Source organism: Schistocerca cancellata, chromosome 6 (assembly GCF_023864275.1).
Source record: "Schistocerca cancellata isolate TAMUIC-IGC-003103 chromosome 6, iqSchCanc2.1, whole genome shotgun sequence".
In the NCBI taxonomy this organism is placed as follows: Eukaryota; Metazoa; Arthropoda; class Insecta; order Orthoptera; family Acrididae; genus Schistocerca; species Schistocerca cancellata.
Window position 1 is genome coordinate 249,474,351 of NC_064631.1, and position 72,089 is coordinate 249,546,439.

General features: G+C 40.0%; 1 protein-coding gene across 2 annotated transcripts; it reads left to right on the forward strand.

Annotated features, from left to right (window-relative positions):
* Window positions 1-216: 216 nt before the first annotated feature.
* On the forward strand, window positions 217-39,296 carry LOC126088519 (protein Mo25). 2 transcript variants are annotated; one of them, XM_049906672.1, is made up of 8 exons: window positions 217-352; window positions 979-1,145; window positions 3,541-3,708; window positions 3,788-3,906; window positions 13,827-13,995; window positions 14,279-14,443; window positions 28,407-28,511; window positions 37,976-39,296. In XM_049906672.1, the coding sequence occupies exons 2-8, from the start codon at window positions 1,044-1,046 to the stop codon at window positions 38,156-38,158; spliced, it is 1,011 nt and encodes a 336-aa protein (XP_049762629.1). In that variant the 5' UTR covers window positions 217-352; window positions 979-1,043; the 3' UTR covers window positions 38,159-39,296. The 2 variants fall into 2 exon arrangements, with proteins under 2 accessions (XP_049762629.1, XP_049762628.1); XM_049906671.1 differs by lacking the exon at window positions 217-352 and adding an exon at window positions 359-743.
* The last annotated feature ends 32,793 nt before the right edge of the window (window positions 39,297-72,089 follow it).

A 72,089-nucleotide genomic window follows, 5' to 3' on the forward strand; every position in this document is an offset into this window, starting at 1 on the left:
TGTAGTATAGTTAATCCGATCCAAACAAATTGAATTTAACTGAGCATTCTTGCCGTTAAGGAGTTAAACGGTAAAGATGGAAAGGAGTTAACGTCTTATATCAGAGTTATCAGGCTGTTGTAATTACACCATTTCTCGTGAAATATACATCCCGATTAAGACAAGAGTCTACGGTTCTCTTGTACAGCTCGAGGCATTAATGAAACAGAAAACTGTATTACATTTGGTAAACTACCACACCTCCGTCGCCAATGTGTGCTATTGTATCCTTACTTTCGTTGTCAGGACTTGTCATTTGGTCGTGTTATTATTGATAATATCTTTGAATCCCAGAGATGGTAAAATATATCAGGTGAGCTCGGAAATTTTCCTGCCATAAAGAAGTGTATGTTACACTTATTATGAATTAATTTGATAATCGTGACGTAAAGCTGCAAGACGTTGTACCTACGTTTCTATGGGATAGTATTTCGTTGTGTAATAGACAATAAAGTGGGCGCTGACTATCCGAAGGTCGAAGGATTTAATGTCTCAGTTCATTTGGTAAACGATTCGTGTTTTATTGTCAGCTAGTTACTGAATTTGTAGCATGACTTATTGTACGTAAAGTGCCGCAGAAATTATATCTGACTTCGAGGAAGTTTACGTTCTGAGCTGAAATATTTGTGAAGTCTGGACAATTACGTTTTTATACAAGACAACCAGTGTTAAATGTGTGTGCAGCGTAAGAGAACAAACTCCAGGTAAAGTGCAGAGAGCGAGTAATGGTGAAACAATTTCGTGATTCAGTGCCACATTGTATTGGGAAAAAAAAATACCAAAAACACGTGTTTCACATGTAATGATCTGTGATGCATTTAATGTTCTGTGATACAGTTAATGTCATGGTTGTAGCCAATTCTGTCAGAGGCGTTGAAAACCCCATGTTTCTTCTGTGACTTATAAAAAATACGACGTAATGTTCTGTTCCTCTCTCAGATTATAGGAAATCTGCTTCACATGCGGCTTAGAGTGTGATATATTGGGATACAAAACATTTTACAATGCCCTTGTTTGGTAAATCTCAGAAGAGCCCTGCAGAAGTAGTTAAGGCGTTAAAAGAAGCCGTCAATGCACTGGAACGAGGAGATAAAAAGGCTGAAAAAGTGAGTATTCGTAGAATTTGTTGTGTGTTTTAACTGTAAGTTGAGTATTGATGTAGGTTACTTTGCTCGAAGTTGTTCGTTATAGCCTATGATAAGCCAATAGTAGAAGAGGGATGAGTGTTATACAATGGAATATGTGCGTATGTGTTGTTCTACATTATAGTTTACCTGATAAAGAATATTCTTTGAAATCAGACGTTCATTCATGTGGTTTATACATAGACGCCACCTTCACGGTTTTAAGTTAATTTTAATAGTCGGATATCAGGACTTTCTACTGACAGCTTTTTCAGCTTAATCGTCTTATGTTGTTAGGGCTTTATCATGCCACAGAACAAAGAAACAACATATCAAGTAGAATTTTACTATGTGGATAATATTGACTGACTCCTGAACTTCTAGTGTACAGTTTACATGTAAATCAGAAGTGGCGCAAACCAGGATGCTTTTCGTGTCTTGCACATAGATTGCCTTTGTGTCAATTTGGTGTAGCTAATAAAAACCAAATTTTAGCTAAGCATTTTAGGTCATTTGGTTTAGTACAGAAAAGTTTCCATTATTCAGGAGTATACATTTTCAATAATTTACCAACATCTGTTAGAAGTTTAACTATCAATAAAGTTCACACCAAGAGGTGCCTAAGAGTTTTGTATTTGGCCACCCCCCCCCCCTCTTTCACTGAAAATGTCATTGTTGTTATCAAATAGGCCCTTAGGTCAAATCTAACTTATGTACATCTGCATTGCAGTAATATGAACAGTGTAGGCCTAGAAAACAAAACAAAACAGTATCACAAACGGCCAGTGTAGAAATCTTGAACCAGTACTCCCATGAGTAAACGCTGTAATGGTGACAACAGCACATATAGGCCTATTCATTCGTGATCTGAAATGCAGAAACTTTGCTTAACTTCAGAAATTCCACAAAAACATAGCACTTGAATAGTTGGACATCAGATCATTAAACTATAGGACCTTCATTGCCATATTGTCCCACATTGTGCATATGATGACATACTAGTGAATTTCCTCATCAGAACATATACTAAGCAAAAACAAAATCTCCAACCATTAACAACACCACAAACTAACAATTCGAAAGCCAAAAACCAACCTGTAGCCAATACTACTGACACTACAGCAACTCACTAACAAAGCTCCAAACACACAGCTCCAATATGAAGCATACAAGTAACATATCTGACACAGCACTTCACCAGTCCAGTCGTGCAATACCACCCAAAAACATATCCAGAACATTGATATTCAACATGGGAGTGTGCCAGAATGTACTACAAAGCCCCTCTTCAACACACTCTAGAGCAGATACTCTGTCAATCTTAATGTCACAGGTCAAAGCCAACATCCAGTACTGCACTTTGTGGTTGACCAATTTTGTCCAGCCCAGACTCTTTTAATTGTTCTGGAGAGTAATGTCTTTCTTTCTTGGTTGCTAGTAATTGCAGTTGATAGAAACATAATAGTAAGATGCCTTCTGGCTGCTTGAGTTAGCAATATATTTCTAATGTTGCAGTTACTTTCCTTTTCCTAGGGTATGTCTAAAAGTAGACTTTGGAAAATTTATAGGATTTTTGAAGGGTTCTGACATGTTTTCCAATAGCAGCTGTGCAGTTCTTTCTATACTGACAAAAGGCAAAATGCCTGTGTTTTCCATATGACCGTTCTGACACTATGCTTTTTCAGAGGTATTTTAACAAGTCCATTATCTTGTGGTACATGTATTATCTTGTCACTTTATCAGTGTTCACTGCCATTGCACTGAAGACGAGATGCAGGAGTTGGACAGATCTTGTAAGCACTGCACATGCCATAAAATGTAAACTGTTTTAGGATTTTGCTGTTCACTGACAAAGATGGAAATCTGGCTCAACATCGATTAATTTTGGGTGTAAATAATCTCTTGTGTAGTTTTTGCTGATTTCTGGATAACGACTATGTACATTGAATTTACTGATGCTGTAGAGAATCAGATACACACAATGCTTGTGATCTGTGTATTATGTTGTTGATAACAACTGGGTGTTGAACCTTGGGCTATCTTTCTTTGTACTTGTCCCTATCAGAAATATTAGATATGTTAAACTGTAGCATTGAACAAGCAAAAAGTAGCATCTAATTATTAGGTCATAAGCAACACTTTCTAGACAGTTTAGAAGACTAAAGTTTACACAGGAAATAACTTACATAGAAGTATGCAGATATCTTCCAAAATGATATGCACTGAGAACTAGTTAAATACAGTGTTTGGTAATGTGACAGCCTATATTTCTTACACATTACCATGACTTTTAATTTTTATGTAGCGATATTTATATCACTCTTGTAGTTATTGTTTTCAATTCTTATTATTGAAACTAGACACTCTTTATTGTTAGGCACAAGAAGATGTCAGCAAGAATCTGGTACTCATTAAAAATATGTTGTATGGGACATCAGATGCAGAACCACAGACTGATATAATTGTTGCACAACTAGCTCAGGAACTGTATAACAGCAATTTACTACTTCTGCTGATTCAGAATTTGAATCGCATTGACTTTGAGGTAAGATCTTAACTCTGTTACTTCAATTACGTCATTCTAGCACTTGACACTGGTCATTCTAAGTTTGTGTGTATTTTAGGGAAAGAAGGATGTCGCTCAAGTTTTCAATAACATACTACGTCGACAGATTGGAACTAGGTCACCTACTGTGGAGTATATATGTACGAAGCCGGAAATACTTTTTACTCTTATGGCTGGGTAAGTGAGCTCAATTTTTTTACTGTTTGTCACTTGATGTCTTATCATGCATTGTTTTGGAGTCTACACAGAAACGAGCAAATAGCTCAACATGGGAAGCAGATGGTTACAGGTTCAGCTACAATGCTTGTGTAAAAGAATGGCTTAAAAAGCACGCGTTGCACCCAATGAAATTTTAAAAGGCACTGTAAAAAAATTTATGTTGCTGTACCTAATAAATATTAGATTTAGTCCTACATGTATTCTACATGTTATGGTGTGCTGTTGATCTGAATGATGTTAAAGTTCTGACAAGCAGCATTACAATTATTAAACACTAGAAGAAATAATTACAGTGTGAAAATTTAAGATGTGACTTCAGGCATTCTCTACAGATCTGTTGCAAATACGCTTCTTGGGTTTGCCACTGAGTAATACTGTGCGAATCCCTCAATGTTTCATTGTTACAACTGTTCAACATTTTCAGGTGGCAATAGCTGCTGTTAACACTGCTGCAAGATGCAACTGGAGATGATTGCATGGTGTTGTCAAAATTTAACAGCACAGGAGCAAGAAGAGATACACTTGGGTGGGGAAGTGTTCATGGATGAAAAAGGTACATGTGCGGCTCCCTACAGGGAGCCGGAGAGAGGCCGTCTGCTTTTGTGCAGTGGGCAATAACTGTTGCTGTGAGATGCTCCAGTGGTTAAAAATTGAATTATATCTCTGCAATTTGCTGTGTCTGGTCATGAACAGAGGTTCTTGTTTCTTTTGTTTTAATTGAATGGCAGCCAGTGCAGGAGTCAAATCAGGGCTTAGTTAAAAACCAACTCCCTTTTAAGATTGACTGCTGTGTGTGGTCTCCTTAAAAACATAATCCCACAATGCTGAGGATAAAACTTCAATTTACTTGTAAATTGTGATTTCCAGTGTTCAGACAGTACTCCGTTACCATTGCATTATTAGCTTTGCTCAGGCATGTGTGATGATGGTGTTTAACACAACATTTTTGTATGATTAAATATATCTGCTCAGGGATCATATATACCATGAAACTTCCTGGTAGGTTAAACTTTGTGCTGGGCTGAGACTCTTAACTCGGGACCTTTGCCTTTCGCGGGCAAGTGCTCTACAAACTGAGCTACCCAAGCACGACTCACGCCCCGTCTTCACAACTTTAATTCTGACAGTACCTTGTATCCTACCTTCCAAACTTCGCAGAAGCTCTCCTGCATACCTTGCAGAACTTCCTCTCCTGGAAGAAAAGATATTGCGGAGATGTTTCCAGAATGAAATTTTCACTTTGCTGCAGGGTGATAATTTCATTCTGGAAACATCCCCTAGGCTGTGGCTAAGCCGTGTCCCTGCAATATACTTTTTTCCAGGAAAGTTCTGCGCGGAATTAAAGTTGCGAGGACGGGGCGTGAGTCATGCTTGGGTAACTCAGTTGGTAGAGCACTTGCCCGCAAAAGGCAAAGGTTCACAGTTAGAGTCTCGGCCTGGCACGCAGATACTCCGCTGCAGAGTGAAAATTTAATTCCATATATACCATGTTTTCTAAACTCAAGATCTTCTTCATTAGAACACAACAAATTCCTCAGTTTTGCTGGTGGATAGAAAACGCACTTGGTGTCTTGTCTCTTGAGGATTCTTTCTTTTCTTGTAGACATGCTGCCAAAATACCGTAAGAAGGCCATTGCAGCGGGTGCCTCCACATTTGATTTTATATTGAACTTGCTTGGACTGGAATGGATTGCTTATCTCTGGTCAGAATCACTAGGTAGACTGTGGGGATCTGAGGCCACCTGTGCTCTGTGTACCGGAAAGTGCAACACAGAGTGCAGAGTGATGGCAGCTTGTGGGCCACCAATGTAACTCTGTGAGAGTCAGTTTACGGGGTTTACAGTAGGCACTATGTCGCAGCGCACAGTCTACTTTTCATCTAACCATGACATTCAGGAATGGTAAGATACTATCTTTTTCCACTTCCATGGTGAACTGAGTATTCGGATGGAGCGAGTTCAGATACTGGACAAACATAGGTAAGGGCTGTATTCTGTGAGGTCACAACACAAATGGATCATCTATATACTGCCAGAAGCAGATAGTGCCACAATAAAGGTACAACACTAAAACTAGCCACAGGATCTGACTGGTGCAGTTTGCCTCTTCATGCATCCTGTAAGACCTCTGAATAGCAGATATGATTGTCGCATTTGCCTGTGATAAGAGGTTCCAATAGGGAAGTAAGATTTTTAGCCAAGAAATAAGTAAGCAGTGGCCTTCTTGCCATAGTTGGCAGCATGTGTTCGAGTAGAAAGAATCCTCATGAAGCGTTTTTGTCATCCACCAGCAAAATTCAGGAATTTGTTATGTTTTATCAGAGATGATCTTGGCTTTATAAAACGTGATGTATGTAAGATATGCCAACATGGGAAGTCTTAAATAGGGCAAACATGTCGAACTGTGCAAGAACACTCTGTGGAGTACCATTGTGATACATGCATGGGCCAACAAGATAAATTGGCTGACATACAGCTTCACATGTTTTACAAGAAGACGGATGATTTATCCTCAGCCTCAGTGTTTTTAAGTGGACCATACATATCCATACAGCAGACAGTCTCGTCAGCAGGAATGCTAGTTTTCAACTGAGCCCTGTCTGGAATCCAGCATTGGTGGCCATTACATTAAAACAGGAAAACAACTACCTCTGATTCATGATCAGATGCAGTGCACTGCAGAGATTTAATTCACTTTTTAATGGCAGGAGCATCCAACAGCACAGTCACTGCCCAATGACACACACACACACACACACACACACACACACACACACACACACAACGAAAGGCCTCTCTTCAGCTCCCGGTAGGGGGCAAAATGTGTGTGTGTGTGTGTGTGTGTGTGTGTGTGTGTGTGTGTGTGTGTGTGTGTGTGTGTCCCCACCCATGCATATTTGTTGCTCATGGCCTGATAAATTTAAATGGGTGCTTCATTGAGATTGAGTGCTTGGAAGATTAGGCTTTGAAGGTCATGTTGCATCAACCAGCTCTCTGTTACATTCATCAATATGTGAGCATCAAGTGACTGAAGTAGGTGGTGTTGTTGTGTGTCTCGCCAGTTGCAAGGTACATTCTGTCATTTGCTTCCTGCAATCAGGAGTAGTTAATGCTGCCAAGATTCATCATAAATTGTCATGTATGGGGATGAGGAAAGGAGTGAAGGTATTATGGGGGTTATGAGTGATGACATTGGGTGGGAGTTCCAGAAGAATTCAAAGCTAGTTGTTGAGATGTGTATATTGGAAGTGGTAGAGGAAGATATTCAGAACAATAACTGTATTTTCTGTCAGTTCTTTGGATGTCGCTGATGAACTGTTGCGACATATTGGTGAAATTATGCATGTGAGATGTCAGTTAAGTCATCGAACTTTCCAAAGGTGTGCCTCAGATTTCAGTGACAGTAGTTTTTAACATTGTCAGAGAGATTTGGTTGCTCTTGGTTTTTATGCATGGTGGGTACCAAAATGTGTAATATGCTCACAAAACTGAAAGAATGGGTTCAGTCTTGACAGTTCTTCAGCACTAAGTAGAGAGCAAGGAATGATTGCAGCTGGAGACAAGATGAGTACAGTATGTGAATTTTGAAACTAAGGATAAGTCCAAACAGGAGGAGCAAACTCATTCTCCCAAATAAGTGCAAAAAATTAAAGGAGATGTTGTTAAGAGTTTTGAATGCATTTTATGAGAGTAATGCTGGAGAATACTGTGACTGCACAGTTTCATTGTGCAACTTGTATGAAAATCCAAAATAAATCGAAAAGAAAGACAAGAGATGATTATCAAAGCAATCATCCTCCTTCATGACAATGTGTGACCCCTTACTACGAATTGAACAAAGGAAAATCTCAAACTTTTTGGCTAGCAAATTTTTCAAAATTCTCCTTATAGTCCCTACATGGCATCAGATGACTTTAATCATCTTGAAGATGAAGGGTGGGCAGGCAGGCAATGACCTCAAGGATGCTGTCAACAATTGACAGAAGCACTAGGTAGCATTTTTTTATGAAGGTATAAAGAAGCTGGTGACCCAGTATGACAGATGTGTGACTTTGGGTGGTGACTGTGGAGATGTAATGTCAAAAAGTAAGTACAGATTATATGTAGAAGAAGAAAAAGCAATTTATTTTTTTTAATAGTCAAGCAGAGGTCAATTTACGAATAGCCCTAATATTCTCCCTCAACACTTAGGCATCAAGATTGCATTATCATTCAGACAACATGCTTGTTGCTAGTGTAGTTGTAGTTTTAAAATGTGTGTTCAGCCAAACCATAGGCAGTGCAGTGTATTTACATGTTAGGGCAATTTTTGGTATATGCCTTGATGTGTGTATGTGAGATTATTGAACTGTTATAGTGCAAAATTTGTTGTTTTTTTACAGGAATAACAAATTATCTTGTTATAACTCCAACACTTTGGGTGATAAATTCAGTTTCCTTGCTTTGCTGACATTGAGGATATGTACAGTGTAGATGTGGAAAACAATTTGCCATGTTAAGTTAATGGACAGTTTATTATCATAGACTAGAAATAAGTGTCATCATGCATGCTGTTTTAATACTGCTGTAATTCTAAAATTAACAGAATTTGTGTGTGTATACAGGTGACTTTTACTTTAATTAAAGTTCAAACAGTTGTGAGCTTTAAAAATTGAAATCTAATATTCATATTTTAAGTTCTGTTGTGCAGTCTATACTTTGCTGTTAACTGTGTTTTGTTTTGCATTACTCTGCATGGCCAAAGTAGTCATTTGTAAAAGCTGCACACGCTCGTATAAATTTTGTGTTGCTAACTTTTGGAAAACTTGTCAGAACTGCAAACAAAACATATTAATTGCAGAGTAAATGTATTGCAGCATAGTGTCTTGATAGTATAAAGTCACTAGAAGTTATGTGGACCACACAGAAAACATGTTCTTGTATGGTGTGACAGCTATATAGGTAGACAACTTACCATTAAATAGATTCAGGTAGCCATCTACTGAAACAGATGAACAGTTGGTTTGTTAATCAGAACACCCTTCACCCGCCAACCCCTTTGCACTCTCTCCTAGCAAAGGAAGGCATTGAGGAAAAGAACTTTAAAGAATCGGGATAGGGTGCTAGGGTAATTAATAATCCATGAAACATCAGTAACACATATCATTCAAGAACTTAAGAAGTTGAGGGTGGTTGTGGAGGGTGAAGAAATTAGACATCTCTTACTGTACTGACATTCATCTGGTAATAGCTCAGCATGAACCATACACATCTATTTTCAGAAAACCATTTATGCTATGTGGAGTAGAGTGTTTCAGGTGTCTGTTGTGTAACTATTGAAAAGAGGGAGCATAATGTAATTCTCCTCCATGAAATAATTTCAGAAGATTGCACATGTGTATGACAACATTGTGCTAGCTGGCTACTTTGTGCAAGCATTGTTTATTGACTGAATTGAGTGGCTGTGTCAAGTGTAGAAAAGGTTGGGAGTGGGAAGGAGGGGTGGGAAGTGTAGCTGACTGCAGGGGGAAGAAGCAGCAGGTGCAAAAGATAAGAATGTGATACTGGTGAGCTTGTTCTGGCCACAGGCGAGGGAAGTGGTGTGCAACACACAGTGGCATGTAGGAGTGAATTGGGAGCTAGAACAAGCAAGAGGGAGGCAGCTGAGAGGGGATGAGAGTGCAAAATGAAAGAAGTTAGGGTGGTGGGACAGTCTAGAGGAGATGGAACCCAGGAGGGTTATGGGTATGAAGTATCTACATCTACATCCATACTCCGCAAACCACCTGGCTGAGGGTACCTTGAGTACCTCTATCGGTTCTCCCTTCTATTCCAGTCTCGTACTGTTCGAAGAAAGAAGGATTGTTGGTATTCTTCTGTGTGGGCTATAATCTCTGATTTTATCCTCATGGTCTCTTCGCGAGATATACATAGGAGGGAGCAATATACTGCTTGACTCTTTGGTGAAGGTATGTTCTCGAAACTTCAACAAAAGCCCATACCAAGTTACTGAGCTTCTCTCCTGCAGAGTCTTCCACTGGAGTTTATCTATCATCTCCGTAACACTTTCGCGATTACTAAATGATCCTGTAATGAAGCACGCTGCTCTCCATTGGATCTTCTCTCTCTCTTCTATCAACACTATCTGGTACGGATCCCACACTGCTGAGCAGTATTCAAGCAGTGGGCGAACAAGCATACTGTAACCTACTTCCTTTGTTTTCGGATTGAATTTCCTTGGGATTCTTCCAATGAATCTCAGTCTGGCATCTGCTTTACCGACGATCAACTTTATATGATCATTCGATTTTAAATTACTCCTGATGCGTACTCTCAGATAATTTATGGCATTAACTGCTTCCAGTTGCTGACCTGCTATTTTGTAGCTAAATGATAAGGGAACTATCTTTCTTTGTATTCACAGCACATTACACTTGTCTACATTGAGATTAAATTGCCATTACCTGCACCATGCGTCAATTCGCTGCAGATCCTCCTGCATTTCAGTACAGTTTTACATCGTTACAACCTCTCGATATACCACAGCATCATCCGCAAAAAGCCTCAGTGAACTTCCGATGTCATCCACAAGGTCATTTATGTATATTGTGAATAGCAACGGTCCTACGACACTCCCCTGCAGCACACCTGAAATCACTCTTACTTCGGAAGACTTCTCTCCATTGAGAATGACATGCTGCGTTCTGTTATCTAGGAACTCTTCAATCCAATCACACAATTGGTCTGATAGTCCATATGCTTTTACTTTGTTCATTAAATGACTGTGGGGAACTGTATCGAACGCCTTGCGGAAGTAAAGAAACACGGCATCTACCTGGGAACCCGTGTCTATGGCCCTCTGAGTCTCGTGGACGAATAGCGCGAGCTGGGTTTCACATGACAGTCTTTTTCGAAACCCATGCTGATTACTACAGAGTAGATTTCTAGTCTCCAGTAAAGTCATTATACTCGAACATAATACGTGTTCCAAAATTCTACAACTGATCGACGTTAGAGATATAGGTCTATAGTTCTGCACATCTGCTCAACGTCCCTTCTTGAAAACGGGGATGACCTGTGCCCTTTTCCAATCCTTTGGAACACTACGCTTTTCTAGTATGTGTAGCAAGAAAATTGCCCTCTTTATAATTCAGAAAAGCTGGTGATATGGGGAAGAATTCAGATGACATGGATTGTGATGCAGCCATTGAAATAGAGTATGTTGTGCTCAGCAGCATATTGTACCACAAGGTGGACAAATTTGCTCTTGGCTGTTGTTTGGCAGTGGTCATTCATGCAGATGAACAACTTTGCTCTTGAATATAGTTTGACAGTGACCATTCATTCAGGTAGACTGGTGATCCTGTCCATATAAATTGGCATGCAGAAATTCAAGGGTGTTGATGTATGATATGACTGTTCTAACAGGTGACCCTGCATTTGATAAGTTAAGCCCATGAGAGGACTGGACTAGGATGTCTAGGGTGCATGTTTTGGACATATCTTGCACCTGAGGCTTTAAAGAGTCAACAGGACGAAAGTAAACAATAAAGCAGTATCAATAGATATGTACTTGAGAACGAATTTGGATGTGGTAGTCTCAAATGAAGACAATAAGGGCTGGAATGGTACACTATGTAACCTACCCACGGAACATGCTTTGTGTAATATCAGCCTCTGACCACACAAATGAAGAATCAGCCTATGCATCTGAGAATACATAATTGCAGACAAATCAGTGGCGCACACACATTTTCTATCATAATAAATCTGTGGAGAGGAAAAGACACCTGCAGTGATGCTGTGTCAAACCAAAGTGTGGCCACACCATCAGAGATTTCACAGCAGTGATTTTTTGTGAAGTGGCAACATCAAGGAAACACAAAATAGCTTAGTTGTAGAAGTAAGCAGGTAATTGTCCAAAACTTAACCAAAAAAAGCTGTTCTGCCTAATTTTAACTAAGGTGAAAAGCAAGTTGGCAACTCGACTTTTCATCAAGTGTGTGTGGTCAGCATATTTGGTTTCCAACAGTGTCCCCACGGATTTTAAGTAAAGAGCAATTTTGCACGTACTGCAAGAGCTTTTGAAAAATCTATATTTGCCACCAGTTTAGATCGGTGGTCATCCTCCTCAGAAAACATGAAATTAGTTGAGCAGCTCTTTCATCACTACTGTGGTGTGAAGTTGATCAGTATGCCTTGTGCACTCCACTTAGCAGCAGGGAACATAGGAATGGACAATGCATTAAAGTTATTCATTTGCATAAGTACCATTTTCTCGTCACAGCAGTGATACAGAATGATTTTTATGACTCAGTTGTATTCTTGATGTCACAGTAGGAGTGATGACATGTAGGCTTCTATACCTTTTTAACAAGTTGGTGAAATTAGTAGTAAATAGTTTTAACACCTCTTTCCTTACCTAGAAATGATTTGCTGTAAGTTGTAGGTACCGGTATATTGGCCATGTTTCCCCTTTTTGGGGCACCACAAGAGCGGTATGCCTGATCAGCCAAAGTCTGAGAGACCTGGTCGTCTTGTCAAATAAGTCTTTGGCTCTTTGCTGCATTGAAGACACCTTTATTTTTACCTTTGAAACCGTCCGGTTATTGCAGCTGGTCTAGTGTCTGCACTGCACGAGCTGAACATAGGGTATAACTGGCTGTTCGAATGTGGCAAAGCAATTCATCCCAAAATGAAAAACTGATTTCACAATAAATGGTTACAAATTCACCATCTGTGCATCAAGTGAGAAGCCTTCTTTGAGGATTAAGCACTAGTAGTAGTAGTAGTAGTAGTAGTAGTAAAAAAAGGAAGCTCAGTATGCTATTAGTTTCATGAATAATATTATGTTTGTTAGTGGTGAAAACTGAAAAGCTCATTGTTGGTGGAAAGGGGGACAGAGAACAGCCCAAGAATTGACAAGAGTTTTCCTGATCAAGGGGAAAAAATTGAAGAAAGTATACCAGGAATCAGCCTCTTCTCTACAGAAATTACACAGTAGCAGACCTACAGTACCTTCGTTGGGAGGAAAATATGAATAACACATCCATCTAACTCATATCCACTGTGAAAATAGTCCATCCCTTTCAGTTCATATCTTGCAGGCATGGAAAAACTGAGCTGTGTTAGCACACCTGGTGTGACGTGGTTTATTTTACAGTTTGCAGTCAAGCCATTGAAACAGGTCTTACCAGTTATGTGATGCAATGAACAACTTTTGTAGTGGGAAACAGTTAAAAGGATGTGAAACCTTTAAGCAAGAAATGAATGAAGAGTTCCATAGGGTCTGAACAGGATGTCACCGAATGTGGCTGGTGTTTGATAAATTGTTTGTTACGTTTAGTTGTTGGCATGAGTCCAGAAAATTGTATCTTTTACCAGAGAAGTTTGTTGATGAAGCCCATGTTCATATATGAGAGGAGCTGTAATCCTTTGTGATGTGAATGAAGTTGATAGGTCTGAAACAGCAAGATGGTTTTAAAAATCTTATTTTAAGTAAGACGTCGGGGTCAATTTCAAACATTGAAGGCAATTACAACACAGATGGGGCTTGCAAGAAGTTAATGCTTTGATGAATGTAGGTTGACTGCAAACTAAAATTATTGCTGTTTGTGGAATTACTAAGAGATGGAATGTGGAGTTGACATAACATTCTGAAAGTACTAGTATATTACATAAAGGATGTAATACAGTAGTAATGTATATTCTTTATTGTGATTAATAAGGTATGTGCACAAAAGAGTTCGCAGAAATTCCCAGAGTGATGATATTTAATGAAATTTGTTAATAAATTTAAAGCTGTTTACAGCTCTGCAGCAAAGACTTTCCAAATAGCATTATAAAGGAAAAATTTGTAGCTATAAGCAATTTCAGTAATGTCACTTAATTTTATTTCAGGTATGAGCATCAAGAAATTGCACTTAATTGTGGAACAATGTTAAGGGAATGTGCACGATATGAAGCACTAGCAAAAATAATGCTTTATTCAGATGAATTTTTTAACTTCTTTCGATATGTTGAAGTTTCAACATTTGATATAGCTTCAGATGCCTTTTCGACATTCAAAGTAAGTAAACATGTGAAAGTAAAATTATATGAGCAACTGTGTCTGATACAATGTTATGTTGTTTTGGGTTAAATGAGAATTTTTTTCCATTCTCATGGAATTTTATCAGGTATAATTGTGAGTTGCGTGAAAGTTTAGACACAAGGTACGAAAAAATTTCGTGTTGACATATGAATATTTGGGACTTAATTAACTTTAAATATAGACAGTATGTTTATAGTGTTAATTCATGATATATTGTTTTAACGAATGGAAGTTAATGCTATATAATGCTTGCCTTTAGGAACTCCTTACACGCCACAAGCTGCTTTGTGCAGAGTTCTTGGAGTTGAATTATGATAAAGTCTTTTCCCACTATCAGAGACTTCTGAACTCTGAAAACTATGTAACACGTCGACAGAGTTTGAAATTGCTCGGTGAACTTCTGCTGGACAGACATAATTTCACAGTAAGTATCATCCTTTGTACATGATGAATACTGTATTAATGTAAGAAAAGAACTTGTACTATTTGTGTAATAGTATACAAATTATAAATAAGACGGTTCATTTCAGGAAATTGTAAAAATCTGATAGGTTGATCAGTACTTTTCTTTTCATACAAAATTCTGTCATATTTCATAGTAAGTGAAGCACCTATCCTCTCTGATACTTACCTTTCTCTCTCTTTCATTTCCGCTTGGTAACAGATGGATCCCTTTTAGTCCAATTTTTTATTGATCTGCACCCAACCTCCCTCCCCCCCCCCCCCCCCCAAAAAAAAAGTAAAAACTTTCCTTTTTCTCTAACAATGGAACAGGGACATATTGTGATGTGGACAGCTAAAACGGAATGAAAATGATTTTAACTTACAGAGCAGTATCTGTTCCATAATTCATAAAGGTTATTTATCTGTAAAATGCTACGTATGTGCACAAACGGTGCTTGAACACTAATGACGTAAAGGCTACAGAAGCACAGTTTGTTGAAGAAACAGTGCCATGGTAATTGTGACTACGAAAGTCACATTAGTCATATAAACAGGATGTTTCAACCAGATTTGTGCAGTTTCACATGTCTGTACCCTTTATGTGAATCAAAATAGTAAAAATAGTGATGTACACATAAAACTACATTTTTATTTCCAAATGAACCATCTGATTTTACAAGGGTTTATCCATGCACATATAATCTTGGGATACTTTTTACAATTATGCTTTGAACCAAAGTCTTCTTTACTTTTCACAAGTGTTTACTTAGTACTCCATTGGATGTGTGACGACATCCAGACAAAAGCCTGGATGCATCTCCAAAGTAACATTGTGTTGTACTTCTTCACAACACGGCATTGCAATTTTGTATGTATCAGTTGATACGGGGCCTGCGACTTGCAAATAAAATTTCTTCTTTGTATGGGAATAACATGAATGATATGTAAGAGTACAGGTATGACACATAGGAAGTTTGTCGGGCTGTGAGTCATGCTCAGATAGCCGAAGCGGTTAAGGTGACTGCTAACATAAAGCAGAAAATCTGGGTTTAACATCTGATCCAGCAAAATTTTCATTGCTTTCATTCCATTGTACAGCTGGAGGTGGCTCCAATTCACAACTGTGATTCCATTTCAATAGCCAAACTCATCAATGACTTTTGTGAGTGTGTCTGGGTTACTGTGTTTGCAGCTGTTACTGTGTGTTATGACAAGTAGCCAGGGTTGTTGGAAGGGGTCGCACTTACCTGCAGTCTTTCACAAATTCTCACAAAAAAAAAATCTTATAACACAAGGTAAGGTGACGTTGACAGCCAACGATGCAATGACATCTATATCACCTTACTGCCTATCCATCATTGAGGCAGCTTATTGTTGAGAAATACTCTTACATGGAAATGCCAACACAGTGGTGCTCTGTCCTATAAAAAACATGAAATATTATGGCATTTTTCAAATTTTGGGAAAATCCAGATCTTTCACAGGTCCAGGTACATAATACAAAAACAAATAAGCAGTAAATCTTCTCTTGGAAAACAATACAAAGCACATGAATCTAAAATTTCCACTTAAGTAGACTCTAGTGCTGTTACTGAGCACTAGACATGAGTTGAAATTATCTTCCATCTCCATGGCCAAAATGAATTCACTGAAAACTATGTACCCTTGTTTTTCAACATCATTTGTTAACCATGTAACACCAAAATACTGCATGCTTGCTTGCTTGCTACCAGTATTCTTGCTGATACGAATAACCACACATTCTCCCTCGTTACACCTACCATAGCACCATGGTGGTAAAACAGCAAGTCCTTGCAGCTCAGTTCCACTACTAACTGCAATTCTGGTGGTAATTCTGTTTCACCTTCTTCAACCTTTCCAAATACTGTTCAGGCGACAGCAAGACCAGACTTCACTGCCCATGTAGCGTTTGATGATGGACAGCTTCTTGCAAATTTGTCAGCTCCACTCCTGCATCCCAGATACTATCCCCTAGTGATTACAATACCCCTTGTATTTGTATTGCTTCCAAATCTCAGTTTAAAGTGCTAGCCATGGCTCTGGTGTAAACCACAGCTTCCTTAATAAGCCTTCGAAGCATGTGTGTCGTTTAATATGCCACTCTCAAATTTTGCATTCTGTGTGGAATACCACTCCATAGTTATTTCATTTGCCTCTGCTAACCCCCTTGCAGCCTCTGCCATCTCATTTAATTTGCTCACATCCCTTGCATCAGCTATCCCAAAGGTGGTTTTCAGTACTCTACTTCCAGTGCCTATCCATCAACTTTCCATTCTTGTGGACTCCTGCAGTACCACTCCAATCACCTCCTGCATGTTCTCCTTTAGTTGCTCATATTACCCAAGCAATTTCCTGTGCTCATTTTTAAGACCTCCCTCAGTGTCCTCCTCCTAACTGCTAACTCTCGTAGCCCAGAAAACACCACCTACAGTCTCCTAATATCTTTTTGCAACTCCCACACATTAAACATTAACCCTTATGACCATTTGTTACTGGATAACACCATGTCTGGTTGCCTGGAAAAGAGAAATCCTTCATTCAGGTGGTGGTCTTGCAGCACCCCCTCTGCCCTCGCATTGCTAAAACTAGCCTCTTTCTTCGCTCTCACTAATACCTCTTGTGGAATTGCCTCTGGTGCACCATTAATGGTTATAAATACCCTACATACACAGTTGTTGACCTCTTTGGCTGCTGGAGCTTAGCGTTTATTGGTGGTGGTTTCAGTTACTTGGCATGGGCTTTGGTACCGTGATACAAAGTTCTTTGTTTTTTCCCTTTGGAGTATATTGGCTCAACATAACTCACTGGCCACCTTATTATGAGATTATGTTCCCACTCACTTCACTGCCTTTTCCTGCTTATCCATTTCCTTAGTATTTGCTAACTGGACCTTTCTCCACACTTCCCTTACCACCCTTGCAAATTCTTGGACTGACTCTCCTTTCCTGCCTCCATCCTGGCTAATCATATTGAATGTCAACAGCACCTTTTTCTATACACCATCTCAAATGGTGACAACCGTATGTTAGTGTTTACTTCGGAGTTGTATGCAGTCATTAGAAAGGATAGATACGTGTAAAATCAGAATGCTGTGTATTCATTTACAATGAAGCGTCTGTCCAATTGTCCGATGAACTTGTTCTGTCCTTCTGTTAGTCTGTGGATGAAGTGCACTAGCTCTAAACTTTTTTCCTTTTAATAACTAACACAACTCTTTCATTGGGTCTGACACGAAGTTCGTGTCTTGGTCTTTATTTATTGTCCCAGGTACCCCAAACTGCAATATTTCCCTACAAACCGATGTTGGCATGATTGTGACTGCCTGTTGGCCCAGCATCAGCACCATATCGATGTAAAAAGAAAAATGGCGTATTATGGTCAGTACAAAACAATATCTGCTGGCGTTCAGCTGAATGAGCTTGGCACATCCATGCCAATGAAACTAAACCATTCTGTTTCTCCTGGAAGTCTGTGTTATAGTAGCTGCTTCAGATTCACAACTGCATGTTGTGCACAATCCACATAATTCCCATTCCCCACGGCCCAGCAATAGGTGGTCATGTGTTTAATATAATACTACTTGCTTCAACATAACTGGCACCACCAACTGTGGTCCTAATATAATTTCATTACGTAATCCATCATGCATGCTAAACTGCTGTCTTGCCATGTTGTCTACACTCTTCATCAGCACTCTGAGCAGTCACCCATTCTCCAAGGTCCTGACCTTGGAGAATGGGTTATTATCCTTCTCCAGCAGCCTTGCAATATCCACAAATCTTTTTATGAACTTACCCAAAAAAGATTGTAACTCCTTGTTTGTTCCTGGCACCAAAATCTTGCACTAACGTAAGTTCAGTTCTTCAACCATTCTTAATAATCACATGCCCTAAGTCATTCTTCTAGCACAAAGCGACATTTCTCAGTACTTAGTTGCAAATGAGATGCTGTTAACCTGTTGAACACTTCCCTCAGTTGTTGCCTTAGCTCCTGCATATTACTTGAAAAAGACAGTTGTTTCATCAAGATGTACCAAACGGTGACATGGCTTTAATCCTTGCAGCACTCCATCCAGTAATCATTGGAATGTTGCCAGTGCATTCTTTTAATACAAAAGGCATATTTCTATATTGGTAGTGTTCTGTGGGGAAACACTATTTTCGATTTATCCTCCAGAGCAAGTTCTGACTGATGGTATCCCCTATTTAAGTCCATTGTTGAGAAGTATTGGCTTTGCACTAAGTTATTTATGGTCTTTGTGATGTTTGGAATTGTGTAGGCATCTGTCATAGTCTTAATATTCAAATGGCATGAATCGTAAAAAGGGGGGGGGGGGGGGGCTCTTGGGTACAATCACAATTCCTGCGGCCCAGGGGCTACTACTCTCTTCTATTATCCCATCAGCCAAGTGGTTATTCATAAATTACTCCAGAACTGGCTGTAGTGACTGTGGTATTCTGCACAGTCTTCTGTACACCAGTGCTTTGTTCCCCCTTTGGAATCCTACGTTGTGTTACTAACATAGCAGGCAATGGCCCTTGCAGAAAAAACATATCGTACAACTGAACCATAGGTCCTCCATCTGTGCCATTGCTGTCACATTTAAATGCTTAAATTTCTCACAAAATTCAGTCCTAACAATATTGTATCCTATCTTATAGCGTAACCCTCTGAGTTGTGATCTTCCTCGTCTGGAATATCCAATGTAGCCACCATTGTTCCCTTCAACAACTTTTCCTCGTAGACACCATAATTATCCACATTGATGGCTTCTACCTTGCTTCTGTTCCTCTCTTGTATGTGTACAGTAGTACTTCCCACCAAACAACACGCTGCCTTCAATAACTGACTGCCCTCCAGCAGTTCCACTACACACATCACTAGGTAAGTCTAGCTCCACTTTCACCCATAACAACTTTCTCATGCCACTTGATACACAATCATTTGAATTAAGACTTAATGTTCTTCTTCATGGTCTAACTAGTTTGTCCTGTATGCTAGATGCTCCTTGCAACTGACTTACATTAACAACTTCCCCTTGCTGGAATGTCTTCCCACTAAGCTCCAGTATACATTGTAGGATCATGCTGTAGCCATTGCTGACATGAGGCACCACTTCTGCACAATGCTTAAATTTGGTTCATCACTACTGAACCTAGTGCTCGTATATCACTATCCCCCTACCTCACACAAACTGTAATGTGACGGGTTTTGTCCCACCTACTAACTTCCTGTTGAGGCCACCGACATATATGTTCCTGTATCTAACAAAACTTTATTCCCTACCATCTGTTACACTCGCTATGGCATGTTCCACCTGTGCTCTTGTTTTTACTGTATTTATCTTTACTGGGAACTCATTCTGGCAGCTCTGGGGTTTCCTCTCGAGCTTAAAGGGTACGTCTTTCCATTCAGACCACCTCTCCCAATACCCCTGTATCCCTGCCACTGATTCGTACTGCCCATATTTTAATTTCATCAGATTAAACCATCTGCAGTCCACACCATACCTGTTAACTCTCTGTGGCTGCTAGCACTGCCTCTGTATATGTGCAGCGTGACAACCATTAAAACATTTTATATTTACTGCAAACATGTTTCTTTGATCCCTTACACCTGTGGTCACATCAATCTCCTCATACTTCAGTGCCAGTCTAACTGCTGCATGGAAATCCTTCGGTGCCCCAGTAGGCACATTGCCAGTCATCTGTGGTGACAGACTTCTCAGAAAAGTATCAAACTCATGTTGCTTGGCTTTCTGTTACAATATTTTGTTCACCTGCTCACTCTGTGTTAACTCGTACATATGTACAGTACATTCTGTTTCCTGATCCAAGCTGTGAAAATCTCAACCACTTCATTATGCCTCTTGGAACTACTCAACTGCTCACAGAAAAACAGTGTACTTTGCTGTTTCCTGTATGTTTGTTCTGATCCTTGCTCAAGTTGGTCAAAAGTAACTTCATAGCATAGTGCCTCTGTGCACTGCACAAATGACTTCTCTTCACCTGACAAGTGTAACCTTGGTATCTGTAATAACTGTTTATCAGACCCCCATCCCCTTGTATTAACATATGACCTGAGATCCTACATAGATGCTAACACATTCCCAGAAGACCTGCCAGAAAAGGGAGAAATGAGGTTAACAACAGCCAGATCAACTCCTAGAGCCTTTGACCTTAACACCTCTATTTACAAATTTTTCTCTATTAGTTTATTATTTGAAATCACTTTATCCACCCATAATTAAGCTACCTGATTCACTGACGACTATGTAGCCTCCTGACTGATGACACCGTGTGTCGCTGAATTCGCCACTGCCTCCCCTTTGCTGACTCAGAATCTATACCTTAAAACAATAACACAGGCCAACGATGGAAAAACTTTTTTGCTGAAAATATGTTATTGTTGTGTTTTTTAGGGTGGAAAATCCAAATATGATACTTTCTTCACATTTTACAGTTAAATTTATTAGATTAAGTGATTTTTTAAAAGCATTTAACAGTTTTTATGTAGCCGAAATAATTTAAAAAGGTGTAATGAATGTAGATGACATTGGTAGCACTGCTGAAAAACATTTGCTGGCATAAAAAGTCGATTCTATTTTTGTGTTAACAGGTGGTGTTTTGTTTACTGTCAACCTAACCTCTCTTTCTGTTTCCCGTACATGTGCTCAGTACAATGTCTAATCGTGGTTGTAAATGAATTTGTGGTTAAAAAACAGCAAAGAAACATTACAGACTTTGTGAAAAAGGTTAACTATCATACTTTGGTTCTAAACTTAGCAATCAAGATAAATCAAAGTATGTTATGTGTGTATTGAAGATATGAGAAAATGGTCCAAAAAGGAGAAAAAAGCCTTTAGATTTGCTTTTCCTATGATACGGAGGGAGCCAAGAAATCATTCCAGTGATTGTTACTTTTGCAGTGCCGATATCACTGGTCATAATTTGAAAAACAAGAAGGTAATAAGCTACCCTAACTTTCTGTCTGCCACCTGGCTAGTAGGACATGGTGTAAATTTGCCGGTTCCTGAACCACCAGATGATTTAAATTCTATTCCAACCGAAGTATTTTCTGATGTAAAACCTGTTTTAGATGAAGCAGATGATGGTGATGAATTCCATTGTAATACAGAAAGTCTACAGCCCAGATTGTTTACTCAGACCGAGCTTAATGATTTGGTTATGGATCGGGGCTCAATGAAAGAAAAAGCTTTATTGCTTGACTCTAGATTAAAAGAAAAGAACTTATTGGCAGTTGGAACCAGCATATACATGTATAGAAAGAGAGAGCAGCAATTTTCCAAGTTTTTTCAACAAGGTGATTTAGTGTCCTGCTCAGACATTCCCGGTCTGATGAATGAATTTGGTATTGAATGTTAGTGAGGAGCAGGGAGAGCATTTTCACCAGGATATTAAAGTGATGGAAGTCGCTTCCAAGGCCGCTGGAACACCAACATGATGGGGGACTACTGTTGGTTACTTCACTGAGAAATTCAGCAGGCGACTCATTGTAGAAAAAGCTACACAAGAAGCTTCAAAGAAAAAGAGAAAGAAAATACAAACCAATTGCAGCTGACAAGTGAAACTTCTGTTAACACATATCATTGTTTTAAGAACCTTACTGTAAATACCAACCATACTTATGTTGTAACAAAGCGTTTCATTAATTCCCCATTTACCGTATAGCATAGGATTTTTATACTATACAATAAAAAGCATATTGGTCGAAAACTATGGGTGATACAAAAAACTAAGGCTAGATTTTGATTCAGCTCATAAAAATCTATAAATATCAGTTATGAAAGTAAAAAAGGTTAAAAGAATATTTCGTTGGCCTGTGTAATTATCAATTATCCATGGAACAGGTAGTCCAGGAGTGTTTTACCAACCTACACCTTCTGTCTAATCATGAGCCGGGCCGTGTGCCCAAAATTATTACATGTAAAGCAAACAACTGCTACAGACTCAGTCCAAGGGGCAGGAATACCAGAACAAGTTGCACTGTGTGCAACAAGCATGTACTAACCACTCACATCTAGAGTTCTCCTGAAACTGTTATGGGTCATCCATTTCCTCAAGTTCCACAAAAATGACCCTACTATTACCAAGCCTCTTAATCCTCGACCCCATGATTGTCACCACAAAGGAACAAAAGAGTCTCATTTGCCCCAAATGATGATTCTGTAGGATGTGGCTCGGACATCGTGCTTTGGAGTTGGCACACCCTCTCCTGCTGACTGTGCTGACGGCACATCTGACACCACACTGAATCCCCCCAGGGGGTCCACAACTCTTTCGTGGATACGTGCATGGTGAGCACAGGACCCTGAGCTCGTGCAGCTCTCTTTCCTTTCCGGGTTGCATGCCTTCTCTTTCCACATCCTTCCCTGTCCCCAATGCTCCATTCACCCCCCTTCCCCCTCTCCCTCTGTTTGGGAGTATGTTTTGCATCTACATCCGGAGACAGACGCTTTGAACAAATGAAGTGGTTTCTCTTCTTTTATCTCTAATGTGTCAAGTACCTGTCCTTACTTTGTCCTTTCCTTTCCTTTCCTTGATTCTTCTCTTTACCTTCTTCTCCACTGTGGCATTTGAGAATTCTTCTCTTCTTTCCTTTTCTTTGTTCCTCCCTTTTCCTTTCTTTCCTCCCTGTGCATGTCTGAAGGCCGACCCGCACTTCTCCACGTGTAACCGGTGACGGGATAACCCATAATTCCCTGCCCTGGATAGACAAATAGGACACGTATGTACCCCCTGGTAAAGGCTAGGCCCAGAGAGGGGTAATTATCCAAGCTAGTACCTTCTGAATGTGCTGATTGGTCCCTCTGTGTGTTTCTTGGGAGGTGTAATGTGAGGTGTGGACAATCACCTAAGGCGGGAGTGGCATAAGAGAGGCCCCCCACTAGGAAGTAGCGCGCCATCGGAGACTCTGGTAATCGTGGGGGATACTTTCGCAATGGTTTCTTCTACTTCTACAACTTCTGCCCACAAGAGAAAGCTAGGGGAATCTCGGTCTCGGCCACCGAAGATTCTTCCATCAGTCCCAAAGTTCCTAGTTGTTTCTTGGTCAGACAAAGGTCAAGACTTCTCCACAGTCAACCCTTTCATTATTCAGAAAGATGTCGATGCAGTTGTGGGTCCTGTAAAGTCTTGTTCCAGGTTACGAAATGGCACCTTGTTGTTAGAAACACAGTGCTCTCCAGGCACACAAATTGCTTCGAACTACACTGCTACACACCTTCCCTGTCTGGGTGGAAGCACACCTTACCTTAAACTTGTCACACAGGGTGGTTTATTCAAGATCACTTGATGGATTATCAAATGAGGACATTCAAACTTACCTGTATGATCAGGGAGTAACTGCTGTACATAGAGTAATGAAAAGGGTTGAAAAGGAAATGGAACCGACCCGCAATCTCTTCTTTGTTTGACAGAGCTCAACTTCCATCGAACATTACAGCGGGATATCAGATAATTTCTGTTCGCTCTTACATCCCCAACCCTAAACATTGCTATCAATGTCAGGTTTAATCATTATCCGCCAGTAGTGTTCCAATTCAGCTAAAGGCGCTACCTGTGGCAGGGATGCCCATGAGGGTGATTGTTCGCCCCCCCCCCCCCCCTCCCCTTGTTGCATTGACTGTATGGAAACCATGCTGCTTCCTATAGAGATTGTCCTATTTTTAAAGATGAATGAATTGTTCAGGAAATCCAAGTGAAGGAAAAGATGTCTACCTTTGCTGCTCATAAGTTATTCGCCAGTAGAAAGCCCACTGTGCTCCCAGTGGGTAAGTATAGTACTGTCCTCACCTCTCGTCGACCTACTAATGTGGTGGCCACGCATACTCACGATCTCACCTTTAGCGCCACAGGCATCAGATTGGTCAGCCCAAAGATCACCCATTCAACCTCCCCACTTTCACCTTCTCACTCTAAGGCTCAGCCTTCATCGGCTCCTGTTAAATCATGGGCCCCAAAATCGAACAGAGCCTACTCATGAAGATTTTTTTCATGCCCCCAGACCTCACAACCCTCAACTCCTTCATCTCAATGTCCTGCTTCCAATAATGCTCATAAGGATCAAAGTTCCTCTCCTCCTTTGCCACAGCTTGTCTCTTCTACAGCGCTCCTCAGTGGTAGCCGCCCTCGGCTGTCTTCCATGTTGTCGAGATGCTCCGCTGGCAGCAGGAGCTGCCCCTGAACAACCTATGGATCAGGCTCTTCTGCCTGTGGCTGATTGCCATTCCCCACTGTCAGCCATTGGCTCTCAGTGGTTGTTGAGTTGACGGAAACTGTGGTGAGATTTTCCTGTTTTTCGTCTACCCTATGTCAATTATCCATTGGAATACACACGGAATTCACTCCAATTGGGATGAATTGTTGATCCTCTTAAGATCCTACTGCCCGGTCATCTTCTGTCTTCAGGAAACAAAGCTACGTCCCCATGATTGCTTTGTGTTCCCTCATTTCCAATCAGTCCAGTTTGATCTGCCCTCTGCTGATGGCATTCTGACACGCAGGGCACTTAGGATTCTTCTCTATGATATTATCCATCATCACCCAATCCCCTTACACAGTTCCTTCCAAGCTGTTGCTACACGTTTATTGCTTTCTGGATACACCTTCTCTCTTTGTACCATATACATTCCATCATCCACACCAATGGCAAGAGCTGATCTCCTTCATCTCCTTAGTCAGCTCCCACTGCCCTATTTGTTGACTGGGGACTTCAATGCTGACCAACCTCTTCGGGGATCTCTGTCTCCTGTCCGAGAGGCTCTCTGTTGATTGACCACTTCCACCAAGCGGATCTTGTTTGCCTCAGCACTGGCAAACCTGCAGTTTTGTCTGCCTCCACGTCAACCTACTCTCATTTGCACCTTTTGGTCGGTACTGTTAGGATAGCTCAGTGCTTTGAATGGTTCGCTCTTGCTAATACACACCCGAGTGACCATTTTCCCTGTGTCCTTCGATTACAGTCACAACTGGCATCTACGCACCCAAGACGCTGGAAGTTTTTCCAAGCCTATTGGATACTTTTCTCCTCTCTAGCAGGTGCCTCAAGTCTCCCATAACAAGAGACTTGCCGTGATGTGATGACGTTGCCCTGCTTGCTGCACTATTACCACTCTGGGGTGCAGTTTAGTGCTGTGCATGGCTGTCTTTCCTTTGCAGTCCTCTGTGTGTCTGTTAGTGTAACCCACGTGTCACCACACTGGAAGCTACTGACTCGGAGCTGCTAATGCAACTCTCTACTGCAGCATTCTCACTACCTCTTATTACCTTTGCTAAAGACTTAATTTTGCTCCAAGACTGGTAGGATACTCCATCTTATAATTGAAGCTCACGAATGCTATGTCTTGCCTTAAAATGTTTTAACGAGTACAAGCTTGCTTTAAAATTTAATGACCCTCCAAGATCATTAAATTGCCTTTGCACGTAAAATGGAACCAAGGCTAGGGTCCCCTTGTGATCATTTTCTTGTAAGCCGCTTATAAACAACGCCATACAGGTCCATGTTCATGATGAGCTTTATAATTTTAAGAATTGTTGATTCATCAATAAAACCAAGCTCGGATACAAAATTTGTGATGCCCAAGACTATAGCAGGGGAAGGGTGGTACATGAAGAGTGGGAAGGGTGGTACATGAAGAGTGACTGTTCTGTTAAGTGGTTGTTTGGTTGACGGACATTCAGGTAATGGACGCTGTGCTGTACTGTTCTGTAGATGATTACTTCACATTCCTCTGCTCATGGCGGGAAGAGACTTATGCATCATGGAAAGGCTTTCTCATAACATACCAAAACACAGGCTGCTGCACAGGGCAAAGGACTTTTAATCCTTCCATATACATCTTGTTAACAATGAAAGTTACAGTAATTCGGGCTTAAGCAAAGTCTGCAAACTTCCTTCTGAGCTGTGGGTACCAACGAAATAGAAGGGTAAGAAAAGGATACCAGTACTCTCTTAAGTGCTCTTCATTGCACACAGGGTGACTGACCTTGTAAACGTGTATATCAGTGTAATAAGGAAATTATGGAGTGTGTTAGTAATCTTTATGACCAGAGACTGGAAGAGTTTCAGATTTTTTTATAAAGATGCATAGTTTTTATTGTTTAGAATACAGTAAAATAATTTTACCAGAACCACTGCTTAGTATAAGGGATATAAACGTTAACGAGGTTGTTGGGCACAAATAAATATCATATTCTGCCATTCATGGAGTATTAGTGCAATTTAGACAGGATTGCAACTGTATTTGATTTGGCTCTTGTAAGTTATTTTGTTATATTATGTACTCTGTAGCCCGCGAAGAAATTGGGCTGTTCACAGGTATATCTTGTTACAGATTCCATGGTACTGTGTGTGCCAATATGGTGATTTGCCACAATATGGTATGTGCTTAGGAAGTGTTTTTTTGGCCACGTTTCTTAGGCTAATTATAAAATCATGCCTTGTTGCAGGACTTAAGTGTGCCTGATGTGAGATATCAAGTATGACACTACAAATTAACTTGAGCTTTTAAGCAAATAAAGCACCACAGTTACATTTTTTTGCAGAGCTAAAAAATTGTTCAGAAGTATTGTGCAAATAATTTAATACAGAAACTCCAGGACACCTTCTGTATTAAAGGAAATTTGAAGTGATATTTTACTGGGCATCTGGAAGCATTGAACTTGAGAAAGTCTTTAGTAGATATAGATCTGAAATAAAAGTTGCCACAAAATTTAAGTAGATATTTTCTTTATCTAAAAGTAGTTTTTCTCTGAATGGTACCAAGAATGCTACTTCCTAATTGGCTAGGAACATGTTTGAAGGGTAATGGGCTTAATAATGTAGAAAAAGACAGGTTGCTACTTATTGTAAAGAAGACATGTCAAGTTGTAGATAGACACAATTAAGACACATACATAAAGCTTCACATACATAAGCAAACACACCTCACAAGCACGAGACTGCCAAAGCAGCATCTTGGGCTGGAATGAGCTTAATGGTTTGTACAATTGCAGTCTTTCTTGGCGTATTCCACTGATGAATTCTTCTCGGGTTATCAGCCGAGTGGTGGCGTCGTCTTGTCGCAACGTTTCAATGAGTTTCGTACCCATCATCTTCTGGAGAAAATGATGGGTACCAGAAGATGATGGGTACGAAACTCACTGAAACGTTGCGACAAGACAACACCACCACTCGGCTGATAATCCGAGAAGAATTAATCAGCTTAATGGTTTGGTAAAGTGACCATACAGCCAAGAAAAAGCTCCTCTTCTTCGTTTAGACTTCATGTCAGTCACGCAATCCCACATGGTCACTCTTAACGTCAATGACTAAAGGAAATGCATAATGCAGTGGTTGTTTTGTATTATTGTCAATATATTGCATATCAGAGTTTAGTTACATTTAGTATATTAAGGGCAGTCAGCAATTACGATGGTATATGCAAATGTGGAACAATTTTATTATGTGTCTCTCAGAACTTATGTAAATGAATTTATTAACTTGTGCTGTATCCAGCTGCTAATTTAAGTGTTAATCATTAAGTCCAAGTAGTTTGTGTCAGCAACATTGTAGAATAGAGAAAATTGGTGGAAAAGAGACGGAGAAGTGGAATTTGCTCTAACAATGTCACAGCTTGTGAAATATTATGTGGTAATTGAAACGGAAATTGTTTTTGGAGAGATTGGAAGCATTATATTTGTTCATACTTCTAAAATAAGTAATCAAAGCATTTGAAGAAAGCAACAAGTCTTGACATTGCCTCACTTAATCGAAAATGTTTGTTTCTGAGTTATTACAGTGTACTGCATTATTTTTCATCCTTACAAAATTTCAGCACTGTATTGCACCTAAATATAGTTCTCAAAAATTTATTCTGAAACTTCAAATGCTGTAACAACATGTGACCTTCTGTTTTTCAGGTTATGACAAGATACATATCGAATCCTGATAATTTGAAACTAATGATGAATATGTTGAAAGAAAAATCCAGAAATATTCAGTTTGAAGCCTTCCATGTTTTCAAGGTAAACATGCTTGTGTTAATTACTTTTATATTGTAGTATGCCATTCTTAATCTTATCATCGCATGCAACCAATATACCAGCCCACATCTCGTACTCTGAACTTTGATACTGTAATCACAGAAGACAGGACATGTATTTTGAGACTATTATTATTATTATTATTATTATTATTATTATTATTATTATGTCCAATGTGAAAATCGGAGTTTGTTGGAAACATCTTGTAAAAACGTTCGTTAACCATATTTGATGGTATGTCCACAGTTGTACAGCCGATAATCATACCTCTGAACAAATTAGGAAATTCCATGAGAACTCGTAGCCTTCTAGAGGGAAATAAATAAATTCAGATATATGTTTTATTGTTAAAGCAAATTGCAGTTTTCTCTTCAGTGAAATTTAATTTTTATGGCCTCCATTGTAGCAACCTTTTTCTGTAACAGCTCCCATTTGTCTTGAACAACAGTGCTGGATATTAATGTTTTTTTTTTGCTTTTTTATGAACAATCAGTATGGATGCTATAGCAAATTCATTTTGATTATAAAGGCATTGCCCAAAAGATGGATGGCCACTCTACAGCTGCCATTTGTAACATTGCTGATCCTGCTGACCCCAAGTTCTCTGGTCAGTTAAGAAAGTATTTTGTCCCTAGGTGGGATTACGGTTGTTGCACATGAGTTGCAGCAGGGTGGGTGGCACTGCAGCAATATAATGAAGCAATATGAAATGGAAATCGTGTAAAACCAGTAATAGGGGAGGCAAATGGAAGATTCTTGAAAAGTATGGTGCATCCATAAAGGAAACTGCATGCAAGACAATAGGGTAACTAATTCTTGAGAAATGTGCCCAACGGTGCAAACTTTCATCAAATTGGCATTACAGTAGGCATGGATCATAACAGGTCAGTACAGCCTGTATAAAATTGCAGCAGAGATATTCAGGGAACTTAATGTGGAAAGCTCTGGAAGAGAAACAGTGTTGTTGTAGATCCGTGATAGGTAAAATTAGAAAACAAATGTGTAGAAATCCTGTTGTCATCAGATATTGCAATTTGGGTGCACAAGAGAAAGAATTGTGAGATTAGGGCCATACTTTGCGCATGGTCAGTCATTGGTCTCTTGCTCCAGATATAAATGAAACAGGACATAAAGTTGCTACTATATGTACAAAGTGCCCTCCACCACACACTGTATAGTTGCTTGCGGTGTATAGGTGTAGATTTAGGTTCGTGCTATTGAGAAGTATTTTGTGTCCCAAAAGTGAAGACTCATTGGATGATAAAAGAATGTTGGAAATGGGTTTTTGGTGAGCGTTCTGTATGCACTCATTTTTTCAGTGGTCACCAGAATACAATAATTGTTATCGAGGATCGCCAGTAAAAATAAACAGCTCCAATCACAGATATTCTAAATAAAAGAGATATTAACTTCTGTTATTTACGAGAAGGAAAATGGAAGTATGATTACAGGACTAATTCCTGGTCTCTGCAATGAAGTATGTAAGAGCATCTTCATTGAGTGACTTCAGTCTGACATTTGTGGTTAAAAAGACCAATGTAATTCAGTGTTGCATACTTTCCAGCCTGAATAATACGAGGGCCGTTCAGAAAGTAACCTCCGGTTGATTTAAAAAAATACACCAAGTTAAATAAAAATATTTTAATATATACATCTTACAACTACATCTTTGCACTATTTTTCTACATAGTCTCCATAGCGATTGAGGCACTTATCGTATCTCTTCACAAGCTTTGAAATTCCTTCTGCATAAAAATCACCCGCTTGTGCCTGGAGCCAGCCTGTGACCGCATCTTTGAGCTCTTCGTCGTCATCAAACCGCTGTGACCCGAGCCATTTCTTCAAATGCATGAAGAGGTGATAATCACTTGGCGCCAGGTCTGGGCTGTAAGGTGGATGGTTGATAAAGTCCCACTTGAAGGACTCAAGAAGGGCTGTTGTTCTGCGAGCAGAGTGAGGACGGGCGTTATCGTGCAAAAAAAACGATACCGGAAGTCAGCATACCACGGCGTTTGTTCTGTATAGCCCGTCGTAACTTTTTTATTGTTTCACAGTACACGTCTTGATTAATGGTCGTAACACGTTCCATGAATTCAACCAACAACACCCCTTTGGCATCCCAAAACACCGTTGCCATCAGTTTTCTGGCAGAAAAATCTTGCGAGGCTTTTCTTGGTTTGGTAGGCGAATTTGAATGTGCCCACATCTTTGATTGTTCTTTTGTCTCAGGGTTCACGTACTTAATCCAGGTTTCGTCACCGGTCACAATTCTGTTTAACAGTGGTTCTCCTTCGTCCTCATAACGTGACAGAAAGTCTAATGCAGAGACCATTCTTTGAGTTTTGTGGTGGTCGGTAAGAATTTTGGGCACCCATCGTGCACAGAACTTACGGTAACCCAATCTTGCTGTCACTATCTCGTACAAGAGAGTCTTAGAAATCTGTGGAAAACCAGTAGACAACTCCGACATTGAGAAACGTCGATTTTCACGAACTTTTGCATCAACTGTCTGAACGAGTTCGTCAGTCACCAATGATGGTCTACCACTCCTCTCCATCATGAACGTTTTCTCGTCCACTTTTAAATAAACGTACCCATTCATGGACAACTCCTTCACTCATAACTCTTGGTCTGTACATGGCACAAAGCTCACGATGAATAGCTGCTGCAGAATATCCTTTGGCTGTAAAAAACCTTATGACAGCACGCACTTCACATTTGGCGGGGTTTTCTATTGCAGCACACGTTTCAAACTGCCACAAAAACTAAACTAGCGCAGGTACGACGTTCACTCGACCACGGCTTGATGCCGACTGACCTGTTGAGTGCGTGAACGCACAGATGGCGTCACTACTCCCCCCACAACCCGCACTGTGACCGATCGGAGGTTACTTTCTGAACCGCCCTCGTATATCTATAGATCTTCCTGATGCCCTGTATATGGGAATTAACACCAAACCGTATGTTATGCCCCATGAAAGATCTGTACTCGTCTCCTGAAACAAAGGAGGGATAGTAATTTGAGGAACACCTGTAACGGTGCTCTCACTGGGTGCATAAAACACTCGGGGAAGGTTTGCATAGATTTTTTATATTAAAAACACACACACATGTACTCGTGTGCTGAAAACATCTTCGTTGGTGGTAACTTGACCACATCTCTCCAGTTGTAGCATTGCTGGTAAAACTTTATTGCTCCACCATCTGCAACAGCATTAATCACCTAAATGTAAAATTCTGTGCTGACATTCCATTTCGGTATTTAGCAGGAAGTTTGCATGTCAAAAGAAATAAGGAATTACAAACTGTCCATATGGAAAGAAAAATATGTGTAAAATGGTAAGTGAGCTGTTGGAAAAGTCAAAGGAAAATACCCATATAAAATTCAGGCTCTCTCTTGTAACAGAGGTGATGGAAACTTGTGTGTAGGAATTTTGTTAGAAGATAGCCTCAGATACACAACTATGAAAATGCATAATTAATTTTAGTGTTTTTTGTATTGAATAAAAATCCAGTATTTAATAGAGCAGTTTAAATAAAATGCTGCCTAATTCTTCATGCTTTCCCGGCGATCTGTTGACATCTTGGATATTCGGGAATCCAGCCGGATGTTCGCGTCGTTCTCGCACGATATTTCAACAGCGTGCCTCGCTGTCTTCTTCAGGTGCTACCTGAGACTGGTCCTTGAGTCGATTGAGTCCAGTATTTATGCCTGGGAGGAGCTGGGCGTTCCCTAATCGGTCCGCGCTGGGTTGAGTGTTCCATCTGTGGTCCGCGCCCGCCAGACTCTGCTTCAACGGACCCCTCCAGTCGCAGATGTTCCGACTGCCGTCGGCGCCCGTTCTGGCCGCCCTCAACGGATGTGGTTATCATCTGAGGTGTGTCAGACCCGGTCTGAGATATTGGGTACTCTATCTCCTGACTGTTACTATGATTTCAACTTCTGTTTCGTGCTGCGCGCTCCCTAATCGGTCCGCGCCGCGTCGTGTGTTCCGTCTGAGGTCCGCGTCCGCCAGACGCGGCTACATTGTCCCTCTCTGGTTGCTGGTGTTCCCTCCGCCGTCCGCGCCCGGCCTGGCCGTCTTCTGAAGTAGAGTTCATGATCTGGGGTGTGTCAGATCTGGTCTCCAATGTCAGACACCTTGTCTCACGGCTGTTCTCTCGGTCTCCACTTCTATTTCTTGTAGAATCCCAGAGTGTCCTGCGTTGAGTTTTCACAAGCTCAAGCGCTGGATTCCAGGCAGTGCTGATTTGGTATCCCAAGTCACGGTTGATTAGATTGTCTGTGACCTTAATCTCAATGGCTTCTTTAATGACACTGTCCCAAAATCTTGAGGTCTGTGTCACAATCTTGGTGTCATTGTAATCCATTGAATGACCAAGTTCCAGACAATGCTCTACTATGGCTGATTTAGTTGCCTGCCAGAGTCTGGTATGTCTCTGGTGTTCTTCGCACCTGATGTTCACAGTTCTGGTGGTCTGGCCAATGTATGACATCCCACACTGGCATGGTATGTTGTAAATACCTGGCTTGCGTAGCCCCAAGTCATCTTTTACATTCCCCAGCATAGCCCCAATTTTGGTGGGTGGGCAAAATATGCTCTTGATGTCATATTTCTGGAGAATCCTGCTGATCTTGGCAGAGATAGGTCCGGCATATGGCAGGTATGCCATCTTCTTGGCCTCTTCTGGTTCTTCTTCTTGATTCTTTGGCCGGTTAGCAGGTTGAAGTACCTTCTGGATATCTCTAGAGGAGTACCCATCCCTGCTGAACACTGATTGTAAGTGTTCTATTTCTGTGGCCAGACTATCAGGATCTGACAGAGTTTGTGCTCTGTGGACCAGTGTTTTGAGCACTCCATTCTTCTGTACTGGATGGTGGCAACTCCTGGCTTGTAGGTATAAGTCAGTGTGCGTAGGTTTGCGGTACACACTGTGTCCCTGATCTATTCAGGCATGTACTCACCTCAATGTACTTCCTATATGGGGGTCAATTTTACGAACAAACAGAAGGGGTGGCCAACCTATTTATGGAAAGGTTTGTAGAGGAGGCGCTCTCTTCAGCCACATATCAGCCCAAGTGCTTTTTTCGGTATGTGGATGATACCTTTGTCATCTGGCCCCATGGTAGAGAGAAGTTAGATGAGTTCCTGCTACATCTCAACTCTTGCCATCCGAACATTCAGTTCACAATGTAAATGGAGAAGGATGGACTACTTCCGTTCTTGGATGTTCTGGTGAAGAGAAAGGCAGATGGCACATTTGGACACAGTGTGTACCGCAAACCTACGCACACTGACTTATACCTACAAGCCAGCAGTTGCCACCATCCGGCACAGAAGAATGGAGTGCTCAAAACACTGGTCCACAGAGCACAAACTCTGTCAGTTCCTGATAGTCTGGCCACAGAAATAGAACACTTACAATCAGTGTTCAGCAGGGATGGGTATTCCTCTAGAGATATCCAGAAGGTACTTCAACCTGCTAACCGGCCAAAGAATCAAGAAGAAGAACCAGAAGAGGCCAAGAAGATGGCATACCTGCCATATGCCGGACCTATCTCTGCCAAGATCAGCAGGATTCTCCAGAAATATGACATCAAGAGCATATTTTGCCCACCCACCAAAATTGGGGCTATGCTGGGGAATGTAAAAGATGACTTGGGGCTACGCAAGCCAGGTATTTACAACATACCATGCCAGTGTGGGATGTCATACATTGGCCAGACCACCAGAACTGTGAACATCAGGTGCGAAGAACACCAGAGACATACCAGACTCTGGCAGGCAACTAAATCAGCCATAGTAGAGCATTGTCTGGAACTTGGTCATTCAATGGATTACAATGACACCAAGATTGTGACACAGACCTCAAGATTTTGGGACAGTGTCATTAAAGAAGCCATTGAGATTAAGGTCACAGACAATCTAATCAACCGTGACTTGGGATACCAAATCAGCACTGCCTGGAATCCAGCGCTTGAGCTTGTGAAAACTCAACGCAGGACACTCTGGGATTCTACAAGAAATAGAAGTGGAGACCGAGAGAACAGCCGTGAGACAAGGTGTCTGACATTGGAGACCAGATCTGACACACCCCAGATCATGAACTCTACTTCAGAAGACGGCCAGGCCGGGCGCGGACGGCGGAGGGAACACCAGCAACCAGAGAGGGACAATGTAGCCGCGTCTGGCGGACGCGGACCTCAGACGGAACACACGACGCGGCGCGGACCGATTAGGGAGCGCCCAGCATGAAACAGAAGTTGAAATCATAGTAACAGTCAGGAGATAGAGTACCCAATATCTCAGACCGGGTCTGACACACCTCAGATGATAACCACATCCGTTGAGGGCGGCCAGAACGGGCGCCGACGGCAGTCGGAACATCTGCGACTGGAGGGGTCCGTTGAAGCAGAGTCTGGCGGGCGCGGACCACAGATGGAACACTCAACCCAGCGCGGACCGATTAGGGAACGCCCAGCTCCTCCCAGGCATAAATACTGGACTCAATCGACTCAAGGACCAGTCTCAGGTAGCACCTGAAGAAGACAGCGAGGCACGCTGTTGAAATATCGTGCGAGAACGACGCGAACATCCGGCTGGATTCCCGAATATCCAAGATGTTAAAATGCTGCCTTCCTGTACCAGAAGGCCACATAGATTACAGTAGTAGGAAAGGTGTGAGCACTCGCATAACCAGCTTGAAGGATTAACAACAGAAACGTCATGAACTAAATTTCCACTTGTTGGAAATGGATATCTCATCACCTTAAGCATTCATGATGACATGATACTGCTAATTAGTAAATGGAAATAATCATTTTAAACTCATGACATTCCGGTTTAACAATTAACATAATTTCTGGATGTATTTGTTTTCTTATTCTGTATTGTGACACACTGCTCATAATTTTCAAATTTTCTCTTGACAGAGAAAAACTACCTGTACCTTCTTATAAACTACAGCATGTATGAAAAGCTGTGGTAAGTTGCTGTTGTTTACTGTTTCTGCAGTATCTTCTTCCTAACTCCCATTGCTGTCGACTTTGTCCTTACGTGTATTCTCATATGTGAATGGATAATTTGCTGTCAAGACTAGGAGGGGAAAAAATTGATATTTAAGGTTACACTCCTCGGGCAGAAATGTACTTTTGTGTTTTTTAAATCATTTAATGTAGTCTGTAGTAACAACAAACAAACATAGTAAAGAGCTCAGTGAAGTGTTCATTACTTGCTGATTTGTGGCATAGTCTTCATGCTCCCCTCACAAAAGGTAGTCAGTTGTAATTAATTCTTGAGAGGTTGAGGGACGGTCTATAATAACAGGCTTAGATTTCTACTGAGAGAATGTTCTGTACTAATTCCAGTAGTGTTTGATAAATAATTACCTCAAATTTCTATTTAATGACACTAGAATATATTTTAAAATGCTGAGGTTTCTAGGATTCGTTTTCAGTGCATATCTCAACTAAATACCATTTCTGAAGAATGTTGAGGATTGTGAATAACCTGAAGTGCCATGATGGAAGAAGCAGGAAACCAGCAGGTCACACCTATTACAAAGTTGCAGCTTGTTTGGTCTCAAGCTTGTTGTGGACGTACCACCTATAGTTATACTTGACCTTTTGTGAACGCTTTTAATACAGTGCAACTGGAGGCTTATAAGAGAAGCCAAACTCATAACATGTATGCAGAAGTTAATCACTTTAAACTACTAAAGTGTCACTTCTAAGGGAAAGTCTGTGACGTTCTGTTGTATAATTACTCCCACACTGAAAAAGCAACTATTCATCATACAAAATCAATGAGAGCGTGACAGAAATGCTTATCCTGCAATGTAGTAAGTCATCCATAGTTAAAACTTCTGCCATACCATGACTGAAACGTTGATTTCCTACTTCTTTTTCAATTAGTCACCTCCGTAACCAGTAGGTTACTTCAACATACATTTAGACCTGATTCAAATTTCCTCTGTCACCGATTTTTCTATCTACAACTTCTGAACACTACTCCCAGAAGTTTTTTGGGACGGAGTATGTGAGAATAGTGTGATCTTGAGATATGTTTGGATAGCCTATTACTTACAGCTTACGAAAACCTGGCTTAGAGAATCAGTCTTAGCATATTCAACTCTGTCATTTGAAAACAGCAAAGTTGTTAGAAATATAAGCATAGAATCTTGCGATGGTGCACAGTAGTGATAGACCTGAAGGTTCTCCTGTAGTGATGGATCTGCAAGCTCTTTATAATTTTCAAATGACTTGTTTTACAATATAAACTTTTGTTAAGTTCACTGGCACACACTGATGGCTGCAAGCAAGGTTAGTTATTCGGCTGCAGTCGCCCCCCCTTCCCCCCCCCCCCTTCTCGCAGTGTCGCCCCCCCCCCTCGCTCGCTCGATCTCTCTCTCTCTCCCTCTCTCTCTCTCTCTCTCTCTCTCTCTCTCTCTCTCTCTCTCTCTCTTTTTCTATATCCAGATTGACAAAGGCGTGGTACCCTACATGAGTGGTGCCCCATGTGTTGCATTAAGATTTCACTCAGTTAGCGTGTTGCAGTAATATGCATATTACAATTTTGTACTGTTAAATATATTTTTGTTGGGATGAGTTAAACATATTCTGTGTTAATGTTGCCACATTTATGTACCTTAATTACCTGTGTGATTCGTGATCTTCACTAATGCACGTGATGTAGTGTTTTGATACTGATTATGAAAATTTCCATCTGCTGTAATTTATTTTTGCAATATCTGGTAATGTTTAATTATTTGAATAGCGTACATTTGTTTTGCTTTTTTTATTTGCTTCGAAACCAAAGTCTTAAAATTATTAGAAAACTTGGATGTAGAACTTAATTTCATGTCAATTACTGCTAGTATTTACTTCCTAGAGATATCTCGAAATGTATGTAAATTTTATAACACAAGGCAAATGCTTAGTTCAAATTAGTGTTGTTATTCCTGTATCCTATGAGTTTTGGCTAATATTGATTATTAATCATTCATCAATAATCACATGACACTCAGTGCATCACATGACAGGTGTAGACAGTGGATAGGTAACAAATGATGCAGGTGTAAGCCATTACCCCTTAGCTGCAGAAAATTGACGCACATAGTTGTTTACTGTGTGCACTGATGTTTTACTGGCAGAAATGTAATTTTCTTATAGTACCTATGTTAAACAGTAAAACTGAGTTGTTGTTGTTGTTGTTACTTAATGTAAATATATTATTGCCATTTTTGACATGTATCATATTTCACTAAAAGTAGAATAATTAACTTCGTCAGTCATAAAATGTGAACTATTGTTATTTTTGTTTGAATCTGAAGAGTATGTAAAACATGGTGCTGTTCAGTATGTCACAAAATTACTTGCTGTTTCTCGAGCACTATGAAGCAATAATCAGACTTACTTTTAAAGGTTACCTCTCTTTTTTTAACAGGTATTTGTTGCAAATCCAAACAAACCGAAGCCAATTTTGGACATATTGCTGCGAAATCAAGAGAAGCTAGTAGAGTTTCTCACACGCTTTCACACGGACCGATCAGAGGATGAACAATTCAATGATGAGAAGGCATATCTTATTAAACAGATAAAAGAGCTGAAGCCTTTGGCAGACCACTAACAGCAGGACAATCTGGCAGTCTAGTGTTAGAAAAAAAAGTGCATATTAATATTGCAAACAAGAAAAGTTGCTTCCATTATTTTGTGAACATACAAAACACAGGAAATAATGTTCCACAAATAGCACCTCTGTTCCCAGCTTGGCAATAGAGATATGAGGGTTTCACAAAACATTTGACACATATGTGAATTTGGCCTGCGTGTGTGGGTTCTTTATTTGAAATAAACTAGTCCCACTTAAACTACTGCTGCTACTACTGCACTTCCACTGTGGAAAATTTTCACATCTTTTCCAAGCTCACCAAGATGGAAAGATCTGAAAGTTTGCTTCTAGAGCTTTAGCATATCTAAACTGTTGAAGTTTCTCTTCTTTTTTCCTGTTTTAGTGGGTGAGTAGACACAAATATAACTGGATACAATAGCATATTTGAATTGATTTTAAATCTTTCATTGTATTAGTATTTAGTTGCAGAAGTGAAATTAATAAAATTTATTAAACTTATTTCATATCTGCTGAAGCTAAATTATGTTTGTTGTTATTGTGAAATTAGTCCATAAGACTTTGAGTTATTGATCATGTTGGCTCATACAATGTTGCTTGAAAAGGAAGAAGGAAAATCCAAAACCTATGTTAAAATAACTTGTTAGCTGTGACTGAAATCAGCATCAGTTATAAATTTTAGAACAGCAACTAAAATTTTTAAGAAGCATTATGCATAGTACAGCAATGGTGCAATTACTGTTGTACAGTAGTGCTGATCTGCAGTATCAAAATAATATTGTTCAGTTTTTAAGGACTTATGTTGATTGTGTTTTAATGTATATATGATTGTTGTCTTTTACTTGTAGTTCTGTATTATAAAACTAAATTTAGTATAAACATTTTTAAGAGAGACTTTGTTACAGTCTGGTTGATTGTGACAGTGTTTGTCTATTGACAGTATAGAAAGAGCTGTTTTTAACATGGACTTAAAACAAACACATTTGCAAAAAATTCATCAGAATGATTTTTTTAAGAGAGAACAATTTTTGGAAATAAAGTGACCCATTTTGTTTCATACATCTCCCTTGCAAACATGTGCTTTATATTTAAAAATGTGGGAGAGATTTGATTGAAATAAACTACTGTCTGCAGATAATACTTTTGTTTATTCTCCTTATTTACTTTCATTTTATTTGTTTGAACTTAGTTGCAAGAGCCAGCACAGCATAATTCTTTTTTGTTGTGCAAGTTACTTGATTAATGATTTATTTTCATGTTGTCTGGCGCAATGATTGCTTTCTGCAATTTATTACAGAGCAGAAAGGTAGAACAATAGTATTTTGAACTCATGATTGATTTTGAAAGTACTGTCCTCATTTAATGAGCCTTGTTAATAGTTTAAAAGAACTTTGTTTCATCGTGAAAATAATATATTGATGTCTAAAGCTGCATATCTTTATACTTTGTATGTAATAGCTGTTTCATTTAAATGATGTGTCCAAAATGAAGCAAAATTTGCCTGTTCAGTTGTTGTATTGGAACCTAAGTTTTGTTGAAATAGCTTCTGTATTAAACCTGATTGAAATTGGTGTAACATTCACTTTCCTGTGAAACAGGTGATTTTATTTACTTGTTCACTCCATTGGAAAGAGGACAGGACTGCAGAAAATGATGGTAGGTATTTCTGAATCTGTGTCAGAAATCCAGGTGGAATCTTGTAAGTAGATTAAAAATTAAGGTATGTATGTGTGCTTTTGATTTATAATACAGAGTTAAGACATGTTAACAGATTTCCGTCCTTTGAAAGTAAAAGTTTATGCACTATGTTAATTATGTAATTGCCACACTGGCTGGAGAATACAACACATTGTAATTAGTTTCTTAAGTTTTTCCATTGAACAGCTCTTATCATAAAGTTTAGTGCATCAATGCAGTCGTCTTGAACTGTGTGTGTGTGTGTGTGTGTGTGTGTGTGTGTGTGTGTGTGTGTTTTTCAGGTGGCCATGGTGTGAATTATTCTCAGAGTATTAAACTTCCCTTGAGAACGAAAATGCAAACTGTGAATGTCCTATTTATTAATAGCCATATTGTAGCTAAAATGCTATTGGACAATTCACAAGCATGCAGTGGAGCAAACTGAAAAAATAGGGGGGTAGGTAACAGTGTAACCTATTACATGCTGGTGCAGTAATGATTTTTCAGGACCCAGTGTGGAAACAATATGTTAAGTCTCAGAACTGTGGGTAACATGATGTCTTCGTAAGAAAATTTATAAAGTCACTTTTGAATGTCTTTTACGTTTGTCACAAGCAAATCATGTACTCTACATACTTAGAGTGCTGTCGATGCGCAAGAGTAGCAAGTTGCAAAACTTTTTCCGACAGAAGTGAGTGAACAAGTATTAGCAATCAGAAAAACGTGAAACAAGCTCTAGCAAGTCTTATAGGTGGCAAAAAAGGTCAGATGTATTAGTTGTAGAAGAGAAAATAAAGTATGGTATTAGAGTACTAGATTACAAATAAGTGTTTCAGCTGCTTCAGCAGTAATAATTGTCTTAATACACTGAAACAGTTAAGGCTCTTAAGTGTGTTCATATGCTGCCATGTGGTTCTTATGCAAAAATCTCTCTGAAAACATTGCAAAATCTTCTACTAAACCTTAATAAATTGTAGTTCAGTGGATTACTGCTATTCATAGTCCAAAATGCTAACTCAAATAATGTACAGATTGGTACTTGTTACTACTGTTGCTAAAATAAAATGGCTGTGATTGACATATGACTGTTGTAACAGTTGGTGTTGCTTATTTAAAAGTTCGTGGAGAACATTATCAGACATCGCTTGCCACATGGTTAAACCGCAGCATGCTTGTGACAATGTCAAAGTACAACCACCTCTTACAAAAACAATGACACTACTATGTTTTATACTTCTATATTAATGTTGTTCATTAACAACAGTTTATATTAATGTAATTTTATTTAATAACAAAAATAATGCACTTTACCTTATACCTCTCACTAATTCGTATGTTTGTTTGTTTTTTTAAATATTAATGAATCATGTCCTGTGTTTGGCAGCAGAAATTGAGAAACAGCAATTTTGATATAAATAATGAAATCTTTAAAGAAAATACTTCTAAATTACACACACACACACACACACACACACACACACACACACACACACTTAATCAGGATACCTAGTACTAAAAATCATTACAGGTCAACATTCTAGCAAAAATTTATTAGCAGAGTCCAAATTATTCAGTTGGTGCATAAGTTCATAGTGGTTTTTCCATAAGTTGAAACAACACATAACAGAGACTTCCGTCACTATTTACAACAGTGTGCCAATGCTGGGGTAACTTTTTGATTCCATGTACTGTAGAAATTACATGGTTTTGAGGTGAAGAATTGGTCGAGCCATGTGTGGAGCACATTTTCATCCAGAATGAAAGTTCTTTGAAGGTTATTCAACAGAGTGGAAAAGGTGAAAATATGAGGTCTAGCAGAATGTGGGCAGACGTTACTGTGGAGTAGCATCACTTCACGCAGTCTTCCTTGTTGTTGTGCTTGGATTGCATCTGCAAGGCATCTCAGTTGTTGACAATAAATGTTAGCAGTAATGGTTACAGTACATGGAAGCAATTTGTAGTATGCCACATCGTTGCTGTTTCCCCAGATGCGTAACATTATCTTTTGTGAATGCGCACAAGTCTTTGTAAGAGGAGTTGCTGCTTTCTTTGTGTTGAGCCATTCCTTCCTCTTTCTTATATTAGCGTAGAGGTACCATTTCTTGTAAGCAGTAATGATTCATGGGCCAATTTATAACAAGCAGTCAGAGATGCACATATGGCTACCCGCTGATTTTTGTGATTTTAACTTAAGAGTATGCAGTACCCATACACCCAATTTTTGAACCTTCCCCATTGCGTGCAAATGTTGCACAATGGTGCAGTGATGACACATCATCAGATGTCATTTCTTGAGTACACTGACATTGATCATTGTGGATTAATGTGTTTAAACAATCTCCATCAAACCCTGAAGATTTTCCTGAATGTGGAGAGCCACTAATGTCAAAATGACCATCTGTAAATTGAGAAAACCATTTCCTTGTTGTGCTCTGCCCAAAGGTATTATCCCCATACAATTCCAAATGTTTCTGGCTGTCTCCACTGCTGTCATGTCTCTGTTGAACTCAAACAGAATAATATGTTGGAAATGTTCAGGTTTCTCCATGTGGCATTCCATTTGCAAGTGACCACAGCTCCAATCACTATATCCAAATTACAAAATGACAGTATGCAAACTCAAATAGCAACACTGAACTACAAATAGAAAAATGACAATTGATAAATAAACCTTTAGCAACTGGAATATTAACATGCAAAACAAAAAACCCCCAAACTTGTGCATCGGCCTAATATTAGGGCACATGCTAGTATTAAAATTCAGAAACCAATTTATCCCCAAAACAAAATTTTCTCAACAACATTAGCTAAACTTAGTTATCATCAAAACATAAATTGTCTAAATAATAAGAACTTGAAAAACATAGCCCATAATGTAATTCTGATATTTATTTGGTAATTGAAAGTAAATTCCAAAAACGTAAGAAATAGCATGTATTTACTTAGAGATTGGTAGCAGAGCAGGTGGAGATATTCCGAAGTTAAGTTTAAAGCTCTCGTTGCATATATATAAGCCAAACCATGATGACCAGTGCCCTCTTTGAGATTGAATACCACCTGGTTTCCTTGATAAGCAGAGTGCAGAAAAATGGGGAATCATTATAAGGATGATACAGGACACCTAAGGTGGAAGTCTGCCAACATAAGCAAATTTGACAAAAGGCATATGGTTATGGCCCAGTACCTGGAACGAGCATCTCTGATGTGACAAAGCAAGTCAGTTGTTTGTGTGCTCCTGTTGCGAGCATCTTGGGAAAGTGGTTAAAGGGTGGTGAAATCACAAGTTAGCAGCAGGGTTTGGATGTCTTATAGAATGTTTGCATAAAAGCAGGATAAGCAGTGACCTATTGTAGATCAGATTCTGTTTTCGTTCCATAGGCCCAAAAAAATGGGGTGATTCTCGTGGAACGTGTCAAAGTATAACAAAAACATAAATCATTTGACTATAATACTTACTACCATGATCATTTGTCAGGAGATTGTCAAAATAGCTGAATACAATACATTAAACCGGAACTGCTAATATTTAGAGTTAATACACTGTCAGAATGAAACATTGTTATGCACTTTTGATAAATTTATCATACACAAAATATCTAATCTAGATTGTTGTGACAAAGTGCTGTCAAAACTGAAATCTAACAGAATACAGTACTGGTGCAGGCATAAATGTGTTGGAGCACACTCTTCAATGTATGTTACTGAACATAGGACTCCACAGCTGACAACCATTTCATGTACCCTTTTTGACCCAACGACGACGTCAAATACAACCACTGTTGGCGTACAGCCATAGAGATTGGACTGTGCATCAATGGAAATGGATGAAGCACTTTTATTGTTAGACCAGGTTGATGGCTGTGACCGGGTACACTGTCAACGAGGCAAATGGTTGCTCGAAGAATGCACAGTGTCACGTACACAGTCTGGTGGGGCCAATGTTAACGCTCTGCGACATTCTCCTGGGCTTCCACGGTGGTAGTGGTAGTGGATGGTACTATGGTAGCTTTGGACTACGTGAATGTTATATTGTAGTCCACCTGCATTGCTTCATGCTTGACGTTTCCAGTGATGATGGCATTTTCCAGCAGGATAACTCGGTGTCAGTTATGGCTTATCAGTGCAGGAAACTTTGAGAAGAGTGCAGGTTATTTATTTGTATGTTCCATTAGTCATACTTGGGACAACTTGTTATGTGTGGAACTCAATTGTTTTACATGTAAGATAAATTTAATAAAGGTAACCTGTTACATACAGAAATTCTTCTGTAGAGCAGGTACTGTTGAGCAAAAAAGATTTTAAACTTCCATTATGTGCCAGCATATCTCTTCAGTTACAAATACATTAAAGACTTCATGCTTTCTTCCTTTTCGTGGAAGTGAAGGTAATTTTAGGGAGAGGAGGTGAAGTGGCAGAGGACATGTTCAGTAAATAGGCTCTTCTGTTATCCAGCTGATGAACTCAGAATCTATATTAAGAACGAAAACAAAAAAAGTAAATATGAGGTCAACTGAAACAAGGAAAAGTTGCCCACAGCCAGGAATGTGATTAGGGAGGTGGGAATCTGGAGGGAGGGAGGGAGCATCAATTGGGAATATCAACGACAGACAAGGATCATAATGTGTGGCAATGACATGGAGTGGACATTTTATGGATAACATCAAAAGAAAGTGAAAAATGTTTTTTTAACACTTCCGTTGGACCAAATGGTAAACATCTTTTTCAGAGTTTCGTAATAGATGATGATGATGATGATGATGATGATGATGAAACTGCTGTACTATACTCTCATTGTGATCTTGACATGTAAAAAAAAAAAGTTTATATGTGGTCCGTATGAACAGTGCAGCAACCATGGAGAGTACAGAGAACAACTTCGAAGTTATTGATTATAGAACTCTGAAGCCAATATCCAGCAAGGGTATGAGTGAGGTAGCTCAGGTCCAGGTCCTGTAAAACTCTCCAGTATGAAGCTGGGAATATTATGCATTTTAAATTTGCTACTATTTTGAAAAAAATTTTGAACTTACAATTAATAGCCAAAATTGACAGTAGGCAAATCAAAAATGAAGAAAACTGACAAATGTTGAAATAAACTAGAAAACATTAACAAAATTAGTTATTTAGGCATTTTAATTACTAAAGACAATGTATACCGTTTGGAAATCAGAAAAAGAATTGGAACAGAAAAATGTGCTTCCAATAAAAGACAATAATCAGTGACCAAGTAGTTTAGTCTAGAAAAGAAGAAAATTATCAAAAACCTTGCAGATTTGAGTGACCATTTTGATGAAAGATGCCTCGCCCAATGACTGACTGCACGTCATTTCACTGCCAGGTCTCTGTAGACATGTTGCAAGCGCTTATGAATATCTGCAGTGCTCTGGTTTTCCGCCGAAAGAAACTAAATGACAGCTATCTGCCTTGAGTGCACCTCTGTTACAGATGCCGTTTTAAAGGTTACTTATACTGCTGCCCCATTGATGCATAAGAAATTCCTTATTTTCTCAACAGAAATTGGCCAAGGAAAAAATGTGTTGCATTACTTACTGAACACACCTTGTATATTAGATAACTATGAAATTATAAGAAGGTAGAATGGCTTGCAAGTACTTACACGTAAGATGTGAAATTCTAAGTACTGCTGATGAACAGATATGTGTAGGAAAAACCATCCTAGCTTTTGGACCTGTTAGTTCCTTCCTCAGAGGGGAAAGATGCGTAGGTTGTGGAAGGACAGAAAAGGAAAGGAAAAAAAAATAATAAATGACTAATAAATAATGCAAAAAGGAAAGAGTAAGAAAAGGAAATACGTTAAGGAGCATCATGTCTAGGTGGATGCCGCGGTATGAGGATGTATTGGAGAGGAAGTTATCAGCTCCGAAATTCAGAGAAATGTATTGGATGGGAGGAACCAAATGGCCTATAGCCAGCAGCAATCAGGTCTCATGACATTTTGTATACCATGCTCAGAAAATGGGTACTGGGTGTCTCCAATGTAGTCAGTTCCTTGTAATCCATTCAGGCACTCAGTCAAGTGATGATTATTCCAATACACAAAGCAACACAGTGATAGTGTTGGTTTCCAACACACATGGTTTTACATGGCTTTGCCTTTGATGTTTGTTGGATTAACTGACGATGGAGCCATAGTAGGAGGTTGAAGTTGGGTGTATGGGGGTAGATTTTACAATGGGGATTTTCTCTTCAAGAGAAAATATCGTATGGTTTGACTAGGATGTTAAGGCCCAAGGAGGTTGGTAAAACATGACAGCGAGGGATTGGGGTGAGGAAGATATCAAGGAGAGAGAAATCTCATTTCAGGACTTGACCTGAAACAGTCATACTCATGGCAGTGGCTTTTGAGTTCTGGGTAACAAGGAGGAGCACTGTTCTTGTTTTCTTAAGAAAATGGAGCTGTATTTGTTAGAAGGTAAGTAGAGAGGCCAGCCAGAGAATTTTGGTTATGGAAAAGATATGTGGGGTAGTTGTGGTATAGTCAAGCACTGGGAGAAAGTATTGTTGCCCACTGGTTGGTTTTATGTGAACTGTTTTTCAATGTGAGCATCGGTGAGATGGGAATTCATGCCAAGCAAGGTGTCTTTGGTTTTGGAAAATAACCAGATCCAATTCAGTTAGAAGACAGGAGTTAAGCTGATGCAGCAACCTGAGAAGTTCCTCACAAGATCACAAAGATGATATTTATAAATCTTTACCACTCCAGGAAACCTGGTTTCTGTGTTTTGCTGGATTTCTTTCCACGTGGCCCTTCAAAAGGTTGGTGTTGGATGGGATCATTCATCATGGCCTTCTTAATTTGTTTGTAGGTTTTACTGCTTCTACAATAACCACCTGAAAGTCAGAGGCCGCATGGATACTAGCAAGGAGGGTTCCAGGGGAAAGAGTGACAATGGATTTAAGATGATCCTTGAATGGTTGACATCGTTTATGTAGGGTAGGAGATTTTGTGAATGAGTTGGAGGTGCATGTCTGCCAGGGATAAGTTTTGGAGCCGGCTAGGTTGGAGGTACTTGTCTATCAAGGTTACAGATGTACCTAAAAACAAAGATGATGTTACTTACCAAATGAAAGTGCTGGCAGGTCGACAGACATACAAACGAACACAAACATACACACAAAATTCAAGCTTTCGCAACAAACTGTTGCCTCATCAGGAAAGAGGGAAGGAGAGGGAAAGACGAAAGGATGTGGGTTTTAAGGGAGAGGGTAAGGAGTCATTCCAGTCCCGGGAGTGGAAAGACTTACCTTAGGGGGAAAAAAGGACGGGTATACACTCGCGCGCATATATATATATGTGTGTGTGTGTGTGATGGTTGTTATTGTGTATTGTGGACAGCAAGTAGTTCTGTGGAAGCAGCTAAGAGTCTTTGTCAGAGGCGCGCGCGCGCGCATACCCGTCCTTTTTTCCCCCTAAGGTAAGTCTTTCCGCTCCCGGGACTGGAATGACTCTTCGTCTTTCCCTCTCCTTCCCTCTTTCCTGATGAGGCAACAGTTTGTTGCGAAAGCTTGAATTTTGTGTGTATGTTTGTGTTCGTTTGTGTGTCTGTCGACCTGCCAGCACTTTCATTTGGTAAGTCACATCATCTTTGTTTTTAGGTATATTTTTCCTTCGTGGAAGGTTACAGATGTGTTTCATAGGAGCTTCGAAGCTTGATACAGTGGGGCAGCTAGGATGGTTGTTATTGTGTATTGTGGACAGCAAGTAGTTCTGTGGAAGCAGCTAAGAGTCTTTGTCAGAGGCGTTGGGTTTTATGAATTTTTTGCAGTCCAGCGTGAATGGAAGGATGGGTCATTAGTAACATTTTTTTTATATCAGGGCGTAAAAGAAAAAAGTGCATGTGCCACATACTCCCAACACATGAGTATCATAATATCAGAGCCTCTGTTCATGGGGAAGAGAGGGAGGTGGAACATGATCATAGAGCAGTAAGCCTGAAGGTTACAAAGGTGTTGGGCTTCAGCTTGAGTAAGGTTTAGGGTTTTGTTAATACTTTTCATGGAAGATACGAAGAGCATTATTCAGTGTCATTGTCTTCTACACCCACATCTACATTCTGCACACCATTGTGAAGAGCATGGCAGAGGGTAGGTGCCATTGTACCAGTTATTTGGGATTTTCATGACCACATTCGCATGTGGAATGTGGGAAGAATGATTGTTTAAATGCCTCTGTGCATGCCATAATTAACCTAACCTTGTTCTCACGATACCTACAGGACGAATATGTAGGGGATTGTAGTATATTCCAAGAGTCATCATTAAAGCCATTTCTTGAAAATTTGTTAGTACACTTTCTCATGATAGTTTATGTCTATCTTAAAGAATCTTCCACGGCAGTTCCTTCAGTATCTCTGTGATACTTGCCCATGGATGAAACAAACCTGTGAACATTTGTGCTGCCCTTCTCTGTAGATGTTCAGTATCCTGTTAGTCCGATCTGTTATGGGTCCCACACTCTTGGGCAATATACTAGAATCGGTTGCACGAGTGACTTGTAAGCAATCTTCTTTGTAGACTGATTGCATTTCCCATTATTCTACCAATAAACCAAAGTGTACCACTTGCTTTACCCACTACTGAGTTGATGTGATCATACCATTTCATATTCCTACAAAGTGGTACACCTTGGTAATTGTGTGAGTTAGCCAATTACAGTTGTACAAAATTGTTAAGGCTTTCGTGGCCACTTGTTGACAAACAGCCTATTGGCTTCTATCTTGGGTTCTTCAGCTTACGTTCATCTAATGATTTTACTGACATTTTGCCAGCACGAGTGGCTGGCATTGTCAAAGCTTCACCCGCCATTGCCGGTGGTGAACTGCAGCCAAGCTCGCGGCCACAGACTATATGTACCTGGCGCGCCAACGTCAAAGTCCTTCTCCTCGGTCATTTCCGGAGTGGTTCTCCGCTTGCTACCTGCGACGATCGTTCGCTGCAGCACGGGAAGCCAGGATCCGTTTACCTTAAGGCTTTCCTCTTTCTCGCTGAAACTGTTCGCGTGTTTTTGTATTTCTACAGCTTCTCTGAACAAGCGCGCATGATAGTGCTTCTCTACAGCTAGAACTTCTGTGTCGGTGAATTTTATTACGTGGTCGGTCTCACTCAGTGCGTGCTCTGCCATGACCGATTTCTCCACCTGCCCCAACCTGCAATGCCGCTTATGCTCTCTGATGCTGGTGTTAACTGATCATCCAGTCATTCTGACATAAACTTTTCTGCATATGCAAGGTATACAGTATATTCCTAACATTGCAAGTGGGTCCCTTTTCTCCTTTGCCGATCTCAGACACTCTTTGATCTTCCTTGTCGGTTTTAAAATCGTCTTTATGCCATGTTTGCGCAATATACGGCCGATTCTGTCCATCACTCTGGGAATGTACGACAGAAAGGCCGTACCCAACATTTCTTATTCTGATTCCTTACTTCGCCGAGTGTTTGGCAATGTTACACTTCTAATATCATTTGTGGAGTATCCATTGCTCCTCAGAACACTTTCCAGGTGTTGCATTTCTCATCTGAGGTGCTGCGGCTCACATATTTGTCCTACTCACGTTACGAGCATATGAATCATGCCTCTTTTCTGGCTCGGGTTGTGGTTTGATAGTATGTGCAGGTATCGGTCTGTGTCTATCGGTTTTCGATACATGCTGTGTCCCAGGTTTTCGCCATCCCTTGTGACCAGCACATCTAGAAATGGCAGTTTCTTGTCCTTTTTTACTTCCATGGTAAATTTTATGTCGGCATGGAGGCTGTTAGTGTCTTAGGAAGTCACTGAGCTGTTCTTCACCATATCTCCACACCACAAAAGTATCATCGACGTATCTGTACCACACCTTAGGTTTGCAAGTCGCCGAGTCCAGTGCCTGTGCTTCGAATTGTTCCATGAAGAAGTTGGCCACCACTGGACTAAGAGGACTACCCATGGCGACGCCTTCCAGCTGTTCGTAGAATTCGCCATTCCATGTGAAATAGCTCAGGGTGAGACATGCATGGAAGAGCTTTTTGATGTCTTGTGGGAAAATGGAACCGATGTGCTCCAGAGCGTCACTGAGTGGCACTTTCGTAAACGAAACAACATCAAAGCTGACCAGGATCACATTTGGTGCAAATCTCTGTTTCTTAGCTTTTCAATGAAATGTCCTGAGTCCTTTATGTATGTGTGTCTTCCCCACGTGTAGCTGGAGCAGAGAGGCCAAGTGTTTTGCCAGTTTATACGTCGATGAGCCAGGAGCGCTAACAATCGGTCTATGTGGAACGTTGTTCTTATGGATCTTGGGTAATCCATACAGCCGAGGTGGTAGGGCTTCTGTGTTTCTCTGTATGTCCACCGGCAGAGAAGACGCCTTGATTAATCGATTTGTATTCCATGTGATACGCTGTGTCAGATCTGCACTTACTTTTCGGTATGTCGTCGAATCTAATAGGTCTCAGATCTTTTGCTCATAATCTTCGGTCTTCATTTAATTACGACAGTCGCATTCCCCTTATCAGCAGGCAGTACCAATATATTCTTGTCGGCATTGAGATTCTTAATGGCTTGTACCTCTTCTTTCTTCAGAATGCAAGCTGGTGGTTTTGCTTGGCGCAGTATCCTGGCTGTTTCAGTATGTATTTCCTCTGCCCTTTCACAAGGAAGGGTCTGAATGGCTGCTTCGGTGTTGGCAATGATGTCTTCCATAGGTATAGATCACAGGATGATAGTGAAATTCCCTCCTTTTTGAAGAACAGACACTTTCTCTTCGGTCAATTGTCATTCGGTGAGGTTGACCACTGTTTGTGACATGTCAGGAGTTGCCTTGTCGGTCTCCTTCTGGCGTCTTTCAAACTTCTGTCGCTCGGCGCAGCGCTCGAGTTCGTTCTGCATGCTCCTGTGAGTGATGCTGTCGATCTTGTCCCAGTCATCTCGATGCATTCTGCTACTTAAGTGATAGAAAATGTCCAGAAGTTCCTGATGCCATTCTTGCCAAGTCTCTCCATGTTGTATGAATTTTCTCACGAAGAAAAGCTCATTCCATTCTGTTGTAGATATGATGTACTTGGGTGGTGGTGAATAGGTGCTTACATCTCAAGAACTTCAGTGTAGCACCTTCATCTCGGCACCTTGACAGAAAGGCGAGAGAGGACATCAATTGCGCTTTCTTCTTCCGTCGTTGGTCAAGACGACGATACAATTTGCAAATCTCCTCCCCGTAGAGGCATAATACAAAATTGTTAAGGCTTTCGTGGTCACTTGTTGACCAACTGCCTATTGGTTTCTGTCTCGGGTTCTTCGGCTGACGTTCATCTAATGATTTTACAGATGTTTCACCAGCACGAGTGGCTGGCATTGTCAGAGCTTCACCCTCCAGTGCCGGTGGTAAGCTGGAGCCGAGCTCGCAGCCGCAGACTATATGTACCTGGCGCGCTAACGTCATAGGGCTTCTCTGCGGTCATTTCCGGTGTGGTTCTCCTCTTGCTACCTGCGAAGGTCGTTCGCTGCAGTACGGGAAGCCAGGATCCGTTTACCTTAAGGCTTTCCTCTTTCTTGTTGAAGCTGTTTGTGTGTTTTTCTATTTCTACAGCTTCTCTGAACAAGCGCGTGTGATACTCCTTCTCTACAGCCAGAATTTCCATGTCGGCGAATTTTATTACGTGGTCAGTCTCACTCAGTGCATGCTCTGCCACGGCCGATTTCTCCACTTGCCCCAACCTGCAATGTCACTTATGCTCTTTGATCCTGGTGTTAATTGATCGTCCAGTCATTCTGACATAAACTTTTCTGCATGTGCATGGTATACGGTATATTCCCGACATTGCAAGTGGGTCCCTTTTCTCCTTTGCCGATCTCAGACCCTCTTTGATCTTCCTTGTCGGTTTTAAATTGTCTTCACGCCATGTTTGTGCAATGTACGGCCGATTCTGTCCATCACTCTGAGAATGTACGGCAGAAAGGCCGTACCCAACATTTCTTTTTCTGATTCCTTACTTCGCCGAGTGTTTGGCTCTGTTACACTTCTAATATCATTTGTGGAGTACCCATTGCTCCTCAGAACAATTTCCAGGTGTTGCATTTCTCATCTGAGGTGCTGCAGCTCACATATTCGTCCTACTCACGTTACAAGCGTATGAATCATGCCTCTTTTCTGGCTCGGGTGGTAGTTTGATAGTTTGTGCAGGTATCAGTCCGTGTCTGTCGGTTTTTGATACACGCTGTGTCCCAGGTTTTCGCCATCCCTTGTGACCAGCACATCTAGAAATGGCAGTTTCTTGTCCTTTTTTACTTCCATGGTAAATTTTATGTTGGCATGGAGGCTGTTCTTCTCCATGACTCCACACCACGAAAGTGTCATTGACATATCTGTACCACATTTTAGGTTTGCAAGTCGCCGAGTCCAGTGCCTGTTCTTCGAATTGTTCCATGAAGAAGTTGGCCACTACTGGACTAAGAGGACTACCCATGGCGACGCCTTCCAGCTGTTCGTAGAATTCGCCATTCCACGTGAAATAGCTCAATGTGAGACACGCATAGAAGAGCATTTTGATGTCTTGTGGGAAAATGGGACCTATGTGCTCCAGAGCGTCACTGATAGGCACTTTTGTAAACAACGAAACAACATCAAAGCTGACCAGGATGTCATTTGGTGCAAGTTTCAGTTTCTTCAGCTTCTCAATGAAATGTCCTGAGTCCTTTATGTATGTGTCTGTCTTCCCCACGTGTGGCTGGAGCAGGGACCCTTTCCTTCTCATCCCATCCAGTAAGTCTCCCCTGACCCGGGGTTGTGGGTGACTTTTGTGAACTGTACCCCTTCCTCTAAACCTCTCCATTCCTTTTCCTTCTCCCCTCTCCCTCCCCCTTCAACTCTTCTGCCAGAAGGAGGAGCCACAGGCTCTGAAAGCTTGTAAAAAATTTAAATACTTTTGTGTGTGTGTTCCCCTGTTGCCCCATGTTGAGTAGATTTTTTTTTATCTATCCATTTATATTATATTATCAGTCATTGAATATTTTCATTGAATATTTATGCAGCTTCTTTCAGTTGGTACTTCATTGTAGATAACTTCATCATTTGCAAAAATATTTTGAAGTTACTATTAATATTGTCTGCAAGATCATTAATATACAATATGAACAGCAAGGGTCCTGACACACTTCCCTAGGGCACAACTGATGTTACTTCTACGTGTGTTGATGGAAATCCACCCAAGATAACATACTGTGTCTTCCCTACAAAAACTCCTCAATCCAGTCACAAATTTCACTTGATACCCCATACAACCATGCTCGTGATAATAAGCATAGGTGTGATACTGAGTCAAATGCTTTTTGGTAATCAGGAAATACTGCAACTACATGATTGCCTTGATCCACAGCTTTCAGTATGTCACATGAGAGTTGGGTTCCACATAGTCGATGTTTCCGACCAAGCGAGGTGGCGCAGTGGCTAGCACACTGGACTCGCATTCAGGAGGACGACGGTTCAATCCCGTCTCCGGCCATCCTGATTTAGGTTTTCCGTGATTTCCCTAATTCGCTTCAGGCAAATGCCGGGATGGTTCCTTTGCAAGGGCACGGCCGATTTCCTTCCCCATCCTTCCCTCACCCGAGCTTGCGCTCCGTCTCTAATGACCTCGTTGTCGACGGGACGTTAAACACTAATCTCCTCCTCCTCGATGTTTCCGAAATCCATGCTGTTTGACATGGAAGAGGTCTTTCTGTTCAATATACTTCATTATGTTTGAGCTCATAAAATGTTCTGATAGTCTATAACAACTCTATGTCAAGGATAGTGGATAGTAGTTTTGTGGATCACTTATACTACCCTTCTTGTAAATGGGTGTGACCTGTACTTTCTTCCAGCTACTGGGCACAATTCTCTGTTCGAAGGATCTACTATAGACCGTAGTTAGAAGAGGGGTTATCTCAGCTACAAATTCAGTGTAGGTTGTGATTGGCATTTCATCGACCCTTGGAGCTTTGTTCAGTTTGAATTATTGCAGCTGTTTCTCAAAGCCACTGACACTAATACTAATCTCCATGGAACATTATCATTACTTTGTAACAAGGGCCTAGGTTCACATTTTAAGAGCTTCAGATCAAAGAATTTCAGAAAGTTTTGTTGCCACATAGTACCTGGAATTGAGTACCAGTTACAATAGCTGGATTGCAATAAGGACAAACACTTCGTGCTGGAAGCATGTTTATCAAGCAGGCACTATAGTATAGTTGGAGGTGAACTCTCTCTCAACAGCGTGTGCTGCCCTGTAGTCATGCACTGAATATTCTAGTAAATTTCAATATTCCACAAATAGGTCTCAGAACCATTCATAAATTACAAATACTAAACAGTAATTAACAGCAGAAGGTTGAAATCAAACAAGTTACTCGCATGTCACTGCTACACCATGGCAGACAGTGTACACCATGTGGCTGTGCTCCCCCTCGTTGCACAGTGATGACCTGCTGTTTTGGAGTTGACTGTGATTTCCTGGATCTGTTCCTTAGTACGGTAGCACTGACACATTCTCGTGTTCTGGTTGAATCGTTACGTCCCAATGGTCACTGTGACATTGAAAAGTGGTTACTTCAGTTGAGGGACTGCTATTGGCAGGCAGATTTTAAAGTTCCTTGTATTGATAGCACTTATCAGTCTGCTCCTCAGGATATAATTATGGCTTCATGTGAAGGATATAAATGTCTCCGCACTTCTTTTTGCTTGATGTAGGGCAGTCGTATCTAACTGTGTGTGTAAAATCTGACAAATGATGTAGGTTCTGGTGTGGGCTAAAGTAACATTTTAATAATTTTTCTGATAGAGTGAACTTAATTTGACGTAAAAATATAAATGCTGTCACTCTGGTTGCAGGTTTCAACTTGTTGTATATTGTATTGTTCACTGAACTTATCCTGTGAGTCTGAGGTCAGTATGTCTGGCAGCTGTCTTGCTTCAGTTATGGTGATGAGCTGTTTGATGTAATCATCATCATGTTAAATGGAAGCAAAGTATTCCTTGTTATTTCAGCATGTCAGTGGTGGACCAGGAAAAATAGCATTAAAACTTTAGTGTATCTCTCTTCTGTGTTGTGTATGAATGTCACAACAGGGATTATTACAGCCTGGTTTCTCTGTTCAATGTCAACGTGTTTCAGTAAAATATTCCATGAAGCCATTCGTGTGAAGGTGCAGATGTTTCATCCTGTAGACAATGTTGCATTGCAAGATTACTTCTGTCCCCAGTCTTGACTGAAAAATTTTCCACAATTGAAGAACATTATATATGATTTCTGTGCTTCTCAGCAAACCTGGCAGTTTATGAAGCTTCAGAAGTTCATACAGCCTTGATGACAGTCAAGGGAGTGAGGTAGTCAGTGTGCAGCATTAGTCATTTCTTCCCATTTGTCTTGATTTGGTAAACCTCCCCAAGAGGTCAGTTCCAATCCATTGAAATGGATCAACTGCAAGTAGAATTGTTACCATATAATCTTAGGGTATCTGAAGTACATGTACCCCTTGTTGGCACACGTTGTAGTGACTTACATAATGTCTGATAGACCGGGAGTGACCTAGCCAATAGTATTTGCTTTTAATTCTACCACAGGTCTTCACAAAGTCCAGATGACCTGCCTGTTCCCATCCCATTAGGTTGTAAACATTTTTTTACACTATTCCATTTGTTAGTATGAATTCTGCTTTGACAGCTTGTAGCTTCTCTAAGACCTCTGTGGTCTATGCTGGATCTCGCCTGCGTTCTGCTGCAATTTTCATCAGAGCAACAGTCATAGAAATATCACTAACCCTGTAATGTTGTTTTAGTGGATTCCAAGAAAGGCATTTATCAAATATTTACAAACATTGTATTCCTGAAGCTTTAGCGCGTGTCTCAACAATTATTGTGACAGATCCTCCTCCTTGTCAGTGAGCATAAAGAAAGGCGGGCAGTCACAACAGTGAATTGTGTGCCATATAAATAGGGTTGGAACTTGTTCATTGCTGAGGCAGCTGCAAGGTTCTCTTTCTCATTCATAAAGTAATTCATCTCAGATTTATAAAGTACTCAGGAGGCATTAGAATTCACCCTTTCTGCCTCTTATTGCATTTTCACTAGAACTTCATGTATACAGGGCCCATTAGCAACATTGTGTTGTTCTACCTTGACATTCTAGTTAAAAAGTGTCACACCTGGTGAAGACATCAGTACCTCCATAATATACAAAAAGATTTTTTGTGGATTCTAGTGAAAATGTGTCCCTCATGTACACGCTTTAGGACAGTTATTAAGCAGCTTAGGTGCTTTTGAAATATCTTTGTGAAGCCAAAAGTGTCTTCTTTCTTTTCTGTAGTGCTACAGCTCTTGGCTCTTGGTGAGCCTAGGTTTCTTCAGCTATTTACACCTCTCTCTCTCTCTCTCTCTCTCTCTCTCTCTCTCTCTCTCTGTGTGTGTGTGTGTGTGTGTGTGTGTGTGTGTGTGTGTGTGTGTGTGTGTGTGTGAGTCCTTGAACTCCCATGCTGGTGATACCCTCTATTACATCATCAATCCACTTTCTTCTAGGTATCCCTTTTTGTCTTTTGTCTTTTATCATTTTCTTTTTTATTCTATCCTCTGCCATTCTCTCTACATTTTCTAGGCATCTTACTTGTTGTGATTTGATAAATTTTATTGTATCTTCTCCTTGCTTGTAGCTTGGTGTTACAGTGAATACTGCAGCCTTCTTCCTCCCTTATTGGGCCATAAATTTTGCTTACTATTTTTCACTCAAGGTCCTTAAAGCATTTTCATCACTTTCTGTCAGTTGCCATACCTATGATTTTTATGCGGCAGTTTAGAGAGTTAGGGAGATGTATACTAAGAGTTTCATTCCTCTTGTAAGAAGGCTGTTTCTCAAGAGACATAGGCTTGCAAAGTAAGCTCCATTTCCTGCTTTGTATATTTTTCCATATAACATTTCCAATGCTGTTATTATTTGATATTGAGGCTTCCAGATGGTTAAAAGAGGAACTCCTTTGAAACATTTCCCATTTATATTTAGATCTTTAGGAGTTGTTCTGGCCTCAGTGTGTTAATTACCAAATATTTGATTTTATTTACTATGAAGTTGATTTTTAATGCATCTGTTTCCATTGGCAGGTATGTTTCTTGAAGTGTACTGGAATTTATTCCTACTAATGCAATGCCATCAGCATATGCACATACCTCGATAGTTTTAATAAATAATGTTTTGTTTTGATGATTTTGTTTTATTACACTATGGAGGGCTATATTGAATAAGACAGTGGAGAGACTATCACCTTGCTGCACATATTTGTTAAAGACAGAGCTTTCACATCTCCTACTGAATATCTTTACTTTTGCTCTTGTCTCTGTTGTTGTCATTCTGATAAGATGTATTGGTCCAGCACTTATACCCACTTCTCTCACCACTCTGTACAATTCTTGCCAGTTTATGCTGTCAAAGGAGTGTTTGAAATTGTTGAATATGAAATACAGATATATATTGTGTCTGTAAAACTTTTCCATCATTTGTCTGATCACAGATATCTGACCAGCTATTCCTCTTCCTGTTTGGAAATCACACATATTTCCCAAGTATGCCCTGCACATTTTTGTAGCCTTTCATTTAGTACATTTGTGAAGACCTTGTAATTCATGCTTGGTAGTGTTGTACCTCTGTAGTTTCCATATGCTGTCCTATCTCCTTTCTTATAAATTTGAATTATAATCCAGTTTTCCAGTAATCGGGAATGCTTTCAGTTTCTCATGTGTCTCATATTAGTGTGTGCAGTTCCTTTATTTCAGCAGCTCTACCAATTTTTATTAATCTAGAGATTGACATCTTCACCAGTGGGTTGACTGTCTTTCGTCTTGTGGACAGTAAGAGAAAACTCTTGCAACATCGGCTTTCTTGCTTCACTGTCTACTACCATCCCCCCTTCTTTCTTCCTGTAAGGTTTTTCTTCTTCTGGACTGGTATTTATTGTCTCTTTGAAATGTGTGCCCATGTGCCACTATCTGTTCTTTCTCCCTTATTATTTTTCCATCTTTACTTGACCATGTCTTTATTTTTGGCTGAATCTGTCATTTTTCCTGCAGCATGCTAGAATTTTCTCATTTTGCTCTTTTCTTTAGCTCTTCTAGTTCTTGAAAATTCTTCTTGGTGCACTCTCTTTTCTTTGTCTTGCACAGTCTCACAGCTGTGGTTCTTAATTCTCTGTATTGTTTCCGGTTTCTCTTTGTTACAATCTCGCTAGCTCCACCTCTCAATTCTCTATATTGTTCCATATTATTTCTGATTTCTCTTTGTACCACTCTCATTCTTTCACCTGTTTCTTTTCATGCATATTGTTTCTTCTGAAACATCCTTAGTGTCTTTTCATTCCTGCTTCACTTTTTTGCCTTCTACAATTATTGGCTCTTTGTTGGTCAATTTCTTACATAGTGATAGTTTTTTAATCGGGAATTTAAAGTTTATCTAAATTCCAGTTCATCCTCTTGTCTGTTCTGTTGCTATAGCTACTCTGTCAGGATTGATTTTACCAAATAGTGGTCTGAGTCACAATTTGATCCTCTGCACGTAAAATTGAGGTGGAGTGGTGGGAATTCACTAACATGTGGTCAATCTGGTTGTCTTTCTCATTGACTGCATACTTCCATTCCAGGGTATGGGCTTGACAAGGAGAAACACTAAGGTTAGAGTAGGTGTTGGATAGTGGTGCTCTGAGAGAATGACTTAAGGAATCCCTTTCCCTTGACTAAAAACTATTCCAACATTCTGTTTCTTAAAAGAAAAATTCCTTTTTCTGGGTCTAACACCTTCTTTCACAGTGATAACTTAAAGAAATGGTGTCTGGAATGCTCTTCCAGATGCTGGAGAGCAAGTGATTCAATTTCAGAGAGGTGATGCATGTAGTAGGGATAGCACAGTATCATTTTCTTGCAGAGGGAGCAGAAGTTGTTTTGGGGTGCCTGTGCCATGGAGATATGTTTTTGCAGTACTAGGTTTATGAGGGATTGAGTTGGCAGAATCTGAGAAGGTGCAAGTCAGTGTGAAAGGAGGTTCCAGACTCAGAGAAAGGAAGTTTTAATTTGAGGAACAGAATGTTGGAATAGTTTTTAGTCAAGGAAAGGGATACTTTTCTGAACTGGTGTAGAAAGCTCCCAAAATTATTCCATCCTCAACCTACGATAATCTCCCATCTCCACACCCTTCACCCATAGTTCATGCCATGTCCTATCACGTCCCAATTCACATCCCATCACCCTCATTGTGCACTGTTCTCTGCCAACACACCCACAACTTTTTTCCTCTCAACTGCTCCTCTCCTTTTTCACTCCAGTTCCCCCGCAGCCTCCAGATACTGTTCCTAGCAGCCTTGTCCTGCAACCTTGTAGTCCCTGCACACTCTGCCAGTCAGTGCTCTTCTCTCCACCCACCCATAGCCTTCCATCTTTCCCCCTTCCCTGCCTCACTCCAGTTTGCTGCTTTCATTCAGCAAATCGATTGCAGTCTTCCCCAAGTAGCTGGATAAAGTGATCATATCTCTCTCTCTCTCTCTCTCTCTCTCTCTCTCTCTCACACACACACACACACACACACACACACACACACACACACACACACACACACCATTTGAATGACACATACTCCATGACATAGAGGCTGTCTGCAGTGCTGGCTGGGCTAGTGTGTGTAGTCAGCTGCAGCACTGGATTTGGTCCATGTGCTAACTTATGTGAGCCCCATTTCCACATGCACTGACCACTATTCAGAGGCTGAACCATGCATATCTGTCAAAGCTGAAAAAATACAAAATTGATGTCACCTCAGTCATTGATCAAACAATGGCTGCTAACTGTTATTTGTGCTTGCACTCATACAAAGCAAGTGTTAATCACACAACGAAGGATGATACATCATAAGAAAGAAGGTTGCACACAATTCTGCCAGTGTGCAGATCTTATTTGTAATCATTATATATAAACAGACATAGCATCAAAGAAGTTTTCCTGCAACCTCTCATCAGCAAAAGTATAATAATTTCTTAACTAATAAATGTACAATTAAGATTAGGTAATCAAATTGTAGCTCTCAGCAAGGTGCTTTGCCTGGTACATTCATACAATTCATGGTGTAATTGGACTTTAATTGACAATTGAAGTAATACCTGCCGCAAAACAAGTACACATATAGCAAGGCAGTGTGCATTTACAGAGGTTGTAACACACAATTTGCAATCATTAGTTATGAAGATTTATAATTTTTATTGTATTTTTCTTTGTATATAATTGTGCATATTTTTGTTCGTAACTAATGACTATTAAAGATATGTAAATTCTGAGTAGTGCAATGAAAAGAGCATTAGAAATCCACTAAGGAGGTAGTCCAAATTATTAGTTGTAATACTATGTAATGGCACAAAGCAAAAGAACCCTTTCAAGTATTGCAACAAAGTTTGCAATGATTCAACTTCAGTTACTGGGTAAACTATTAAATGTACAACTTAATACGAGGGTGAGTCAAATGAAAACCTTAAATATTTTTAAAAATAATATTTATTGTGCAGAAGTGGTACAAAGCTGTATCAATTTTCAACATAACCTCCCCCACGCTCAATGCAAGTCCTCCAGCAATTACAAAGTGCATAAATTCCTTTAGAAAAACATTCTTTTGTAGTCCACACAACCACTCGTGTACCATGTGGTGTACCTCTTCATCAGAACGGAACTTCTTTCCTCCCAATGTGTCTTTCAGTGGTCCGAACATATGGAAATCACTTGGGGCAAGGTCTGGTGAGCTGAATACACACAACTGTGGGATCAGTTGGGCAGAGATGCACTGGAAAATAAGAGTCAGTGCAGTAATGGACAGCAAAATGGGAGTAATCGGTGGCAGCAGCTGGGGAACTACTTGCAGATTTTCTCCTGGCTGTGGTCTGTAAAAGGAGGAATAGATATGATGGAAACAGGACTGAAGATGGGTTTATGAGAAGGCTCAAAGATGGTAATGATTATGGGGAAATCTGAGTGTTCAACATGGAAGCAGTATTGGAAACTGAAGAACTGTGGAGAGGCAGCATGATAGTAAATTCAGAAAGAGGCATAATCAGAGAATTGAATCTGTAGACATAAATTTGAATGTATTGTTCAATCCAGCATCTTGTGAGGATGATCACGTCTGTTTGCCAGTGCTATAGCAGGACAGTTGGATTGAGGAATCATTAATGGCAAAGAGAATGTTAATTTTTGTGTGGATTGGGGTGAAATAGTTCCAGTTTTAGATTTTGGTGCTGCTAGCTTATAGGAAAAGGAACCTGTCATGGCAGAGGAAGTGGTGGTCAGCCACGCAAAGATCCTTGTGTGCTGATAATTTATTTACTGAACAGTAAGGAGCTGCAGCAAATACTATTTCACACACTGTGAGTGGCACACTGGGCTCTGACTAGTGCAATTTTGATAGTAATTTAAGCATTGAAGATAGTTTATATGAGATGAATACTTTCATAATTGTTATTGTAGAAGAGCAAGTGGTCATAAATGATATGTGTACTGACTGGTGTAGTAAAGAGGAAGACGAGTTCCAGCTGAATGATTATGTTGCACAGGCCAGATTTCTAAGGCAATTGTTACCACGAAGGTGAACAACCATGAAGTTTAAACTGGCGAGGAAATTGTGCAGATTAAGTGAAATTCAGCCAGAATTTTGCTGTTTTTGATGACATATTTAATGGTGATATTCATCTTGAACCTCCAAGCAATGTTTTAATTAACACTATGTGCATTTATAGCTTTAAGGAGAATGAGAGCAATTTACTGGTGGAAAGTAATGTGAAGAAAGAATACTTAGAAAAAGTTCATCCTATCATAAATGTTGTGGTGAATAATGCAGCTGTAGACTGTTTGGTCAACACTGGAAGTGATGTGAGTTCTGTTTGAGTCATTTTTTAATCATGGAAATAGTGAAGATGTTGCTGTATATTGTTTTAGCAGTGTGAAAATTAAGATGGTTACTGGCAATCACAGTAAGCCTATTAAAAGTGAAGCCATCTTTGAGGTAGATGTGGGTGGAGTCACATATGTGCATGGGTTTTTTTGGTACCAAATCTGAGTGCCAATATGTTGTTATGCATAGACTTTTTGGCTAAATATGTTGGTAACATCAATTGCCAGCACAGGTATATTGAGTTGAACATTAGTGCAAGCTGGAAGTGTGTTAAGTTTAAGAGTTTGCTTGCCAGTGAAAGATTGCTGGCTAGTGTATACATAGATAATAGCATTAGTGAATTAGATGTAGTTGACAGCATTAGAAATAAGGTGAATGGTATAAAAGGATTGAAAGGAAAGAATAAAATTGAGTTGTTTGAATTATTTTTGGTGTGTTTTTGGACAGACCTGGGAAGATAATTGATTTTGGGTACCGTTTGCAAGTAACGGATCATGAGCCTATTAGGGTATGACCTTATGTTATACCAATGGCAAACCAAGACTTTGTAAGGGCAGAATTGCAGAGGAAACTGGACTGGGGACTTATTGAGCTCAGTAGGAGTGAGTATTGTAACCCAATCAGAGTTGTGAAGAAAAGGGGCAATAGAGTCAGGAATGTACTTGATGGTAGAAGATATGTCTGCTTGTGCCTGTATGTGTGTGTGTGTGTGTGTGTGTGTGTGTGTGTGTGTGTGTATACCCGTCCTTTTTTCCCCCTAAGGTAAGTCTTTCTGCTCCTGGGATTGGAATGACTCCTTACCCTCTCCCTTAAAACCCAAATCCTTTCGTCTTTCCCTCTCCTTCCCTCTTTCCTGACGAGGCAACCATTGGTTGCGAAAGCTAGAATTTTGTGTGTATGTTTGTGTTTGTTTGTGTGTCTATCGACATGCCAGCGTAGATATGACAGCTAGATTCTGGCATGTTCTATTCACAGAAGAATGCTGTAAATATATGGCATTCATCTTTGGAGGTTGGTCATACCAAACAAAGTGGTACCATTTGGTCTGTGCACTTTCGTAGTGGTGTTTTTACTAGTAATGAACAATGTACTGAGACAAGCTCTGATAAGTCACTTCACAGTCTACATAGACAACATTTTGGTAGCAACCACAACATGGCAAGAGCACTGTAGCCAATTGAAGGAAGTATTCGCAGTGTTCAGGAACAAAGAGATGAAATTGAAACTGAAAAAAAAATGCATGTTTGTTAAAGCTGAACTGGATTTTTAGGACATTGACTGTCAGCAGAGAGCATATGCCTAAAACTGACAATCTCACAGCGATTTTGGGTGTGTTACTCCCAGTAACTGAAAACAGCGAAAATCATTTCCGGAATGTGTTCATACAACCACAAGTTCATAAGTAATCAGTATTTAAATTCTCCAAATCTTTCTAGACCCCTGAAAAGAATGTGTCATGGCTGTAATGAAAGATTTCGATGATGATTTCAAGGCTATAAAAATAGTTTGTGCCACAGTATGAAGTTCTATACTGTCTGGACATGATTCTACCTTTCTGCTTGGTTACAGATAGTTTGAATTTTGGCATGGGAACAATTTTATTCCAGAGAGTAGAAGTGAAGGGGACCACAGAATATTAGATAAATTCTTTTGCCAGTCACATGCTATCTAACCATGAGTGGGGTTATGGAATTTCCAAAAAGGAACCACTGGCAGTAATATGCCATTTTACGAAATGCTGGATGTACCTGAAGGGACCAGAAATAGTCATGTTAACTGACCACAAAACCCGTGGCTTCCTGTAAGTATGCAAGCCACCAAATGAGAGGCTGATGCGGTGGACACTGATTCTTCAGCAGTTTCAGTGTACAGTGTACATAAAACTAGCCGACATTTTTGTAGCAGATGCTTTGTTGCAGCTGACAGTAGTAGACAAAGAAAACTGTGAGGAAGGCGACAGCACAGTACTGTGTTGTGTGTATGATGAGAGTTGAGGGCAAAAAGAAGGTTCGAGGCATCTGCAAAGATATGCAGAGAGTGCAGACTGCAGATCCACATCTTAAGCTGATTAAGATGCTCTTTTGTAGTAATGTAAATGAGAAGTTGCAGCACTTCTACAAGATTTTCAAAGTGGTTTTGGTTTAGAGAAAAAAATGAAGACAAGTAGGAGTGTAAGTTATGTTTCTCAGAACGGCATGTAGGAGCTTTGATTTAGTTTATCCATCTGAGTCATGGGCACTATGGGCCACAGAAGTGCTTGGAGGTGCTACAGAATTATGTCCTGTTCAAGAACATGGAAGGAGAGTGAGGCATCAGCTCAGTCGTTGCTATCACTGCCGGTAGGTAAAGCACACTACTTCAATGGGTTAGGGAAAAATGCAGAGCATGGTAGCTGATAAAGTTCATGACATACTTTTGGCTGAAATTTTTGGGTCTTTTCTCTCAAGTTGTGGAGGTGTAAAATACATAGTTTTCACAGTTGACATATTTTCCAAATACGTTAGACTGTACACTATGAAGAGAGCCACCAGCAAAATAGTGAAAAATAATTTAAAAAAGAATTGTTTTTCCAAGGTAGGAAAGACTAAGGCCCATATTGTCTGACAATGGATCTGTGCAAAAATTGGTGTGCAACTTGGCTGGAAATCTGGCTGGACACTACATGAGGGAACTGGGTAGGCTTGCAAGAACATATTGCAGCCACAAACACTCAAAGTGTACAGAGTATGTACCTACATTTGAGGAAATCATGAACATTGTCAAAAAGTTGTACCTCTTATGTAATGATGCGTGAGAGATCGACAAACCTGTTGACGCAGGTAGTGGATTTCCCACCAGAAGAGCAAATCTCTGCTCAGGAACTTGAGCAAAAGTAAAGCAACGTATGGAAAAGAAGGCCAAGGAAAGGGGAACTCAGCATGATGAGGGATACGATGCTGTGTCATACAAAGTGGGGGACATGGTGCTCGTCAAGACGGAGGATAAATCCTGCGAACTTGATGGAGAAGTAAGGAAACTATTTGAGTTTTACCATGAATCTTTTGTGATTGCAGAGTGCCTCCACCCAAATGTGTATCACTTAGCTTATCTAGCTTCAGGGACTCTCCTGGGACTAAGAAATATAACCGGACTAAGATCACATGTTCAGAAGTGAGCAGTGGCTCATATTCTGATAGTGTGATTATTGTAATTTCATTATACTCGTGTATAGATAGAACTTAAGATTTGGGGTTTTTGTTTTGTATGTATGTTTATTGTGGGGGGGAAATGATATTCAAATTAATCCTGTGGATTAATCCTGGATGTAAAGGTTTTGGTGTATTTATAGTGTTTGACAATGCGTATTTTGATATTTTTGTATCATGTTCAAATTGTATATGGAGACAGCTGATGTGTCGATTTATTGCAGTGATTGTTTGCAGTGAGAGTACTTTGACTGAGGCAAAGCCCCATTTTCTGATGTGTGCAGTGTTGTGATGGGTGTTCTTTCTGTGTGAAGACAGTGATCACAACATCACAAGTGAAAGAACTCCAGTTGCATGCCTTCCTCTCATCACCACGACTGCACTTGTCTCTTTTTGTCCTAATGAACTTTCTGCTGTGTGAGTTTGATCGGCCGAGGGTAGGACTTTCATAGCATCACCTAGGGGGCCACATTTGTATTAAATAATCAAGTAGCTAATGGGTCGCATTTGTTTCTTTGGTAGAAAATGGGCTGGCTGACAGGTTGGAAGAGCCATCATGGCATTGCTGGCTCCACTGAGCTTGTTGTCACCACATGAAGAGCTTACACTGCAAGAAATTCATCTCTGCAAGTGCTATGTTGAGTGAGTGTGATGTGTAAATTGCACCACGAATTTGAGTTGAAAAATGAGAACAAATTGTGGAGTACTGCAAACAACATCAGACTGAATGAAAGACATGTGTAATACAATAAAACTGTTTTGCAAAATTTTGTAATTTTCGATCATCTTATGTTGGAGTAATCTAATCTGATGCAGTGACATGATATGTAATTGGTTTTAATTTTCAGACAGAGTGTTACATTCACACAGGAACAATTACACACACAACTGGTTTATTTATTCAATTTATATTGTAAATACATTGTTTTATCTCAGTTTAAGATCTGACTTAAGACAAACAGATACACATTTAGATTAAGATGACAAACATGCACCCCTCCTGCTGGTCTTGAATTCATAAATGTTACACTTTTATATATATTTATTGATATGTTATTTGCAGACTGCTGTACAAGTATTTTCAATAACTGTTTTAATTCCTGGTGCTGCTTCCCTTATCTTGGTCACTGCAGAAAGTTGAGGTAAGCGGAGGTATTGTGGCATGACATACTGTCAGTGAGCGAAAGAGAGGGTCTGGATGCAAGTGGCATTTGAATGGCATGCACTCCATGATGTAGAGGCTGGCCATGGTGCTGGCTGGGCTTGTGAGTGTAGTCAGCTGCAGCGCTGGATTTGGACCATATGCTAACTTATGTCGGCCCTGTTTCCACACATGCTGGCTACTGTCCAGTGACTGCGCCATTCATATCTGCCCAAGTTGAAATAATATGGGCGTGATGTCAACTCTGCCATTGTCTGCACAATGAATCTAACTATTGTTCACATTTGCACTCATACAAAGCAAATGATTAATCATACAATGAAGGACAATATGTGATATCAAAGAGCAGAGCACCATGATCCTGCCAGTTTGCAGATCTTATTTGTAAACATATTCGTGTATATAAAAAGATACAGTATCAAAGAAGTTTTCCTGTTACCACCAATCAGCAAAATTAAAATAATTTTTTTATTAATAAATGTACATTGAAGATCAGACAATCATTTTGTAGTTCTTGGTAAGGTGCTGTGACTGATACATTCACTCGATTTGTGGTCTGATTAATTCAGCAGTGAGAAACATTTTAATTGAACTTCAATTGAAAATTGATATAAAATCTATGACAAAACAAGTACACATTCAGAAAGGCATTATGCATTGACAGAGGTTGTAACACGCAATTTACAATCATTAGTTCTTAAGATTTATAATTTTTATTGTATGTTTCTTTGTTTGTATATAATTTTGCATATGTTTGACTGTAATTAATGAACTATTAAAAATATGTAAATTCTGAGTAGAGCAACAAAAAAGAGCAGTAGAGATCCATTAGGGAAGTGGTCCAGATTAATAGTTGTAGTAATGAAAATGGTGAAATTTCCGGCATATTAAAACTGTGTGCTGGATCAAGAATCAAACTCAGGACCTTTGCCTTTCGCAGGCAAGCGCTTTGTGAAGTTCAGAAGGTAGGAGATGAGGTACTGGCATAAGTAAAACTGTGAGGATGGGATGTGAGTCATGCTTGGGTAGCTCTGATGGTAGAGCACTTGCCCACAAAAGGCAGACATCCCAAGTTCGAGTATCAGTCCAGCACACAGTTTTAATGTGCCAGAAAGTTTCATATCTGTGCACACTCCACTGCAGAGTGAAAATTTCATTCTGGAATGTAAATAGTCTTCACGGTTTTGCCTCGGGATGATGTGCAAATTCCACAATAATTCCTCAGAGCAACTGTGCAACATCTTTAGGTGGTTCAACCTTGCTGTTGGCTAAGTACAACTGATGGTATCCACACATCAACACCCGATATATACAACATGCAAGCAAAGAATGCGCAATGGTTTGCAGATAGATGGTGCATATTGAAATGCCCTCTGCCAAAAATCGCAGAGCGGCCCTCCTGCGCATGCGCTGTATACTGTGTTTACCAACAGTGTGGCCAAACGTCACACACTAAAAAACTGCACTAGACCAACGTTATGACAGGTTTGTTATCAAAAAATCTTAATTTTCTTGTTGCGATCTGATAGCAGCCAATGCCGGATTCCATGCTGTGCTCAGCTGAAATTGCGCATCTCTGTTGATGAGATTATTGTCTGTATGGATATGTGTTGCTTCCTTAGTAATCCCAAAAGGATGATGCTGGGGATAAAACTTCTGTCTTTTCGTAAATCATGCGATCTCCTGTATTCAGTGTTCTACAATTGCCAACTTTTCCGGTTGACGTAGGCATGTATGATGCTGATGCTCATTGCAGCATTCTTGAACTGTGTGACATGTTTGACCTATATATGCAGCCCCACATTGACAAGGAATTATGTACACACCACATTTCCTCAGGCCAGCATATATAGGCCACATATGTCGCACAGTTCAAGAACACTGCAATGAGCATCAGCATCATACATGCCTACATCAACCAGAAAAGTCAGCAATTGCCGAACACTGTTTGAAAACAGGACATCACATGATTTATGAAAAGGTGGAAGTTTTATTCCTGGCATCACCTTTCTGGGATTGCTTCATTAAGGAAGCAATACATATCCATACGGCTGATAATCTCATCAACAGGGTTGCAGGGTTTCAACTGAGCACAGTATGGAACCCTGCATTGGCTGTTATTAAATCACAATGAGAATATTAAGATGTTTTCAATAACGAACCTGTCATAACATTGGTCTAGCATAGTTCATAGTGAGTGGTGTCTGGGTGCACTGTTAGTAAATATAGCGTAGAACACACACACGGGAAGGCCACTCTGTGATTTTCAGTAGAGGACATTTTAGTATGGTGCCATTTACCTGCAAATCATTGTGTGTGCATGATTTCCTTGCCTGCACATTCTTTGCATGCGTGTTCTATATACAGGTCGTTGATGTGCATATACCATCAGTCGTATCTATCCAGCAGCAATGTTGTACCACCTGAAAATGTTGGACAGTTGCTCTGAGGAAATATTGTGGAATTTGCACGTCATCAGATGGCAAACCCACAAAGAAGAGTCACAGTTGTAACCATATTTAATGGCACAAAGTGAAAGAAACCTCCTTGAGCATTGCAACGAAGTTTGCAGTTATTCAGCTTTCATTATTGGGTGAATTATTACATGTAAAACTTAATATAACATGTCATTTTAGACTAGAATTTCTGTACGCAGCTTATGGCACAGTCAAATCATTCGTAAGTACTCTCTATAAAAATACGTAAGTGAGATTGGTGGAACTACGGACCTCATTAAGTGACATACACAGTAGTTTCATGGAGGTGGTGGACCTTGGCTGTATATGGGTGATGGACATCATGATGTGAGGTGAGTTCATTATGACCTGGTTGGGGCTGGACCTATCCTGGTCGGGGAGGGTTCTGTGTGAGCTCATTGAAGCAACATCTCAGTCAGGCTAAGCAGTGATTCCAGCCATGCATACTTTAGGAAGAGAAAAGTTTTACAGTTAGTCCAGTAGCTGGACTTACAAAACTTAGGGTCTTGTCAGGTGTTTGATTATTTTCAGTCAGGTGACTATCTGGATTGTAATTCTCATGTGAAACGGGTATTGGCCTCTGTTTGTGAACATTGAAGTTGGACTTTGCCTTTACCTGTGCTTAGAATTAACCATTGTGTTTAAATTTGATGATAATTAGGTGTAAGTTAATCTGTGGTTTAGTCTCCTTTAATGAATAGCAGTGAACATAGTTAATGTTTTTATGTAGTTTTTCAATTTATTAAATTTTATATAGTGACTATTTTGGGGGCTTGAGTCGCTTTTAATCACTTACTGAAATAGTTTGTTTCACCAGTCTTTGAGTTTGTGTAAACATTTTAAAGACAATAATCTTTTATTAGTGAAAATTGAAACATTGTAGTTCTGGGTCATCATTTCACATAATTTGACTCTGGATAATCTTATTAATTAATTGTCTTACTGGATAATAGCATCAGGAGCAATTTTATTTCATCATTTCAATTGCTAATGTGTATGGGAAAGGGAAACTGAATTTATCATCCCAATTGATGATGAGAGACATTGGATTGTAATTTACAGCCCAAGAATGTTTTCACTTCTATTTCATCCCCATACCATCATAGTGTTTCCCTTTGTTTGCTGAAGAAGGCTTCAGCCAAAAGCTCAATGTGTAACAGTCTCTTTGTTGTGCTTGTCTGCAACTTCGCGTGTTGTCTTTATGGTGAGTAGCAGTGTATTCTTTTAATAATTGTTGTGACAATGTTAATATATTTGACAGTGATTCTGAAGGCACAGAAGAAGGTGAGATGAGGCCAAGCGAAGATGTTTCTCATATGCACCAATTACGTTAATGCTCATCAAGCCCTTCAACAAATATACCTGACAGAAAAAATTGTACAGAACATTAAAGGTACTCTTTCCACTTCATGGCGTTATTGAAAGGTGATGGTATTTTGATGGGTACATCTGCTACAAAGAAATAAAGGGAACAAGAAACTTACATAGCATCAAAGGAAGCATGTAGGAATGACAGAATTGAACAATGTCCATTCTCCTACTGGCTGTACACTCACTGTTAAATCAGGATGTCTCATCTGTGGGAGAAAGAATGGCTGGAGTGGAGGAACAACAGGCTGTAACTGTGAAACCAACTCCATTGTGGCATTCCTCTTTCCAGTTACACAGACGGAATGAAGGGTCAACTGTCTCCATATAGGACAGCCTCCTTACATATGGATTTTTGCTCCTGAAAGAGGACTCATCAGTTTTTGCCTCAAATTATGCATGGCGCAAGTAAGCTGTTAATGCTTATTTTCCCCTGGGCAGCAGGCCAGGTACTGATGTGTGGATGTGTGTGCTCAAAACTGATGGTCTATGCTGACTGGTATAGTCCACCTCATCAGGCTGTTACAAACATGTAGAAAACATCAGGTAGTAAATTGTGTGATGTGTTTGCAGGAAGACTGTTTAACACAGAGAAAGAACAACTATCACACTGAAGTGGATATATATTAAGGTACCATTTATCAAAATATTTGCACCTACACCCCTAACAGCGTGTATATAGGGCCCCCTTCTGAGGAGTTCAGCTGCGTGGTGCAAGTCTTCTTTGATGCCGCTTTGGTGACTTATGCATCAATGATGATGGTTACAAACACACAGTCTGGAGCAAAGAGAAATCACCAGCCTGGCCAGAATAAAACCTGGAGCCCCTGATCAAAAGTCAGCAACACAAACTGCAAGACCATGAGCTTTTGATTACAGGAACAAAGACAAGAGTGCAGAATATGTTTTAAAATTTAGTGTATTGTTCAGATACCAGGCTAAATTACTAGGCTGAGGATTTTAGTGCACTGCAGGGTAGCTGGATCATCCATTCTTTAATCCAGTGATCAGTCAACCACAATTTCTGCTGCAATTTTTATATCATCTATTTTAAGAAAGGATAGGAGCACAGCACTCAATCAAAATACCAGTCTTTTTTTATTTTTCTTGCATACCCACATTTCAGCTGTAAATAGTCATCTTCAGTGCATTTGAGTAAGTTATAATCCAACAAACTCACAGCAGTACATGTCACCATACTGGAGTATAGTCAGAAGATGTATAATAATATACAGTAACTGTGCACATCAGCTCTGGGTAGAATCAAAGTTGGTAATCTTTCATTGTGTCTCTTACTCTTGTAGTTTTAGAATTGATTTCTGTTGTATATGACAAAGCAATGAAGTAACAGCCACATTTTGATTGCACACACATATAAACAACTTAAAATAGAATACAGGAAACCCTCATAAGAATTTAAATTCCTTAAAGAGAAGAGATAATTTGGGTTTTGTTCTGAATTGTTGAGTAGTACATTGAATGTAGACATAACACACTTCATTTCGTCATGTACACGGTTGCACACAGACTGAAGGCTGTGATGCAGATGACAGCAACAAAACAAAGAACATAAGAAATTTACAGTGTATCAACAAGTAACATACTCTCAACTTAACTAAGAGGCACAAAAACTCCCCTGTCTAAGATAGAGACAGTTTGAGATTAAGTCTCAAGCTTTTTGATAACCCAAGACCAGAGGTGCAATATTGGAATGTCCTGAACAACTTATTGAACAATTGGTGACATAGGGGCTCATTATTCTGGGTGGCAACAGGTGGCTCATTTAGAACATATGTTAATAAATGTCCACTCCAAGGAATGCTGCCAGTGTCAGGATCAGAATTTATATCAACTACATCATCATTTGTGGGCATGACACTGTTTTCAGATATGGCACTCTTTATTACTGGAACTGGATGATGAGAGTTAGTCTACATTTCCCTATGTATAGCACTGTTAAAATCTTTACAGAATACTTGACACTTCCTTCAATTTTTACAACTATACCCATTTCCCATGCATCGACATCAAAATAAGTGTCCAAGGAATAGAAAAGCAACTGGAATCACTCAACAGAGGAAAGTCCACTGGACCTGACGGGATACCAATTCGATTCTACACAGAGTACGCGA

What these genes read in the sequence shown, in the direction of transcription:
- LOC126088519 (XM_049906672.1), top strand. Translation starts at nt 1,044, where the DNA reads ATGCCCTTGTTTGGTAAATCTCAGAAGAGCCCTGCAGAAGTAGTTAAG. An exon ending in CTTTTTACTCTTATGGCTGG is followed by an intron (nt 3,907 to 13,826) that starts GTAAGTGAGCTC and finishes ATTTTATTTCAG; the next exon opens with GTATGAGCATCAAGAAATTG. An exon ending in TGGACAGACATAATTTCACA is followed by an intron (nt 14,444 to 28,406) that starts GTAAGTATCATC and finishes TCTGTTTTTCAG; the next exon opens with GTTATGACAAGATACATATC.